The 72,089-nt window shown below is 35.7% G+C and overlaps 1 protein-coding gene across 2 annotated transcripts; it reads left to right on the forward strand.

The window, feature by feature from the left end:
• Window positions 1–4,827: 4,827 nt before the first annotated feature.
• LOC149532635 (ARM-repeat/Tetratricopeptide repeat (TPR)-like protein) lies at window positions 4,828–31,533 on the forward strand. 2 transcript variants are annotated; one of them, XM_089807751.1, is made up of 4 exons: window positions 4,828–5,717; window positions 23,345–24,416; window positions 28,763–29,636; window positions 30,822–31,533. In XM_089807751.1, exons 2-4 carry the CDS (start codon window positions 23,448–23,450, stop codon window positions 30,851–30,853), a joined length of 1,875 nt encoding a protein of 624 aa, XP_089663877.1. In that variant the 5' UTR covers window positions 4,828–5,717; window positions 23,345–23,447; the 3' UTR covers window positions 30,854–31,533. The 2 variants fall into 2 exon arrangements, with proteins under 2 accessions (XP_089663877.1, XP_089663878.1); XM_089807752.1 differs by lacking the exon at window positions 4,828–5,717 and adding an exon at window positions 5,817–6,300.
• Window positions 31,534–72,089: the final 40,556 nt, after the last annotated feature.

Genomic DNA, 72,089 nt, shown 5'->3' on the forward strand with positions numbered 1-72,089 from the left:
CTTTGGGTGGCCAGGTAAACCCTAGTTCTAAACTCATCCCATCCCATTGACTGCTTGAATGTTCTCGGGCACGCTAGACCAAATTGACCCTAATAGTCATTAAATGTCATAGGGCAACAATCTTTGATGGGGCATATCTTAGAGCTTGTGTGAGGTATGGATGCAATTTTGAGTGCTACAAGATTGTGTTTCTAACACCTACAATAACCTATCTCTCTTTTTAGAGATTGGATTCCATTTTGATTATGTGATCCCATCTTGGGTGATGCTGAAACTTGTGGTGCAGGGCACCTATGTGGCAATTGAATATGTCATCTCATCCAATGATGGAGACTTGTGATAGAAGGTAAAGGGGTGATCATACACCTCATTTTGAACATGTTATTTTTTATGGCAGTAAGGAAACCATTGTTTGTAAGGTCAAGGAACTTGAGGTCACCTATATACCCAAGTTGCCTTAATCCTAAAGATTTTTTCTTTTTTGTTGTTTTTGTTAATAAGTTGACTCAAGAAGTATTTTGAGAGTCATTACACCTAATATAGGTCCTATGTGTTACTAAAAATCACTTGGTTAAGTTCTAGGAAGAGTTAGTTCAAAAATTGCATTTTGCAATAAAAGTTGCTGACAACTTTTTGACAATTTTAGCAATTTTTTGGAAAGCATTGAAATTAACCTTGTAACCAATCAAACCAATTGGTAATCAGTTGGAATAGATGTCAAATGATGAAAATACCCTCTGTGAAGTTAGAGGAGGCATAACGTGTTGGTGATTATTAAGTTATTTTTATATGGCAAGGAATCACTGTTGATGTTAAACTTGCATATAGGATCATTGAGTTATTGTCAAATACCATTGCTCCCTATTTTAGAATAACAAACCCATACTTTGTCAGAATGAAACACCACTTTAGCTGCATGTTATCACTGAATGGAGTTAGTGGAAGATGTTAAGGATCTTCTTGGTTGTCTTAATAGCCATTTCATGGGTTTGCAACATAATCACTTCCCTTTGTGAAGAGTTGGTCAAAAATCAACAAATTACATGTTGTTGCAAGGAAAATATAGTCATAGGATGTTGGAAGGTTGTTTTCACTCATAAGATGTTGAAGAATCTTTTTGAATGATGGAGTAGATGACAAACTGAAGTTTGTGAGATAGTTATTATGTGTTTCTTGAAGTGTCTAAGGTGTTAGTTTGAAGCAAGAAGTTGATTATGATCCATTTCTCAAATTTTCTCATTTTTCCCTTATTGCTTCCCAAGTCGTGAATAGGGAAAGTGATCAAGTAGTTTTGTGAAGTTGAGTAGAAGTTTGTTTAGTGTTGTAACCAAGTTGGAAAGAGTCTTTGAAGACACTTACAAAGGTGGGAAAGGTAGTTCCTTTAAAAGTGTTATTGTTGGGAATCCACTAGCTTTTGGTGTGAGCACTCTGCATCATTTTGGATGCAAATTATATTAAAATGAAATACATGAGATTTGCTTAAAATGTAAACAAGAAAAACAAGATATATATTATGATAACCAATAATGGCATACATGAACAAACATATAATATATTATGATAACAATAATGTTATACATGAATAAACGTATCATATATTATGATAACCAATAATGCCATAAGTCTAATAATGCCATGCATCAAATATATGTCATACATCAAACATAAAATATCATATATACATCAAATGTATGTTGAATATGTCTACTAACATAAAATCAAAGATATATGTCCACTAATGCCTATACTGTGTGCCTATCTCTATATCTTCTCCTTCTTATGTGGGGAAGGAAACAAATCCCTAGAGATCTTCAGTCATTGCGTGGAGGGAGATGATGGGGTCTTTCTCACACGCTTGCTCATCCTCTTGTTTAGACTCTTCTCTAACTAGAGCTAATACAAACAAAGTAGATATGAATCAATAATTATTATACATATATGTACACACAAAATTAATTATTTTCTTACCATCATTAAATAGTCACTCTATACATCCACCTCAAAGGCTCATAGATAATCAAGAATAACAAGACCCTACAACAATTCAATCAATATAATCACTCAATCCTACTTATAAATACCATTTGAAATTTTAATACTAACTATTATAAATAACAACTAAAACTATGAAAACTATTTCATACCTCAGTTAATGGCATTGAACTAGCCATCACGACAACAACTCCGTGATCAATGGATTGGCGAAGATGAGGAGTCTCGAGTGTCAACAACTGCAAATCATCTAATATAATTTACATGTAACATAAAACATGAAACATGAAACAAATATAATCAAATGAATTAAATTAACATGAAACAAATGTACCTCTATGAAGCTCATATCATGCCTAGGCTCAGAGTCCCTTATGAATGTCGATGGTCCAGTAGAGAATTGATGCACATAGATAAAAAAAATTTCTCAATCCTTCATATGATTACGTAATAAATATATGTATTAATTTAAATGATTAAATTGATACATACCTCTCGACTCGTCGATGAGACATAAAATGGGGTCGGGGAATTTGTACTAGGGTCATCAACACTCTTACCCTAAAATTTAAGCAATGTCAAAACATGTTAACTAATTAGTCATTCACCATACATATGAAATGTGATCAAATTAGTTTATTATAATTATAATTTACCTGTGTATCAATGCCAAATGTGTCATTTAGGAACTCATCAATGATTAGCCCATCATCCATAGTGTCTCCAACATGACTGCCAAATGTGCATAAGGATCCACATAATGTGCACATATGAGCATGATGTAAAGAAGGCTCCTTCTCAACTAATGGATTAACACAATGAATGAGGGTCCGTGTCAAAACATTGATAGTCCCTACAATACTAGTCTCTACATGTTCCTTCACTATTGAAGGAATAATCACATGCTCACGCCGTGGCTTGATGATAGATGCCCTATTTACATTAGGGTCATGACGTGCCCCCAACCTCTCAAATGATGACCCCCTACCTCTACTCTGAGAATCTAACATATCAAAATAATTGGGGATCTCCCCAAGGACAAGTTCACAATATAATTTCTTTAAGAAATACATTGGAACCTCGTGATTATTGCAGGGAGGGGCATCAAAGATCATCCACTATCTATCCCAAAAATTATTTATAATATCATCATGTATGCACCAATGGATGGGGAACCTTTTAGTTATATGTTTATAAGTGTCTTATTCTCTAGGTTTTTTAAACAATGCACATATGCTACCTTTTGCTATTTCCTTTTTTCTTACATCTTTATAGGATAATTTGTTTGCATAATATCTTCTTTATTCTTTTCTCTTAACATGCCAAATATCCAACTGACCACTAACAGAAGCTACATGATTCATAATGTACTCAAGAGAGGATGCCGATTGTGCTCTCATAGGATTAGTATCCCACAAGCTTTCAACCTACCAATGATTGCTTCTAATTTATTTTTCCCTCTTTCTATTTTATTCATTATATTGTCTTGGGTGCCAAGAGGAGGTCTTTAAATCAGTGGAGGTTGTGGAAGTTCATTTTGATCTTGTGGAGGGTTTTCATTTTGATTTTGTTGATCAGGCTGGGGATTTGGTGGTTGATTATTCACATTTACTGATAAGAAACTAATTGCATTTGAAATAAATAAACAATTTGAAACAAAACTTAAAAAATATACAAAACAATGCAAAAATAAGAGTAGAAAACATACTACGTGATCCCGATCTTAATCTTTGACAATAAGGAGGATAGTGAGCAAATTCTTCAACTTCTACAAACCGCGTGCATGCTGTTGAGGGGAAAGAAGGTAACAACAAAAACAAATAACATGAAATGAAATGGGCTGTGAGTTTGCAACCCATATATAAAAACTTAAAGTGCGCACAAACTTTTAAAATTGTAAAAATCCAAGTTCTATGTCATCTTTTTGGCACCACAACTTGGTGCATTTGCCCATAACTGCTTATTCTTATATTGTTCCAAATTTGTCAAACCTTAACAACACACACACACACACACACACACACACACACACACATGTTTCATGACATCCGCTTTTAACTTGTTCATTTTTCTCCACCTCTCTCCACCACTTCACTTGCCATTTACTCCCCCCTTGTTAGTGCGACACCCCTCCTTATTTTTTTCATCTCTCCCCTTCCTTGTTTGTCTCCCCCCTTTTTCACTCTCCTCCCAAAAATTTCTTTCTTTGTCATCCTTAAGAAAAAGTACACAGACCTTTTCTTTCTCTTATATATTTATTACTTAAATATTTATTTTTAGTTTACACATGTTTCTTTTATGTATTTGTTACTTTTGTATTTAATTTAATTTTATATATTTTTCCATTTTTTTTTTCTTAATTCTTGAATGCGATCTTAATTTTCTTATTTTAAATTATTTTCTCTATTACTTTATATATTGTCATGTATCTATTGCACTTCTCCTTTGCTTCCTTCCACCTCCTTACATTATATTTTGTTTGTAGAAATTAACAACTTTATCCATTTTTCTCGTGTAATTTCCAATACATTCTAATACCTCTATAATAAATCAGAAAATAAAATATTAACACTGAAAAATTAAACACATCTTAATATAAAAACTGTTCATCTTTCCTCTCAATATATAAAATAATAATAATAAAAATAAATCAAACATAATTTACCATTTCCCTCTCCAATTTTGGACTTTCATGCAAGACATAAAGAGCATCCACTACCTTTTATGGCATGTCTGCACATCACCCTTACAATCATGGCAACGTCTATACAGCCACGGAAATGCACTTCCATACGAAGGAGAGTACTTAGTTAATTTTTTTTGAAAGTTAGAAAAAGCAAGGTAAAGGAAGTGCATTTTCGTGTCTGTATAGCCACGGGCTACAATCATGGCAATGGCCGCAAAAATGGTCACAAAAATGGGCCCACACCGTCTTCTCAGGAAGTCGGATTAATACCAGGAGAAACAAAACTACCTAACTGGTAAAATAATGTAAGCTTGCTAACTTCTGTGCTGAGCTAAAAACAATGCGCTTCAATGGATAAATGAATATACCTAAAAAAACACAGAGGAATGGGGAATGGGGACGAATAAATGAACTGTAGAGCGTAGGGATCCCATCAGCATTTCAGACAGGCCTCGAGGTGAAGCTGGCGACTATGGAAGTAATTTTTTCTTCATGGCGCCATTGTTTCCACGTCACTGTCGGACAATACCCTGGTATACAGCGATAATTAGTATTAAAATATTGGATGAATACAGTCTAGGCGAGGTATTTGCAAATAGTGGAAGGGACATCCACCGTGCGGCGGCTTTTGTTTTTTTTGAATCTACTTTATTTGGGATTTGAAATTGCATGTCGTAGACAGCAAAGATCCTCTTTACATCTGCCTTTTCGGACTGAACATCTTAATTACCTCCTGAGCGCGGAAGACTCGCTGCAAATCAAAACGTCCGGTCGATTTTGGAAAGTACAGTCAATTTTGGTCGATTATGCACGTCATCTTATGCGAACATGCGGTCCTGCCGGACCGGAAACCCTAGCTGGCGTCGATTAAGGAGTGAGGATGCTTAAAATGAATAAAACTGGTGTGTGAATGTGGTTGTAGTAATGAGTAAATGAGTAGTTGTGGTGTGGAGCTGGATATTTTGATATTGTAGATCTCGGGTTTGTGCGGCGAAGGGCTCGATCCACGCGTATCGCGGCTGCGAATCAAATATTTCGTGTAAGTGCTCGCTTCATGTGCTCTTCGCAGCATCGATCTTGTGCCTGTGCTCTGCTTTATTGTGTTTTTATATAACCAAGATACTCTGATTTCTGCGGTGCTGTAAGCCTGGGTTTAATGTATAGTTAAATGATATGATTTTGTTTTTGGAATATGCTTTTGTGCCCCAGTATATCGATTCATCGTTTTCTGTTTCAGCGTGTGTCTGAATTCGCTTTTGGAACCCTAGGAGTATGAATGATACAATGTTGATGCTTGGCCTTTTGATTAAGACTTTGTGGATAAAAATTTGATCTTGTGTGTTACGGGGCAACTTTGGATGGTGGATCGGGGAAGAGCTCTGCTCTTTCTGTTGATCCTTTGTAGCAGATTATATTTATTTCCGTGGACCAGCTAGGACTTGAAGATAGGACTTTACGTTTTCTGCTGAGATGGTCTATTTACAGAACTTCACGTTCTATCGTGTTCTCACATTGTGGAGTGGATATGCTTGGAGTAGCTCAACGGAATAAGTTCATGGCTTCACATTATTCACATTGTTGTCACATTCAGGAGGCTATTCAAAATGGAGACGCTAGATTCGGTAGGAACATTTCAATTCATTCATTCTTAGATCGTTCCATCATTTTCATGATGTGGACAGTATCGTTTCAATTGTTGTTGAGAAGTCATGGAGTTGGTCAATGTGATATCCACTGAAGATACAATTCTATTTCAGGAGAATTTGGTATTTGTCACATTCAGGAGGCTATTCAAAATGGAGCCCCTAGATTCGGTAGGAATATTCCAGTTCATTCCTTCTTAGATTGTTTCATCATTTTCATGATGTGGACAGTAGACAGTATCATTTCAATTGTTGTTGAGCAGTCATGGGAGTTGTTCAACTTGATCTCCGCTGAAGACACAATTCTATTTCAGGAGAATTTGGTATTCTTAATGCGTTGTTTTAAACAAGACATAACTTCTAACATCACAACCTTTCCACTGTTTACAAATATCGTGCATGGTCACCATAGGCATCAAATATAATTTTAGCCCTGTTTTAGCCCACAATTTCATAGCAAAGGTAATGTCCAGTAAATACTCCATACAACAGATTTTATGTCATGTTTTCTATTTGCTTCTTTTTCTCGTTATCTGCAAAAGCATGTGTCTCTCTGTACAAGCATCTCTCCGTCTATAGAAAACTAATAAAGAAGTGCAGAGGAAAACGCTATTGAAATCTGCCGATCAATATACACAATTGGTCCAGTATCTCAAAATATCTTGTAAAATGAACCCCCCTATAGCAGTGGGTCTGAGTTTAAAAGGTCAATTTAATAGTTTCTCCCTATTATTATCTGTTGGCTCTTATCACCTCATCTACCTAAGCAATGTATGTTCCTTCAGCATTTCTATATACATTTACACAATATAGCAGAGTTTTTATTTTCTTGGTTGGCAGATATGTATGTGGCAATATGTGCATACCCTTCTGTGTGATTGAGTATTGACACTGGTCTGTGTTGGTTTGCATCTGTGAGATTCTGGGATGATGGCATCATAAATCAGTCTAATAACAGTTGGTGTAAATTTATTTAAATTCTTTGGAGTGTTAGAATCTTTAAACTATATTGCGGCCAAGCAACCCTCAATCCGGCAGCCTTGAAGCCAAAAATTAAATATAGGAAATTCAAAATCATGATATAATCATAAAAGTAATAGCTAAATTCAGGAAAATTAAGTGGTCAACCGCTGGTACATGGCACCCATCACCTTACTCATACTGATCTGCCTGGGTTTTTCAATAAACTGGTCAAAGGTGGGTCAAACTATAGAAAATGGAAAAAAAAACCCAGAAAAATAATGATTTTTTAATTGAAAAAATTGCTGGGTTGTTCAAAATGGCTTTGGGTTTTTAGTAAATAATTTTTCCCGTTTTTCAGAAAAATCACTACACTATCAATTTTTTTCTCTTAAAAATAACATTGAAACAATGGAGTGAAAATATGCAGAATGAGGATTAAACTGGCAGCTTGGCCGTCCCAAATGCATGTGGTGGCATCTAAAGTCATATCCAGCAGTGACATAATTGTGTGGTTGATATCTCCATTTGCACTGAGAGGTCTCACAATGTTAAGTTTTCAAACCAGAATATAAGAATGCAATACTCAGAAATACAATAACAAAGGACACAATTATAATCCTGATAAACACTCTCCTCACCGAGGGAAACAACCCAGCACACAGAAAGATGGATCCTTTACTCAGCTTTTGAAAAATCAATTAAAAAAACAGCTCTGCCATCTTTGGTGATTTCAATATCCTATGATCAGTGATCAGATATTAAAATAAACAACTGAGAATGATATATGATACACACAGGTATCTTCTTAGACATAAATTCAATATGTAAATTTAAACAGATGTGATAAAATATAATAAAACTCAGTTCTGACTGACCACAGTCAATATGAAGAATGCGAACTGCAGAGATGAAATTTTCCTATGATCATATACTCTGATCTCAGAAACTGCAAATGAATTACCAATTAAAAGTACTTTGATTGCAGATGACACACACTCGCAGGCACACACAGAACTTCCATAAATATGAATTCTCTAAACAAAATTGCATACACTACCCATTCGCGATAATAGAGCTCTATTGGAAATAAGAGAACATGAGAGCGGGCAAAACTGAACTGATGGCTCCATGCACAAGTGACGGCCGTTACAAGAATAATGAAGTGGCACACAAAATAAATATTTAATGGAGCATAAACAGTCACCATCGGGCATGAAAGAGAACTGACACCACATTATAACAGCTGAACACAACCACCTGACACAGCTGAGAAGATTTTCAATGATGCCAACTCAACAGGTCATGTGGCCATGTCATCACATGATGAAGTTAACTACATCTCTCAACCCATGTAAGTCAAAGCCCGTAGAAGATTAAGAAGATTCGGTAATTTGATCTCTCTCGCAGCTACACTATCTTTAACACTCTCTCTTAGCAAGAGAGAGATCATATATGACTGCGTCTCAACCTGACAATCACAATAGAGCTGCAACTCAAAAAGTGTCAATAACAAAATCTCAGCACAGGTTTTCTCAACATAATATTGTTATCTCGGATAACAACATTTGCCATAGCTACTCTTAGAGGGTGAATAAAAAAAATAGAAAATAATGAAGTCACGGAGTCACACACATGATTTCACCACGGCTACTCCCAAAGGGTAGAAAAAGGGATTTCACCTCGAACTTCTCTTGCACAAAGAAAAACTCATTAAAGCACATAAGAGATCATCTGAATGCTGAAACTCCCTCTCAGCCAAGGCTCCCTCTTAACAAGAGCAACATTCTCATAGCTTTGATTATGAAATTGGCTCCAATGTTTGTCCAACAATGAGCTTTGCAGTCACACTGCTACATGTCATGTCCCCTTTTCAAATAATTAAAAAATAATAATCTTTGCTAAGGCAAGTAGGCCCAAGAAAGTGAAGTTTCGGAAAAAGGGGGTTAATCTTTGGAAACCGTTGGACTAATAAATGAAAATTATTATTAAAATATGTTTCATTAACCTCTCTTGGACGTGAGTTACAGTTATGCCCTCTTTTAAGGGGTTTGGAGGCATTTTGGGCAGAGGCCAGAACTTGATTTTTGCTCATTCTTTGTTATTCTTCAGAGGCTGCCAAACCTGTGGAGAAGGAGACCCAAGAACGGGAGTTTGCAGGTTTCCAAGAAGGCTAAGGACGGGAGTTTGAAGCCATTCCATGTGCATGCTCATATAGAGTTTGCCTTTGTGCTGAACAGTGCAAATTTGTGGGTTTTCGGGTGTGTTTTTTTGTATGAGTTTGGTGTTTTCAGTTGAGTATTTCATATCAGTTTGGGTTGCTGCTGTATTTCAGAATTTAAGGTTTTAAAATAGAGCTGAATATATGTATTGGGATGTGATTAAACTTCTGAGATAGATTATTAGTGTTTTTGTGGTGTTTCCGGGCATTTTTGTGTTAATTTCGGGAGCCCGATGAGCATAGTTTTTGTCCTACATTTGAGAACTGTTGTGTAAAGGCTATACGGATCTGGAAATGTCATTTTGTAAGCTGTTATGCTACTGAAATTTCTGTAAAAATGTCCACTTCCAGATTTATTAATAATAGGTGAAGCTGTGAAGCTTTTGGCACAATTTTTGGCATACCCGATTTGGGGTTTCTTGAGAAATTTGGTGGATCTTTGTGATATTAGTTGTTTGATCTTGAAAATTTGATTAGAGGTTGGGAATATCATACAAAAATCAGAAAAGGGACATTTCAGTGGTATCAGAGCCATGATCTTGCCAGCCTGAGGGTTTGTAGAAGTTGCATGTCAGTTTTGACAACTACCCAGATCTTGCATTTCAGTTTTGAGAACTACCCAAATCTTGCATGTCATAATTTATGGTTGCATGTTGCTTCTAATCAGTTGCATGTCAAAATTTATGGTTGCATGCTACTTCTAATCATTTGCATGTTAGTTCTTGGTGAATTTGGTGGTTGTAAAAGTTTGCATGTCAGTTTTGACAACTACCCAGATTTTGCATGTCAGTTTTGACAACTACCCAGATCTTGCATTTTTGACAACTACCCAGATCTTGCATGTCATAATTTATGATTGCATGTTGCTTCTAATCAGCTGCATGTCAAAATTTATGGTTGCATGCTACTTCTAATCATTTGCATGTTAGTTCTTGGTGAATTTGGTGGTTGCATGTTGCTTCTAATCAGTTGCATGTCAAAATCTATGGTTGCATGCTACTTCTAATCATTGCATGTTAGTTCTTGGTGTTTGAAGAAGTTATATCCTATTGGGGTTACACTCTACTTTATCCAGAATGGACAGGTATAGTACAGAGTCTCAGAGGACACGATCTTGGACAATTGATATCCAGAGTCAAAACAGTAGAAAGGATGGTTATTTAGACATTCGAGATAAACTTATGAAAATAAGCCATGACATGTTTGAACAGTTGGTTGAGCACCACCGTATAATGAATGACATGTTGTCCGACCCAGCTAAGGTGGATAAGTTGACTGGATTTCTATTTGGCAGATTTTCTCACAAGACAGATGACACAATTCTCAAGAACTTGCATGAGGAGTTTGAGAAACTAGCTGATAGCCAGGTAGAGGTCACAGATTCTACTCTGCCACAGGAGGTGGTGGGAAAGGATATTACACAGATTGATAGTAACAGTCAACTTGATACTCAAATTGAGACAATTGTTTACATGTCGTCAAAGGGTGATGCCACAGGTATTCAGGATGGTATAGTTACAACAGGCAGTGACTACAGTGTAGTGGGTTCAGATGATGATTATGAGGATGTTGTTGTGCAGGATGGTGAGATACCTGGTAGAGATGAGCAGACATTGAGCATTCATGACTTTGCTGAGAAAGAGTACCAGGCACAGTTAGATGGTTCATCACATGAGGTTGAGACTGGTAGTACTTCACATGATTTGTCCAGCCAGCTGAAGGTGAACAAAGATAGTATTGTGACTTCATTATCTCATCATGACAAGTATGTGGAGTTAGTTGGTATTGGTCATATTACTCAGGTGAGGAGTTTTCTTGAGTTACCAGTTGATTCTAGTTTACGGATATGGACTCGAGATTGTTATATTGGCGTTTGGGATTCAGTTGACTGGAGATCTTTAACACTTTTTGGTAGCAGTGTTTGTTTGGGTGCTATCATGGATTTGATTAGCAGATTACACAGTGTTGTCTTTTCTTGTGCCAGTATCTTGTCCGATGTTGGTATTAGTTTTTATACACCGATGTTGGGCTTTGTTCATATATCCAGTCGACTATACTTGCTAGAATGTGTTGATGATATTTCATATTTGGCAGTGTGTATAGATGAGTCCCAGGATCATATTGGCATTGATGACATCCAGGAGGATGCAGTGGGCAGTTTTGAAGACTTAGTTTCCTTGGGTATAGAGGAGTTGGACAGCAATGCTAATGTTTTTGATACTCCGTATGTTGATATGAGCTTTAGATTTGATTCACAGGATATGGATGGTAATACTCTAGAGACTAGTAACTTTGAGGATACTCCTTTAGACAGTGCATCAGAGGAGGTTTGTAGGAGACAGTCAAGCCAGTGCCATCATGTGTCTAATCAGTTGAGAGTTAGTGACCGAGACATTGCTATCACTTGCCAGCATTTCGATGCTGCTCGTCAGTTGTTAGCAGTTTATGGATGGGGTTCTCCTACTAGTGATGAGCAGGAAGGCAGTTATCTTTCCTTGACAGAGATCCACTCTTTATGGGAGGCTATTCGAATTTTGAGACAGAATTATATGCAGTTGGTAGCCGACAGAGATTATCTTATGGAGTGGGGCAGTACAGCATATGATGCATTGTTGGCCAAGGAAGATGAGGTGAGTGAGCTTACTGAGCAGCTTGAGGTGACTTCTGAGATTCTTGAGAGTACACGGTTGGCTTTCAAGGAGTCACAGTTTCATTTGGCTAAGGTGACCATGGAGTTAGAGTGACTACAGTCTTTACCTGATTCTATACAGTCACAAGCTGTGGTGTTTGGTGATCCGAGGATTACCATGGCCGAGATTGTCGGAGACAGTGGAGATGGGGATGCATCCATCCTTGATACTAACATTGGCATATTAGGTTCATTCCCACTAGAGTCAGGTTCAGTTGAGTTGGGTGTTGTAGCAGATTGTTGTATGCCTGACATGGTGGTGGCCTCTAGTACTGATGGCACAGAGACTAGAGATGTATCAAAGATCGTGTGTGATGTTGGTGAGTCGACAGTTGGCATGGTTCCTGCTAGTAATACTACTCCCTTGGTGATATCTTTGGAGGTAGTAGTCAGTTCCAACATGGTTAATGATCAATTGCAGTTAGTTTCATCTGGATTACAGTCTGAGCCACTGACTGAGATTGGCGCATTCTATCGGCATTACACTGTGAGGTACACTCATCAATTTACCTTTGATGACCATGTTGATGAGATTATGATACAAAGATGTACTTTGGTTCCTAGTGCTTATCATCAGTTATGGAATAGTTTGATGCCTCGGGATGAGAGTTGTGATGGGCACGACATGGCGATAGGTCCTGCAGTTGATAGCTTGATAATACATGACTTAGAGCAGGAGTTTTGGAGTGATGCTTCTGCAGGTGTTGTTATTGATTCTACTCCTTTGGCTATGACATCTCCTGACTTAGCTAGTGATCAGTCACAGTGGGTTATATCACTTGTTCATGGTGAGCTATTGACTGAGGTTGGTTTTTTTAATCAACATTATATTGCAGGGTACGTACATCAGTTAGCAATTGATCCTTGTGTTGAGGAGTTGATGGCAGGAAAATTTGGTTTGGGTTCCATTTCTTGTTGTTTATCTTGTGATGGCTTTTCACCGTCAGGGGTGCATGGGAGTTATGGTTATGAGACAGTGGCCGATGATCTACAGAGTTGTGTTGACTGCAGGAGTTGTACAGTGTGTGGATTCTCCATACTTGGTATAATTTCATTTGAGAGCATTCACCATTGTTGCAGAGTTGGATTGTACATTCCATATAGGCCAGCGGAATGCATTGATGGTATTTACTGTGTTGGTAGTCCACTTTACTTGGGTTTTGATGTTCTAAGAGTTTGTCTCTCGTGGGTTTCTGACTGTGGAAGTTGTGATTTTGGAGTTTGGTTGAGCTATAATTGTCAGTTTGATTATGGATTCCTCTTGGTCATATTGCAGAGGATATTGCAGGAGCCTGTGTTAATTGGTAGTAGTATTGTTCATGACTACATTTGGGATCCAGGTGGATTGATTGGTTTATTGTTTAGCCATTGCTTGAGGACAAGCAATGTTTGGGAGGGGAGGACTTGTCATGTCCCCTTTTCAAATAATTAAAAAATAATAATCTTTGCTAAGGCAGGCAGGCCCAAGAAAGTGAAGTTTCGGAAAAAGGGGGTTAATCTTTGGAAACCGTTGGACTAATAAATGAAAATTATTATTAAAATATGTTTCATTAACCTCTCTTGGACGTGAGTTACAATTATGCCCTCTTTTAAGGGGTTTGGAGACATTTTGGGCAGAGGCCAGAACTTGATTTTTGCTCATTCTTTGTTATTCTTCAGAGGCTGCCAAACCTGTGGAGAAGGAGACCCAAGAACGGGAGTTTGCAGGTTTCCAGGGAGACCCAAGAACGGGAGTTTGCAGGTTTCCAAGAAGGCTAAGGACGGGAGTTTGAAGCCATTCCATGTGCATACTCATACAGAGTTTGCCTTTGTGCTGAACAGTGCAGATTTGTGGGTTTTCGGGTGTGTTTTTTTGTATGAGTTTGGTGTTTTCAGTTGAGTATTTCATATCAGTTTGGGTTGCTGCTGTATTTCAGAATTTAAGGTTTTAAAATAGAGCTGAATATATGTATTGGGACGTGATTAAACTTCTGAGATAGATTATTAGTGTTTTTGTGGTGTTTCTGGGCATTTTTGTGTTAATTTCGGGATCCCGATGAGCATAGTTTTTGTCCTACATTTGAGAACTGTTGTGTAAAGGCTATACGGATCTGGAAATGTCATTTTGTAAGTTGTTATGCTGCTGAAATTTCTGTAAAAATGTCCACTTCCAGATTTATTAATAATAGGTGAGGCTGTGAAGCTTTTGGCACAATTTTTGGCATACCTGATTTGGGGTTTCTTGAGAAATTTGGTGGATCTTTGTGATATTAGTTGTTTGATCTTGAAAATCTGATTAGAGGTTGGAAATATCATACAAAAATCAGAAAAGGGACATTTCACTACACAAGCTTGCTGATCCTCTGCAAAGGACTTGACATTCTACATCTGCGATTCAAGCTCCCTCTGAATCTGATTTCTGCAGCCGAATAATCTCCTTCTTAATTTCATTTCTTCCTCTTCAAAAATCCTTATTTCAATGACAATTTGAATACATTCTCTCTTAAATTTCCATCAGCACACAATTGGCAAGAATTTCTCAGTATTCAATAATCCATCTAATACCATATTTTACACCTATCACAAATCTTATAGAATCCAAGTTTCCTATTCTGTTTGGATCATTTCCTTAAACCTGCTTTGATACCATGTTTAGTTTTCAAACAAGAATATGAGAATGCAATAATCAGAAATACAATAACAAATGACACAATTATTCTCCTGGGAAAAAGCCTCTTCACCGACGGAAACAACCCAGCCCACAGAAAGATAGATCCTTTATTCAGCTTTTGAAAAATCAAAATTACAACATCTTTGCCATCATTTGAATATTTCGATATTCTATGATCAATCAGTGATCAGAAATTAAAATAACCAACTGATAATGATAAACGATACACATGTCTTCTCAGACATAAACTCAATAATAAACAAATGTGATAATTTTTTTAATAAAACTCAGTTCTTACTGACCACAGTCAATATGAAGAATCAAATGTGAGATGCAGAGACAAAACTTTCTTATGATCATAAACTTGATCTCAGAAACTTCAAATGCATTACCAATTAAAAATATTTTGATTGCAGATGACACACACTAAGAGGCACACGTAGAACTTCCACAAAAGTGAAGACTCTCAACTAAAATCATATACAGAAACCATCCACAATAATATAGTTCTATTGGAAATAAGAGAACATGAGAGCTGGCAAAACTGAACTGACGCCTCCATGCTCAAGTGACAGCCATTACAAGAGTAATGAAGCAGCACACAAAATAAATATTTAATGGAACATAAACGGTCACCGTTGGGCATGAAAGAGAACTCACGCCACAATGTAACATCTAGAACACAACCACCCAATGCAGCTGAGAAGACTTTCAATGATGCCAACTTAACAGCTCATGGGGCCATGTCATCACACTATGAACTTAGCCACCTCTCTCATCCCGTGCATCTCTATCTGGCAGCAACACTATCTTTAACACCCAATATTTTGTGACTTGCCCTTTTTGCCCTACTGACTTTGTTACCAGAAGGCCCTTGATGGCACTGAAACCTTAAGCAGTGATATCAATGGGTAGTAGTAGCTTTTTGCTATTGCTTGAAAATTCAAATGGGTGATACACAAAACCCCCCTCTATCGGTTGACATTTTTACCATGAATGAGGCTCTTGGCAAACACAAGAAAAATGGACAACTTGTAAGAGCTTATACAAGAATTCCTATGACGCTTAATGTGGAAGGGGCACCAGGCAATTACTTAAACGAAGGCTCTCCCTTTCATATACAAATCTCCAAGACAGTCCCAATGTTTTAATCTCCTGCTGTGTCATATTTCCTCCTTTTGTTTGTTTTTCTTCCGACACTCCAACTGATTCTGCTTCACTTCCCAGGTTGCTCAAATAATTGCTTTCTAAATGTGCTCACATGGTAACTATTACTTAATGATACATTTCTATATGGATTTTCAATAGATTTATTTGGATTAATAATTTATAAACTCTGAGTGAGCTACACATGGATAGCTTAACTTTCAGTGCTATTTATTCTTAATTAGATATTTTATTTAATGAAATCAATATTTACATATATCAAATTACATAATGATATCAATACTAGTCTTTTCTTGAGACAATCAACACTATTTGAAATGATCCTTTTTATCTCTTTGATGAAACTAGTTAAAGGAATTAATATACATAAGCCCAGTTGCTGATCATTTATCATCAGGAGCTCACGTTGACTCGTACATACCTACACAATGATCTTTGGCATTGGGATATTCAATGATAGTCATAGGACCATGGAGAATCTGCATCCTTTCCATGTTTTCCTGTAGGCAGTTCAGCACACATGTTATTTTATTCTGGACCAACTCTTGCCAAATAGTGTTGATGAAGCTAATAATCAGTTAATATTCTATACGATGTTTTAAGTCTACTAACTTATATCATTTTCTATTTAGGTAATCTGTTAAAATGGATTGATCAGATTTTGTACAATATTTATATTCTCTGTTTAATATTATAGTTGATAAGTTATACTGAAATTGCCTTAGCAATTATTTCAGAACCTCACAATTGGTTCAGATTATCCTTGTATATTAAGCTTCACAATTATTGTATACTCTTTATACTTATTTGTAGATTAGACAGATTTTATAACTACCGTCGAGCAGAAAGTGAATCACATAGAAGACTTGGAATATAGAAATACTGATGCAAACACAATACCTTAGAAGACTGTTTGATTGATGTGTTTGGCGGTCTTGTCTGCAGTAAGAGTGGTTATAAGTAATCCACCGTGGATGAAGGGGTCGCAATTCATTGTGGGTCACGACTTCCATTAAAACAAACAAATCTCATTTAATAATACCGCTCGATCAATACGGTCAACTAATTATATTTGTTTGCTTACTTTCATTAATGTGATTGGTTTCATATTATGGATAAGCACTTTCAATAATACACACACACACACACACACACACACACACATATATATATATATATATATATATATACATATATATACACATACATATATATACATACATATATATACATATATATACACATACATATATTAACCACAAGTAATATTTGGACTTCTTCAGTATATATATTATATTTGATTGAGTACACATATAATATCTCATATACTAAGGATAAATATATATGTGTGTTCAATTGATTTGTCTTACTTCATCCCGCTGAAGCTAAAAACATCAACATAATAAAATATTTGGTACTGTCCATGGTATTGGTGTCTTTCACATAATAATGTTTTAATCTGTATTAAAATAACTATTCCACACCATTCTAATATTGGAACAATTCAATAATAATTCTTGACGCTCTTCTATCATGTAATGATTTTGTGAGTAATACGGATATCATTTGATCACTGCTACTGTCATCCTATAATGACTGAGGACCTATGAAAAAGCATTTAATTCTTTACCAAAAATTTGACCTAGAAAAAGTATTTAAGCATTTATCAAATTTTTGCATTGTGACAAGTCATAGAGGAGTTGGAATTTGTTGTAATTTATGGTTGTGTATAATGTATGTTTTACTATTTTTATTTTGTCATCTGTAAGTGAGTTTCTCTACAGGTCTTGTTGCATCATGAATTTGGTGCTCAAATTTTATAGAAGCTAATATTATACAGAGAATAAAAGTGGATATGGGATATAACATACTGTTCTATGATCTTTTCTAATTACATCAGATATTTACTTTTTCTTTGGTATTCTTCACTGCCCTTCAATCATTAGAGTTTAGAAGTTGTGGTCATTGGATAAGACATAATGTCATTATTATACAGCTCGTTTGCGCTTATGTTATCACTCATTAGCTCTCCTGCTGCTATTATCTTGTCAACATTTCTGCAATTTATGGGTTGCAAGTATCTATTGTCCACTATTATGTGATTTGAATTTTTAACAGTGTTTGGATAGGGTTCAAATTCAAGAAACTTCAGACTGCAGATAAGAGATTCTGTGATAAATCTCAATAGTTTACAGTTAATTTGTGCTTCTGTTATCATTTTCTCATTGGATCTTTGTCTGCTATTAATTTATCTTTTGTTTTAATGGTTGCCAATATCTGTTGCCCAAGATTGTGTGATTTGAGTAGTGTTAGGATTGTAAGGGTTCAAATTTGAAACTACAGGGCACTGATAAGAGATTGTGGATAGATCTTATTTCTATACAGCTCATTTGTGCTTCTGCTATCATGCTCTCATTAGGTCTCCTTTTGCTGCTAACTTAGCAACATTCTTTGAATTTAATGGTTGCCCATATCTATTTGCCATGATTGTGTGATTTAAGCAGTGTTTGGATTGTTAATTTGTAAGGGTTCAAATATGAGAGGTTTTAGACTGCAGATAAGAGATTTTGTGATGAGTCTCATTATTATACATCTCATTTGTGCTTTTTGTTATCATGTTTGCTTAGATCTCCTTCTGCTGTTAACTCCATCTTAATGGTTGCCAATATTTATTGCCCAGGATTGTGCGATTTGAGCAGTGTTTGGATTGTAACTTTGAGAAAATACGGACTGCAGATTAAGAGATTGTGTGATCAGTGATTTCATTTCAGGATCTCCATTTAATAGTCATAAAAGCAAGCAAGCAGAACCATCTAAAAAATACTATTTGGCATATAATTTATGAATAAGATATAGCAGAATATTGTGAAATTTTCTTCTAGAGTACTAAGAGCCAAATGATGGCTATGCTGTCATGCAAAGATAAAAGTGTTTCCAAAAGAACAAATCTTAACATCCTGATTCTATTTTAAGAGTACATTCACTTTCTAATGTGATTATTGTGTAAAGGGTGTCAAGTTTTGCATAATATTGAGTTAAACATGTCCTAACCAGATCTATTCAAAGTATAGATAATTACTAGAGGTAGGAATGAAGCTTGAACTTGATTAAGTTATAGAAAACCAGAAACAAACTTAAAATATATTGTTCAATGTGAACTCTGATGCCAAAAATAAATTTGGAAAGGCTGGAGAAAGGGTGCCTAATAGTTTCAGCTAACTCTGCTTCTTAAGGATGTGAGAATTGAAAATATATTGTCTATGCTCCTGTCCTGTCCTTTAGTGTAGGCATTTTTCTCAGATATTGGTTTCCCTTGCTCTGATTGTTTTAAGACTTCTGAGAGCTGCTTGCCTAATTTTTATGAGATCTTTGACTTGTGCAAAATGTGAAAAAGTCTTCATCAATTGTTCGCTACACTTGTCCAAAGTTGGGAAAGGGAAGAAAAATGACATCAGTGTTTTTGAAAGGTTGCCTCAGTTACCCCTGTTTGGCATGTTTTAGCCTCCATAACACCACAAAAAGTTGGGGTTTGCGTGATCCCTAAATATGGGTTTATGTTGGTCAGCAGAGGGTTTTGTAGCTACCAAATAACTCCTGGAGGATATGCATGGTAATTTTGTGCCTGTATTATATGTTAATGTGGTGTGTGTTTGTGCAATGGAGAAGATAAGGAGTTGGAAATATCGAGGCAGCCAAGTGGCTGATAAAAGAGGTTTTTTTGGATCTGTAATAATAGTGAAATTAGGAGTAGACTTTTGCACCGAGAATGATTTGTATGGGGTATCTTAGATAGAAATCCTAGTGGCTATAAGAGAGGATGGTTTTAGGAAGGGGGAATAAGTTAGAGCTTCATTGATTGAAAGTTTGCAGATTTTAGTAATGTAGGATGGTTGGGAGGTGGGACTGATCTGATATTGGTGGTAATTTTGAGTGCGTATTATATGGTAATGTGGTGTGTTTTTGTGCAATGAAGAAGATAGGGAGTTGGAAATATTGAGGCAGCCAAGTGGCTATAAGAGAGGATGGTTTTAGGATGTTCTATGTCTTCTAAGATGAGGAGGAAAGGAGAATAAGTTAGAGCTTCATTGATTGAAAGTTTGCAGGTTTTAGTAATGTAGGATGGTTGGGAGACAGGAGCGATTTGAAAACTTAGTACCAATGCCATGGAGGCTGTTTTTGGAGGGATGCAAGATAGAATGAGCAAGAGAGATGAGAAATTGGGGTTTTCCAGTACACAAACAAAGTGTTTTAGGTCACGAATTCATCAGAGAACTTACTGGGTAACGATTTATGGTTTTGGAGGTTTGGGCACTAGGTTTGCATAAACTGGGACACTGGCATTAGGGGCATTGTTGTCCACGAGGAATGATGACTTCAACTTTTAGGTGAAGGTTGGTAACAAAAAATGGTGACGGTTCATCTTTGATATGGGCAAAGTTTACTAAGATGAATTCACACTCCTAATTGGCCAAATGATACCTAGAACATGACTATAAGCCGGTGGAGCAATCTAATGTAAGAATGGCAAAGTATTCTATTTTTGATCTTACAAATATTTGGCAGAGCTGAAATTTCATTATAGTGGAGGCATAACAAATGATTTTTCAATGGCTAAGATTTTGGTATTCAGACTTTTAGTAGGCTATAGTTTATGGGATGCAATTGTGTAATGCTGTGGAGTTAAGGGTATGTGGAACTGATTCTAGATGATGTCTATGGCAGGAAACATTGAAAAGAAACAGAAATGAAGCCAAAGGAGGAGCAATTAACAAAAAATTGCCATCACGTAGCTGCGAGTTCTTGAAGTGCAACCTTTTTTTCTCCTCTCTTTCTATTTTCCAAAAGAAGAGGTGTCATGAGTCTTGACCATGAAAGTTGATATGGATGTTGAACATATGTGATTATCAAATAAATAACGTTTTTCCATGTTATACATTTGATAAGAAGTTTTATGAAGTCCCACGTAATCATAATAATGATGAACATGATGAATGACCCCTTTAGAGTGTTGATCAAGATCTAGAATTATGATCATGAATTAGCAAAATATATCCTCCATGTGTCATTCTTTTTATTGGAAATTATGCTCCAAATTTAGTCTGCACATTTAGTTAGCCAACCTGTTTCTATCTTGGGTTGGTTTTGATTCGTGAGCATATGAGGGGATCCAATGAAGAATGTCTATCCTTTGTCAAATAATTGATATGTATGACTGATACAAAGTTTTCTGTGGTTTCATGCAATCATAATAATGTCGAAGAAGGAAAAATAATCCCCTTAAGAGTGTTAATTATGATCTAGAATGAATGAGTATGAATGAGCAAAGTAAATTCTCCATATGCCATTCTTTTTATTGGAAACCATGGTCCAATGTTAGCCTGCACATTCAGCCATTGACTTGTTTCTCTATTTTGGATTGCTTTTGGCCCTTCTTGGCTACTTGGGAAATTTGTAGCAACATTCTCCTCCTTGCTCATCAATTGCCAATTTCTTTGGAAGTGATCTTCATGGTCTCTGATAAATGTTCTTCATGATTTTAAGCTTCTTGCATCTTGTCATCTTCTTTGATCATAGCTTGTGCATTTATATGTTTATATTTATTATGATAATTTATATGGTTATTGATTATGATAAGAAATGAATGCTTCAAATGTAGGATCTTCAATTGTTACTTTTCTTAACACTTGCTTGAGACAGTGTTAGTGAATACATACAAATGCCTCTCTACATGTATGTTCATGTGAACATTACAAAAGATGTGATGTCCAAGACCCTCCAATTGACATCTGCTCTACATGGAAAAAACCCCATTCTAATTTTGCTGGAAATAATAGATGCAGATGCATTTGTTATTCATAATTCAGTCTGAATGCTGAGGTAGCTGAAAATAATGGATCTCAAATAGATTTTTGCTTACTATTTGCTGTTAAAAGCTTTGAAGTCTTCAATCTTGATCTGTTTGGTTCTCAATTGGCATGCATATGTGCGCATATGCATGAATGCAAACATAAACATGCATGTCACACATACATAATGCATGTGCACGCGTGCACACACATAATATCCCATTAAGTTCATAAAGTGGGAGCATTAGTATTATTTCTTCCCGGTGATGGTTGTGAATTCTGATATATTGTGTGGATGTATATAATTCTGATAGATAGTGCGCATGATATAAATGTTGCTCTGCATGGTATGGCCAACAATTGGCACAAAGAATGTGAGATCCAATGCATTTCTGTGACATCAATGCATTCTGCGAAAGGGAAATCTATTCTAAACATATTGGAAATAATAGTTCATTATTAATAATTTTGTCCAAATGCTGAGTTAAATGAAAACAATGTGGATCTCAAACAGTAAAAATATTGTCTGCAAAGACAAAAAATTGAAGTGTCTCAGACTCTCATCATCACCTGTTTGGTTTGAAATGTAGCTAACTATATATTACCAAGAGTATCAGGTATCTAATTGACTACATAACACACACACATCAAAAACTTTTAGGAAAACAGTGCATGATTTTGATTTTCAGACCAGAAATGATATGTAGACAATTTCCCAGCATCTAGGCATATTGCAGGAAGAGCTTTTAAACTTAGTAGTAAGCCAACACTGTTATAACAAGAAAAAGCATGTGTTTCAGCAATCAGATAGGCAAACTGTATTTGCGGAACAACCCCAAGATAAAATGGTGACCTTGAATTTCTATGTATTCAACAGGCTTATATTTTTCCATTGTATTTGGACCATAGTTCCAAGAATCACGGCGATTCATGCGATTCACGCGATTCGGCGATTCGATTCAAGCCAAACGATTTTTTGTGAATCGGTGAATCGAATCAGCGATAAAGGGTTTATGAAATAAGTTACTCACTAAATTTCAAGGGTTTTTTAAATTTTCCGATTCATGGCCGATTCGATTCCGATTCATGGCCGATTCACGATTTGATTCGGCCTTGCCGATTCCGATCCGATTCCGATTCTTGTTACTTTGATTTGGACGATCCGTAATGAGGCAAAAGTTATTTTCTTGATTGCATAGACTAGTGCCAGTCTATTGTGGTCAATGATTTGTTAGTTGATTGTGGATATTCTGTTGTAAAAGGCGAGACATGGATGATGGTTTGTGAGGTTTATTAATTTCCTCTTCAAGCAGTAGTTGGTAAGAATTCCTGTGTGATCAATTTTGTAGAAGGGATGATGTTTTGTCTCAACATATCTCATCTTTGTATTCTTGGCATCTGTTTTTGTTGACATTGCATAAACGTGTTTCCTGGTATGCACTTTTTTGTAAATAACCTGATGACAATATCTTTTTATGTTGTGGTGTCAGGTATTACATGTGGGAAACTCGGTAGCTTAATTGTAAAGGTTCCTTGGAGCTTACAAAAGTCTCTTTGGTCATGTTGTTTGTTCATCTTCTCAGCTGGTGAAGCATGGACAAAAATCATCTCGACTGCCAATATCCGGGATGTTTCTTTTGTGTCATGAAAGAGGCAAATCCAAGCAAACGGCGGACAAGTATTTTGAATTTTTTTAAAGACCTACCCTCTCAAGATGATGAAGGTCAGGTTCTTGCCATTAGTGGACTGTGGAACACTGCTATGGCACATCCTAATGATCCCGAGTTCATTGACTTGGGTATTTTCGAGTGCATGTCAGCTCTTATATTAAAAGGTTTAAAGAATCGGCGGTGGCTTGCTCATGATCAAAACATATATATTCCATACTATGCAGCCCACATCATTGGGTCATACACAATGAACATTGAGGAGTTTGCCGAGCGGGCTGTGCAGGCAGGAGTTATCACTCCACTGGTGGAACTTTTAAGTGGAAGGTTGACCTGGGTGGAACAAAGAGTAGCAGTGCGAGCACTGGGTCACTTGGCCACATATGACAGTACATTTCCTTCTGTTGCAAGTCAGGGAGAAGTCCTTGAGATCTCTATGCAGCTGGCACTAAGTTCCCTTGAAATTGTGTACACACATTTTTACCAGTTCCCAGATAGGCGACTTAGCTACCATTGTGACCTCCTTACACGTGGCATGGGTGGTTTGGAAATGGAGTCACGGAAGGCTGAAGAATGGGCCAGCCAGCTTCAGTGTTGGTCACTTCAGCTTATAAATTGTTTTGCCTTTAAAGCAGAGTTCCTTTCCATCATTTGCAAACCAGATTTTCTTAGTAAATTACCTGGAATGTGGGGTGGCCTTGTAAATGAGAGTTCACCAGCTGGTATTGGATTGTTACGGACTATTTGTCATCATAAACTGGGCCGTTTGCCTGTGGCAAATTGTCCCAGCATTATTGAAGCACTTTGTAATATTGCACGCTCCTCAGATGACTGGCAATACATGGCAGTGGACTGCCTTCTTTGGTTGCTTCAGGATGCAAATACTCGGCATAAGGCAGGTTCTTTTAGTGTCTCTTATTTCACCCTTTTTTTGCACATTAAGAACTAGTAGTTTGTAATTGGCGAAGTTCATAAATTCAAGACCTATTTAACTAGAAAATAATGAAAATTTTGAATTCCGTCTTATTCATTTTTTCTGACATTTTTTTCTTTCTTTTCCAAGACAGACTTTTCAAAATTACAGTCTCTCACAAAGATCTCTTTCACCCCTTGAAGAACCTCTGCAGCTGTGCTTGATTTATTTGGACAAATCAACTATCCTACTGGTTTTTAAATCCTTATTTGGCCACCTAGGTTTGCTGTACTGGCAGATTTGTAATACCTTCTGTGCGGAGAATCCATTCATAAGCCTTAGTCCTTCAACCATTGCATTCATCCTTCTATTGATCTTGGCTGGAGACATGCAGTGATCAACACTTTTACAGCCACACAGTGTTAATGGATTATGCTGAGAAGCATCACAACACCTCACAAATCTCATTGCTAGAATCTCTCCAGCCTTAGATCCAAGTACTGAATGGTTTTGGCTTTAATAGCCTGTCTTTCTCATCACTCTTCCGACTTTTGCCAATGATTTTGATTTCTCTTAAGGTTTATGGGTTTTTATAGCTTTATTGGAGTTACTTTAAACCCTTTGTTCTTAAAAGGAATGCACTACATCTGTAGTCTCATAATTGTTTGTTTGTTAGAATTGGAACTAAGAAACATTTCATTTCAAGAGCTGGTTACACAGTTTCTCACTATTTTAGTATTTTCTTGCTGTTTTGTCCTGATTTTTTTGCTTGACTTGCTTCAAGTTAGTTGTCTACTGTGGGTATTGTGGCATATGGGCAAATCTTCTTTCTATCCTTATAATCTGATTGATGTTTCACATAGTAGCCACAAACATTCTGAAAGAAACACAGGCTAAAGGAACTAAGAGAAGACCAAAATATGAAGATGTGAGATGACATACCAATTTTTCCCTATACAGTATTCCAACTAGTAAGGAGTCAGATATAGATGCACAATTAAATTGCATATTATATGAAAACCCAAATGATAAATTGTCCTTTTATGCGGTTGGGACATTTTTCATGAAGGCTCAACAGAAATAGAAATTCTAATGCAAATTATGGGTGCATGTAGACCGAAGAGGACACATGATAAAAATGAGTATATTTGGCAACATGGTATGGCTGAAAATTTACGGACTATGAGAAAATAGTTAATAGTTTGGATAAAAGTTAGAGAGTTACAGAAAATTGTTGGAACATGGAAAATAATTTAACCTTTTTATGTGAGCACATATGTGGCAAAACAATTTAGCCACCGACTCATATAATATGAGAAAAATGACTGATGACTTTGTCTGGATAAATTGGGAAACCAAAATATATGTTTCAAACATGGAAAATGATTTTGATCTAGGTTAACTTTTATTCTAGTTGTCATTGACAGAAGTAGGAAAACTGATGTGTCTCTGAGTTCAGGGGATTTGGGGATGCAGGGACTGGTTTTAGGGGACAGTGATGGACAACTAATAAAATAAATAAAATAAATTATTATTTGAAAATTCAATATGAAAAACAGTAAATCACATTACAGCTCATCATTTATGTAAACAATATGAGTGAAACAAGCTGAAATTTATACACTTTTTTACAATTTGACAATCACTTGATCTGATGAGCAATGGCAAGCGTTTGTTGCGTGGTAATCATATCATTAAGTTCAAGCTACAAAGTGTAATACAATAGCTAATCTCACTCATTGTTTGATGCAAATGTCATCGAATGCTGCTCATTGTTGGAATTGCTAGACTCATCTAATTCCACAATTGGACTGCTATCGACCTTGTACATACAACTTGATCCTTATCAATTTGTGTTGGCTCGTTAGCCTCAACATCTTACTTTGGGGAGGCTACATAAAAGTAAGCAAAAATTTAATAATATTAAAACATAGAGACAGCACACTTATATGCATTTAGAACCTTAATATATAATGTTTTTGTTAAATAATTCGAATTGAGATTTCACATGAGTAGAAGTCAATAAAATTATCAAAACTGAAACATTAATACAATGGGACAGCTAGGGGATGCATTTCAGAGTTTCTGAGGGGTCAAATTATGCTTGGGATGCATACGTGGATAACACTGGATTCTGTACTATTAGTTACATTTTTTGTTGCTGAATATCATAAGCATATTGAATATATGCTGTTATTCATTTTTTTTCCCCTTATAGGTTGGCCCTAGCAATGTTCAGGATAACTGAAAGTGAAATTTCATTTTCAGTGACAGTGTCAGTGCATTGTACATTGCCATTATCCATTACCTTCTGACAGAGTACAGAAGTACTGCATTATACTTGAACCTCTCAAGGTAGAAGCACCAGAAATGCAACTTAAACCTTTGTGTTAGCTGCGTCTTCACCTCCATACCAATCAATTTGAAAGGGTAAATGTCCTGATGCTTTTAAATATTCAGATGCTAAGTTATCTCAATCTGCTGACAGGTTTTGTCAAACTCAATCAGTAATGACCAAGTCACAAAAATCACAGCGCATTAAGAGACTCAAAGGATTCATTAAATAATGTTTTGAGTCATCCAAGGACTCAACAAAATCATTGTCTTGGAGGTCTAGATCTTCTTGTGAGTAGCACCCTGTGTAGTTTTAGGACTTAACAATCTCAACCTTACTTATCAATGCATTGTGGGGTGAGAGAGCTTAATAATTCTTTGGGACTAAGAACATCTGATGATCAATCTTTTGTGGGATTGTAGTCTTGATCAACTAATGCTTTGAGAATCTTTTAGTTAAGGCTGCATGCATAGAGAGTTTTTCATATATCCATGCTTGAGGACGGCACCATTGCACCATAATAATATACTCTTAGAGAGTACAACAGTAATAATTAATAAGTACTGGAGAATGATCCCCCAAAAATACAAGAACGAAAATTACAACAAATTCTTTAGCATTGGTGAAAATCGATATTGAGGTTTCTCTAATCAGTAGATCCAAGTTCTTGTCAAGGCTTTCAAAGAAATCAAATGACAACAATAAAGCAATTTAGATTTATAGTATTTAATTTAGATTATGTAGTGATCTCTGCAGATCTAAATGCATTATGTTCACACTGATTGTGACTATAGAGTCAGAGACTTTGTTAAGTGTCAAACAACCACTGTTGCATGATTCATGTCTGATATTTTTGCTGTTAGTCTCAATTTCTGAGCAAACTCTTTTATGATTTGTAATAGTTCAACACAGAAGGAAAGCTCACTGTTAATGGAATAATTGACAAAAACCCACTGATAATTATTAATTATGAATCCCTTCGGGCCAGATCTGCTTTGGTGTTCTCAACCAATATCCAACATCAATAGCATTACAGTCAGTTGCTGTTAGTGTTACTTTCTGCGAGGTATCTTGGCCAATGTCATACACAGATTTTGGTGGTTTCTGCACCTTGTGTTGGTTATACAATGCATGGTTGTCTTTAGGTAGTGAAATGCGCCAATAATTATCATGATTTTCTGTAGAAATTTAGTCTTAATTTTGTTAGAATTGTTTAGTGAAAGTGAACTTGGGCAGTAGCCTCACATAGTATTATACTGAATATCTTTAGATGGAGCTACTGGAATTGAAGTTTTTGGAAAATTGTATAGGATATTCGCAGTCTATACATTGTTGAATAGCACAGATTCACGTGATATATTCTATGCTCATCAGATTTGGGAGGATCAGGGTGCCCATTGCATAAGAACTTTGGTTGTTGCATTTGCTTTTTAAGTTCCGGACTATTGATTTATTGTGTTTTTAGGGCATAGTATTTTAAATCCATTTTATGCTTATCTTCTTCAGTGGACAAGTTTGTGTTATTCTTGGAGGATGTCCTCTCAATCCTAGAAATATAACTTTGATGACTTCTCATCAACAATGAATCTTGGGCAATTTTGATAATCAGAATCCATAATGGAAGGACAACTCCTGTTTGGAGGGGAGGGTGCGGGGGGTGAATTTTGAATAATCAAGATTTGGGAATTGTTGTTGAATAGCACAAATGAACAAGCAGTTGCGTGCTCATTGAATATACCTGCTACTACAGTTATTTATTTGTGATACTGTATTCATGAATGCACTTTTTATTAACTGGAAGAAAAGTACGCTTCACAGACCAAAAATTTCTTTATTGCAACCTTGAGTATTTCCAACCTTCTCATTCTTCTGTTCTTTTTCCCATAATATTTTCTCCCTTATACCCACTCAAATTTTATAAATCAAGTTAGTGTCAAGTAAGAAAACCTGACTATTCTTTTCTCTAGACTGATGCCTTATACAACATTGTCAGGTCATGGAAAAGGCAGCACCAGCCCTTGTGGATTTAACAGAATTATCAAGTTTGGGAGACCATAAAAAGCTTGGGGAGTCAATAACAAATGTTCTTCTTCAGGATTGTAATTCATCACAAGTATCTCTTCGTACAATGCTCACTTCCCATACAAAAGTGCTCCTAGATGAACTGGCTAATATGCGGCAAAGACAAAAATGGGAGAAAAATATGCCTAAAGAAGATCTGCACATAAAACAAGCAGCAGCACTTGTGGTAAAGCTTGAAGGAAATTCTCTGTTTTCCTCAGGAGATATTGCAGGTGCAGCCTCAAAGTACACTGAGGCACTGGCTTTGTGTCCCATGAGGTCTAAAAAAGAAAGATTAGTCCTTTATAGCAACCGAGCGCAATGCTATCTCCTCTTGCAAGAACCTTTATCAGCAATTAGTGATGCAACACGTTCCTTGTGTCTCCATAACCCTGTTAATCGTCATGCAAAGAGCTTGTGGAGGAGAGCCCAAGCTTATGATATGCTGGGGTTGGCCAAAGAAAGCTTGTTAGATGCTATATTGTTTATCAACGAATGTTCCCAGTCAACAGATGCTGATCTCTGCCTGAGGCAAAATAAGGTTCCTGACTATGCAGAACGTTTGGTGAAGAAACAGATGCATTCTGCATGGTTGTTTAAAGAAGCAGCTTTGAAGCACGGGGGTGTTCATTATGATGGTGAAAGGGGTGAAGCATATGGTAGAGAGGGTGATGATTCTGAGTGGGAAACAGCTAGTGAGAGTGATATAGGAAATGAGGAAAGGGAAGAAACCAATGATGATGAAAGTGAGTTGCAAATTGATGACGACAGGAAAATGAAACATGAAAAGCCTCCAATTTTCAAAGGTATTACGCTTCAAGATCTCCTAGGTTCCCATGTTGAAAGTTCGTGTTAATTGTATGATGTATCTCAATGATGTGTGAATTAATGTCCTGTCTTTGATTGCAGACATTGTTTATAAAGTATAAAAATCTTACTATAAGGTACTAGATTATCTGATTAGTATTTGAAAGGAAATGTAAAGGTGTGTTTTATGGCTCTAAACAAATGTAGTAAGGTTTCTCTATGTAAGCAAGTCAATTGAGTGAAGTTGTACATCAAATATATAATATGATCTCTAGAGTTAATTTGCATAAGCTACTACCAATTGTTCCATTTTATATTTTTGGCATGACTTCCTGTTTGGTTTGAATATGAGATTGACCTTGCTAAGGTGTACTGTTAATATCTCTAAAAATTTAGTTGAGGTTAATACCTTGTGCTTAAATTGACAGTTTTTTTTGATGAGTATTAATTTCTCCCTATAAAAGTTATGTCCTGGTTTTCTTAATAATGTGGCCCTTTGCCAAAGTTTTAAGATCTAGACTTGTGCAATTTTGAATCTACACCATTTGAGTTATACATATAATGAAGCCAGTTATTTTGATGGAGAAAATAATGGGTACTGTTATCTTATCCTGAAGGTCCTGTTGCCCTTTGTTGTCTTTCAAATGACAATATTATACCTGGAGGTTTGATGTTTAACTTATAATCAGCTTCACATTTATGGTTTATTTGAAGTGCCGTATGCATGGTGCTGGTGCATATTCCTCTCCTTGAAAACTCAGAGCTCTAGATTCATCCTTAGTGGGGACCTCAAGAGCTTTCACCTTGATTTATGAGATAAAATGAACATTATAAATGCTGTCTTGTTTTCAGTAACTCTGATCTGTTTCTCATATGCATTTACTTGGAAAACTTATTGCTCTGCAGATAAGTTTTCTAATTTTTTAGGTGAGTCTAATGGCTATAAACTAGTATGCAAATTGTTTATTTATGCTTCTACGAGTCTGTGCTATTGTGAAGTATGATAAAAGGTTAGCAAACCTATAGCATTGAAGAGCTAAGTGAGTTGTATTATAGTTGTCAAAACAAATGTCTAGCTTTTTGTGTACGCATTGTTGGATCAGAAGCCTGCTTTACTTTTAGATATCGTAACAACCCTGAATTTTTATGTTTTTTCTAATTCTGATGAAATAATCCCAAGGCAGATTGGAAGCATGGATACAGTTTGCCAGTCTGATGGAGATGGAAAATGCTAGAAGGGATATATTTTATTGATGAAAGAACATAGCTTGTATGATATTCGGAGATTGGAACGATACTTTGTCTAGCTGGTTTGCTTGGGAGTACATTAAGGATGCTTAATATGAGCCTGCTTGTACGACTATTCTAACTTGAAGAGCACAACTTTCTTTGGAATTGCCTAATATAAAAATTCCTGTATGCTTATCTGCTATGCAATGATTTGGGGTTGAGAGGAGGTTTAATTTGCTGCAGAAAGCTGAATGCATACATTACTATTTCTGATGGTCTTGCACAGCGGTTCTAACTAGTTTTCAAGGCTAATATTTGGAAATTATTTTTCAAAGCAGTGAATGCAACTGGACTTTGGCCATTAAAAATTGAAAAACCTTTTATGACAGGCATTGAGAAGAACCCGGCTAAGCTGAATTTATCTATTTGGTATTTGAGATGTACCTAATTTTTGTGATAATTCTGTAAGAAATTTATGTACTTTCCACCCTTTTGAACAAAATGATGGGTGATTAATTATGTAGAATTTGTTGAATTCATGCGTGTTTTGTATCCCAAAAAGAAAAGTTTTTCACTAGTGAGGTAGATAATTAGATCATCCATCCTTGGATGGATGATTGATAAATGTACTCTCAAACGAGTTATGAATATCTTGAGGCTTATTGATCTGTTTAATATTTTTGAATTAATGGAGATGTGGAAAACTAAGATGAAATATATTTTAGTTATGAAAAGTAAATGCTTAAGCTTTCACTACTGTAGAGAATAATCAACACATGCATTTTACAATTTGGAAAACTCAGATGAAATGCATTTCAGAAATGAAAACTAGCTGCTTTTGTTTCCATTGCATTCTAGAATGATTAACGTAGAGATGCTTTTTTCCATATCGAGTATCAAGCTACCGGGCCATATTTTGGAATTTGATGGCCTTGTTAGCCGCAATGCAAATGCAAGCAAGTGTATGTAATTAATTAAGGTATAAAAGGTATTGTACAAGTTTTTCCTGCACTCAGAATTGATAGCATCGAGAAGATTTTCTTCACATCTAGTTAATAATTGTAATCCAGTTTGCAGTCAATGATTGTCTCAGTTAACAAACTTCAACAAAATGTGGTGCCATGTAAGAGAGCTTTTGTTTCTTTATGAACCGCCTCTCGGTAATAAGCAATTGCAAGGGTTCTACGGGCTTGTCTATGGCCTAAGCAGGTGGAAATTATGCATTTCAATTGAATTACACTATCCCTTTGTGTTACACGACAGCAACAGTACATGGTTCATAATAAATTTGAAAACCAGTTACTTATTAATGCTGTTGATTGTTATAATCAGAGGATCATGATGTCCTCGATCTCCTTAGAGATGAATATGGATTTGTTGATCTATGTTCTGATAGTCAAAATATCCGAAATGGATATTAAATTCATTAGCGCTTATGTGGCTTGTTAATTACTCAAACAACTTAATGAATCACAATCCATTATTTGTCCGGACGAACTACAAATATGAATATATATAATGTTATCAAATGAATCTCAGTCTAACTTGATGTTCAGAATGAAGATCGATGCCAGAATAGTGCAAGTGCACACATCTACCTTTGAATATGCATTTAGGAACACTTGCTTACATGTTTTTATTTTCATTATACAGTTTCTGTGGTCAAATATTGCTATATAGTGCGGCACAAAATTTTCTACTAAATAGGTTTACTTTGTGGACGGTAATTGCAATTTTTGTCGATATGATAACAGCATGGACTGAAAATGGCAATGGGCCTGTTTGAGAATTTGAATTGACATAGAAAAAATAAGGGATTTATACACGGTAGAACTTTGTATGAAGCAATATCTTTCTTTCTTTTCACTTTAGTTTTGTAATGGCAAAACTTCATACTTAGTACAATGTCCGTTAACAGTTTTGGGTCTATTTCGAGAGGGAGTTTTAGTGTCATTATATAGTGACAATTGCACAATCTTGTGTGAAGCAGAGTTTCTTATCTGATCTTTGATCTATCCCCTAGTACACTCGTACACGTTTGGCTTTATTTGATTACTTTTTACGAAGATTGGACATTCATTCCCCACATGTATACTATCACTTCCTCATCTTGCATCAATCCTATATTTGCAAGATTGTTCTTGCATCCATGAATGGTTACCTAAGTTTCAAGCCTTCAACTCTTTAAGTCTTATTAGATCCAACTTCTTTCATTATTGAAATGAGCAAAATTGGTACATGATTTGCATGGTTATTCTTATGTAGTGGTGTTTTAAGGTATATATTTAGATGTCAATTCACATCTTGGAATCATCAATCATTTAATTTAATGAGCAATTGTGTGCATTCAGTAAACATATATTACAACAATTCAATTGATGCATTAAAAGGAACACTTTTAGATTCAAATTAGTCTAGGACATTTGTATACTTGCTTGTTGGTTGTCAATCTTTGGGATGGTCGTAAATAACTATCTTAAATTTATTTCTAAATATTGAAAGGACTTGACAACTAGCGAGTAGTAGAAATCTAGCCTTTCTAGTGGGCTGAATGAGGAAGTCTTTATAAATTCATATACTTTAAAGTGTTTTCAAATGATGACAACTCATAACAACCAACACGAAATAGACATTGACAAATCAAGTAGAAGTGTACATCTAGTAGGATTAAATCTACAAACTGTGAGATGATTCCATGTAGAATTTTAGGTTGCACATTATTATTTTATATTAGGAGATTTTGCCTTTTTGTTTCTATTGACATCATATTGTCAGTCAATTGTCATCTTAATGACTTATTAATTTTTCCATGCTAATTATTAATTTACTTTTTCAATTAATTATTTAAGATATATTTATTTATTAATCCATCTTAAAGCTCTAATATTACCTCATATTTAATCAAATAATTTATTGAAATTAAGCTTACTCTTCTTTTGCGACAAAATGATCAAATTATATTAAAGCAATGTTGAAACAATTTACAACAAAATGATTGCAGCACAACAAAATCTATAATTAAGGCCTAAATAACAAAAAATCCAAGGTAGCTTATCTCAAACCTACAAGTCCAAGAGAATCTTGTTAGCTGTCATGTTTGTCAATTGTGCTAAAAGATCAACCTATTAATACCTAATACAACCACATGACTTATATAAGATACAGTAGGTTGTTAAACCATGTCACGAATCTTGCGAGGGACATTGGCCCACTGCCAACAATCCCCCTCCCAACGTTACTTGTCATGGCTTGAATGGATTTGACCCCATGACCAAGCAATGATACCACTTATTAGTCGTCATATTTGCCATTGTGCTAAAAGATTGCTTTGTCACTCGATACAACTGCATGACTTATAGAAGACACATGAGGTTGTTGAAACATGTCACGAAGCTTGCGAGGGCCACAAGCCCACTACCAACAAATCCAATTGTAATGCTGTAAATTGCATCCTATGCAATTGCACATCACATAAACCTTCGCCTGAATTAAGTTTAAGACATTTATATTCTATCCTTAAACCCAATCTAAAGCATACCTTAATACCTCACATGCATGAATTCTTTATTGTTAGGTCTATTGTTTATCTGAAACAATGCCCACTATATAGATGTTTGCACATGGGATAGAGTCCTGTGAAAAGATGAACTTGTGATAGTAGTTGGTGTTGGAATGCAAAGTCATCATATTCACCATCTTGTTGTGGTTGAGACATCGAAAAGGGTTGAGTCATCACAAATGCTCATGTAGTGTTGCATTAAGGCACTTGCTGGAGGCGAAAATGTTGTAGACATCCTATTAGAGACACAAAATTTGGGATACTTACTATAATTAGAAAGATTGTATGAGTTGACCTAGTATAAATAGTAAGTCATTTTGGTGACATGCCAAAAAAGGTAAAACATGTAGTTTTACAAGTCATACTTACTAAATCTAATAGGTGGTCTGTATTTTGAAACTTTGTAACTCAGTTGTTTTATACAATTCGAAGTCATGATTGTTCATACGTTTTGAACATTCTTGTAAATGTGAAAATCCTTAAGAAATAAAGTTGAGATATTGGCCTATGGTTTTTTACCCAGTTTTCCACATAAATATTGTGTAATGTGATTTTGCTCTTCTCTGCAATTTTCTACACTTGTAATTTTCATTTCAATTGGTATTAGGGAAAGGTTAGTGTAGAATTCATTTGTTTGGTGTGGTGAGAAATGGTAGGAGGACGTGTTACTAGATTTGAAGTGCAAAAGTATGATGGCTCAAATTTTACCCTTTGGAAGCTAAAGATTCAAGCTTTGCCGAACAATGATGGTTGTGACTTAGCTCTCTCAAGGGGGTTTTATCAAAACCTACAAATATGATAGTAGAAGATTGGAGTTTATGGATAATACTGCTAGAGCCACAATTGAGTTGTCTGTAGCAGATTTAGCTTTATTTAATTTTGTAGAGAAGAAATCCACTCAAAGTTTATGGAGTAAGCTTGCAAAGTTGTATGCAACAAAGTCTTTGGCAAGTAAAATTCTTATATGAAGACAATTGTATAATTTGAGGATGCATGACAATATCTATCACAGATCACTTTAATGATTTTAACACACTAACAAGAAAGTTGGCTTCAATAGGAGTTAAGATTGCTGAAGAAGATAAGCCAACTATTTTACTTTGCTCCTTGCTTAATAGTTGGGATCAGTTGGTTATGGTGCTTAGTAATTTTGCACATGGTGGGATGTTAATCCTTGACGATGTGGTATCTTCTTTAATATCTGAGGATTCAAGGTGAAAGATATCTCAAGAATCTTCTTCTTCTAATGAAGCCTTAGTTGATAAAGGCATAACTCAGGAGATGAGCAATTCTGACCAAGGACAAAATAAGTCCGAATCCAAGGGGAAGAAAAAGATGAAGTGCTAGAATTGTGAAAAAAGTGGACATGCCAAAAAGGATTGTAGGTTGCGAAAAATAATCAAGTAGAATCCAACTTCAAATGCATCCAAAGAAAATACTGCAGAAGTTCAGACGCCTTTGGAAGTTAGAGAGATATTCACCACTAACTTGAGAAATTCTAGATTTTTGATTCTGGTGCTTCCTTTCATATGAATCTTTATAGAGTTTGGTTTTCATCTTATCGGGCTTGTGCTGGAGGTATGGTTTATATGGGAAATGATAACCCGTGTGAAGCCATTAGTGAAGGAGAGGTAAGAAATAAGACATTCAATGGAGTGGTTAGAACTATTCAACATAATAGGCATGTATCTGGTTAAAAGAAAAATCTTCTTTCACTTGGAGTGTTTGGTGAACTAGGTTTTCACTTTAGTGGTGAGAGTAGTTGTCTAAAAGTAACAAAGGGAGTCTTGGCTGTACTAAAGGGAGAAAAAGTTGGCAATTTGTATAGGTTGGTTCATAAAATTAACTATGCAGAGGTTGCTATAATAACTGATACATAGATGAACTCATTAACAATTTGACATCGAATTCGAGGCCATATGAATGAACAAGGTCTCAATGTATTGTTAGATAGAAATCTTCTTCTTGGTGCCAAATTCAAAGATTTGAGTTTTTGTGAACATTGCTTGTTTGGAAAGCAAAATAGACAGTTTTTCTAGAAGTACTGCTAGAAGCAAAGATGTTTTAGATTTAATTCATTTAGATACTTCAGAATCTCTTGTAGCATCTATTGGAGGGCCATCATATTTTGTTTCATGTATAGATGATTATTCCCGTAAGGTGCTGATATATCTTCCCAAGAAGAAATTTGAAGTGTTATCTTGTTTCAAGATGTTTTAAGGCTTTGGTAGAGAATAAAAAAGGTAAAAATATTAAATGTCTTAGAAAAAACAATAGAGGTGAGTTTTTTTCAATAGAATTTAACCAATTTTGTAGAAAACATGGAATTGTAAGACAATTGACGGTTGCTAGGACACGACAACAAGATGGTGTTGCTGAACACATGACTCATACCATGATGGAGCGAGCCACATGTATGTTAAGCACTGTTGGTTTGGAGCAAAAATTTTAGGGTGAGGTTGTTAACACAATTTGTTTCTTAATCAATAGATCTCATACTACTCTTGAAAATAAAATTCCTAAACAAATATGGAAAGGTAAGCTAATTGACTACTCATTTATTTGTATTTTTAGAGTAGGCTTCAGTGGGAGTCAAGATCCCTGAAGAAGATAAGTCAACAAAATCTTACTTTTCTCCTTGCTTAATAGTGAGGGTCAATTGGTTATGGCACTCGATAAATGTTGACACAAAAGTCTACACCCTTGCTTGAGGTATGACCCTTAAGCGACCTTGTGTAACATGGAAACAACCTCCAAGTGTGGGACATGCATTCTGAGGTTGAATCTTTGGAGAAGGTCGACTTCCTTACTATCAGGATGCACCTAAACTACCACTTGAGAGGAAAAGGGAGAAGTAATGCATAAAATTAAATTGTTGAAGGGAAAGGGGGTGATGCACCAAGATAGAATGTGGTTACAACACTGCCTATAACTACACAAAACATCCATGAAAACCCAAAATACACTAATCATGACTCCAATCTATCTCCCAAAATGACATGAAGGTTTGGCATTGATTGTAGTGTTGAAAGGAAAAGGAATTTCACTATGCAACAACTGCTAGCAGACTTGACACAACATATGAATCAAGAAAACAGAAAAGAAAACATTCACCCAAAGGCAATATACATGCACAAATAATGAATGACAAGAAGAGGTAAGAAATAGAGCTTTCATTAATGGAAGACAAAAGTTGTAGAGCATAATGCTACTAAAAAATACAAGCAGAGAGGAACCCCCAAAAACATATTTACAATTGCCTTTTTTTATAGAGTCTAGGCATAACTCTGATGTCTACATTGAGTTCAAACTCCAACCACCATGGAGTTGGATTGTAGAGGAGAGCAATAACTAAGAATCAAAATAAATTCGATCATGAAGTGCAATTGCCCACAGGAAATGACAGGATGGGACAAAATAAGTGCACCCAGCCGCAAGAGATCAAATCACTGAAATTTGATCATTTCATGCATTGAAGAGGCATGGAGTGCAATGGCATCGTGCCAATCAAGGCTCGAGAATTTGTTGAGCATTGAGGAACATGCCTTAGTGGCGCGCCATAGACAAACAAAATCGTCAGGAAGGATAACATGTAGAATTGATGGCGGCAGGGGATTTGATTTTCCTGAAATTTGAATGGTGGACATCGATGAAGGTTTTCTCTTTGAAAAAATGATCCATATGTGGTAGGAATCTCCCCAACAAAGGGTTAAGTCATATCTATTGATAAAATTCTTCTCTATCTAGTGGACAATTGAGATGTGGCGAGGAAACCCTGAGATGTGCTAGATCCAATAGATGAGATGCAATTCTGGGCCTTAGAGCCTTACAGAGACTCCACAACATGAAGAAGTGCTAGAGTGGTGATGCATGGCATCATCATGTCAGATGAAACTTCGAGCCAACCATCCATGCAAAAAGCATAAACACAACATAGATAACGTGTGAAGTGGGACCTTCCGCTACGTGGTGGAATTTTGGACTTCAGAGCCTTGAGGAAACACTACAGCATGGGGTAATGCCAAAATGGTGATACATGGAAAAATCTCGTGCTTTCAAGGAGATAGACAAATAACTTGAGAGAATATAAGAGCCGTTGAATGTCGTAGAAAAGAATCAAGCCCATTGAAGATCCCTCAAATCTATTATCAATGCCAGGCTGAATGGGGGGCAAAAATGGCCAACATTCTTGGTGACTCAGAGGGGATGCTTTCTTTCTAAGCATGGATCAATGGCCTTAATAAATCCATTGGGGATAGAGTCACCAAAGAGAATGACACGTGATCACACCTGCAACTTCACAAAATTCTGCAACCAACAAAAAACAAAAAATCTGGGGAGTTCCAAAAAGCTCAAGAAAACTATGCACATGCACTTCTTGGAAAGCTGGAAACTCCTACTTTACTATGTACAAATATTTACAACAAAATAGTCAAACAAAGTCATTGACCGACTTGTTGAAGTAGCTTCCCTTCCTCACAAGTTGATTTCTTCTCCCATGCACATGGGCAACTAAAAATGGTAGCAAGCACAACAAACATGTCGTTGCATGAAAAACCTTCTTAATTCTAAAAACAAAGAAGCTACTTTCCAGCACTAGAACACCCTTATCCTGAGAAAAACATGCTTTCTCTTTCTTGTTGTCTTCTCCCTCATTTTCTAGAATGAGCATGACTAGGGGCAACATTCATTGTTGCAAAGCTAGATGCCTGATGGGGCATCCTCTTGATGGTGCTAGGTCTAGGCAATTAGCCTTGACCATGTTGATGTGCTTTACAATGGTAGCATCCAACTGATTTGGAAGTGGCTCCTCTTCTTGTGAAGAAAAAATCTCCACCTTGTCTTCATTGTGTTCATGAGCCATCTCCTTGGGAGCTACTGGTATGGTGTGGCTCTCCACTTGTTGTTGATGTAGAGCATGCTCTTCATATATAGGAGATGATGACTCAACATCTATGGAAGAGTAGATAGCATCAAAATCATCCAAAATATCATCCTCATCATTTATCTCCTCCATTATAGCTACAATAACATGCATAGGTTGAGGGGAAACCTCACGCATGTCAGCACGTTCCTCTTCAAGGGTAGAGCTATCCTTGAAATCCTCATTTCCATCCTCCATACCATGAAGGATAGTCCGCTGCAATAAATGTTCCTCATCTTGAGAAGATGATTTGTTAGATAGACATGAGTCCTCAAGCTCATTGAAGTCAATCCCCTCCATCCACTGTGATGTCCCCATGTCACAAAAGTCCCTAGGATGGCTTGAAGAAGAAAGAAACTCTTCTTAAATTGTCTTCTCTATTGTGACATTGCATGTGGGTTGGGGAGAAGCCTCATGCACATTGATGTGTTCCTCCTTGAGGACAAGAATGTCCTTCTGATGCTTTTCCTCCTCAACCTCCTACCACATCACATGTTCTTCAATTGGTGGCTGCTCTTTTGCTATCTTTGATGTGGGTGAATATATGTCAAATTCTTCATGAAATATAAAGAAGGGACAATAACTATCTTTGATGTGGGTGAATATATGTCAACTTCTTCATGAACTATAAAGAAGGGACAGTAATCATTTTGGGGCTCACCATCATTAACATGTGGAGGTGTTTGAAGTGTAGATTGAGGTTTAGGGTAGCTTGGAATAGAAATATGGGGAGGGATGCTTTGTCTGAAGCTAGCAAACTTCCTCCTTGGAGGCTCTTGCACTTTAGCTCTCTGCATTTGGACAAGCTTGAGTCTTGCCTCTTCATATTTCTTCTATTTTAGTTCTTCCATTTCCATTACATTAGCTAGCCTGACTGTCATAGCATCATTCCCCACTAGCTCCAATTGGTGACCCAGTTCAAGAGAGGGGAACTCAAGCGAAATAGGAAGCCTTGCTTCCCATTTATATACCAGCATGAAGGGTGAGTTTCCAATTTCTCTCTTAGGTGGAATTCTATTAGCCCAAAGGGCATTCTTCGACTTGCCATGCCAACACCTCTGATTATTTGCAATTGTCCTCTTTATTATTCTGATGAGGTTCTTGTTGGAGGATTCAGCCAAGCCATTCCCTTGGGGATAAAATTTTGAGGAAGTGCTTAAATATACTCCATGTTCAATAGCCCAAGAGCATATATGAGATCCAACAAAATAATTAGCATTATTTGAAATGATAGTTGAAGGAACACCAAATCTTGTCACTATTCCATCAAGGAACTCAACCACTGAAGCTTCTATTGCATCTCTTAAAGCTATTGCTTCTGTCCATCTCGTGAAGTAATCTATGGTTGCCAAGATCCATTTGTGATCAAAACTGGAGGTTGGGTTTATTGGACTAATGAAATCCAAATCCCATTGAGAAAAGGGTTGATCTACCTAAATAGGATGAAGAGGAAGGGCAACCAATATTTGCTTTCCTGGGAAGAAGGCACATTTCTCACACTTCCACACCCACTTATGAGAATCATTGGATAAGGTTGGTCAATAATAACCAGCCCTCATTATTTTCATTTCCATAACCCTAGTTGAGAAATGACCACCATCAGGGCCATCATGGAACTCTTTTAACAACTTGTTGATTTGATCCATTTTGATACACCTCAATAGGACTCCATTAGATTCCCTCCTAATCAATATTCCATCCACCAAGACATAAGGGACATACTGTAATTTGAGCTATCTTCTCTTAGCTCTATTTAGACCTCAGGGACATCTTCCTTCTACCAAGAAGGTAGTCATGTCATGCAACCAATCATTCTGATTTTCATTCTTTGCTGGTTTCTCACCTTGTATTAAGAGGGCAACCTCTTCAGGTGTCTCAAAAGACGAGACCATTTGCTCACACAATCCTTTGCCTCTCATAAGCTTGGTGAATTTAATATCAATGTCATAGTCCACGACCTTGGTGATCCATGCAACTCTCTTTTCACTGATATCCATGTTGTGAAGGAACTCCTTTACACTTGTATGTGGGACCAAGAGCTGGACCTTGTTATGGGATAGAAGATCTCTAAATTTTTTGAGAGCCCTTACAACAATAAAAACTTACTTCTCTACATATCTATATCTACTCTCATAATATTTAAGCCCTTCACTAAAGAAAGCAATGGGCTGCTCCAAATTCTCTTCATTTAACTATGTTAGAACATTGTGATATTGCTATTAGGATTTAACTATGTGATTTTGAGTCAAACTCATTGACCCATGTTTCATGAGTAGTGATTCAACACGAATCCATCTCTCATAAGAATAAATGAAACACTTGCACTCATTGGATCTTGGTGATGCTCATAGGAGTGAAACATCGGGACTTCCCGAGAGGTCACCCAAGGGTGAAGCACTGAGACTTGTGTTAAAACAATTGATATACTTGAATTTCCTCCAAGGGAGTAAAGGATGAAATCCCTATCAAAGTTGGAATTGACAAGAGTGGGACCTGATGCAATTGATTTCTTGTTCTCCTCAAAACTGACCTTCCCTTCCTTGGTCCAAGTGAACATCATATTCTTCTTCAACATGGCTATGGAAGGTTTCACCATGGAAGCAAGATCATGGATGAAACTTCTCCAAAACACCCTTGAAAATCATCTACATTGCCTTTTTTAATGTAGCACCTGCATTGGTTAGTCCAAATAACATTTTACAATAGGCATAAGTACCCCATTTGGTAGTGAAGGTTATCTTGTATCGGTCTGACTCTTGGACTAACACTTGGTTATAACCTGAAAAACCATCTAAGAAAGAAAACCTTTTCAAGCCACTATCCTTGGACAAAAATTGTTCCATAGAAGGAAGGGGATGGTGATCTTTAAGAGAAGCCTTATTAAGGTCCCTAAAATCTACACATATTCTTCTTTCTCCACTCTCCTTTATAATGGGAACAAGGTTAGCTACCCATGAAGAGTGCTTAATAGGGAAAATGATATTAGCCTCTATAAGCTTGGACAACTCTTTTCTCATCAACAGTTCAATCTTGGGGTTGACTAGCCTTTTCTTTTGTCTAACAAGCTTTGCATCCTGGTTTAGATCTACAGTATATTAGAATAAGCTTGGGTCAAAACCATTTAAGTCTTCATATGTTCAAGAAAAAAATTCATTGAATTCTTGACATAAATTAATGAAAACTTCTTGTTCAGCTTCAATGCATACCTTTCCCAAGTTAAGTATCTTTCCATCAACAATGGTGATAGGCATGTAGTCAGCCCTCCTTACAGTTAGGTTCAAACCCTTTCATCTTTCTTAATCATCAGATCTAAATATGCCCTCTAAAGTGATAATACCTTTAGGAAAATTTTTGGAATTAAGATTCACAATCTAATCTCCATACTGACTTTGCAGCTTAGACAAATTTTTAGTAGAGGATTCTGCTTCATTTTGCAGGAAATTAACAAATTGTGAATCATGATCAAATACTTGTCAATTCGTGCAATTATCTAGGACAATATGCCTTACAAAAAGTCTAATCTGTTGTTCCTTTACATCAACAACATGTTCTGGTATGTCATAATGAGCACCAATTGCTACAAGTCTATCAACATGTTTGTTTTTATTCCTAGTAACACTCTAAATAATGAATGCTTGGAAACCTTCAAGTATATCGCAAACTCAGTGTTTGTATGACTTGAGAAGGTTGTTCTTCATGATATTTTGATTTTTTATTTGATTGACCACCAACTCGCTGTCCCCAAATACTTTCAATAGCTTTAGACCTCTTCTTTGTGCAAGTTGGAGACGTTGGATCAAGGCTTCATACTCGGCCATATTATTAGTGCAGTTGAATTGGAGTCTATATGAAAAGTAATATTTCTCCAAACTAGGGGAAACAAGCATTACACCAATACCTGAACCATTTTTGTTCCTTGAGCCATCAAAGAACATATTCCATAATCCATTTGTATCTTCTTTTGCTTTCATGAGATTGGGAATAGGAGCACCCTCGTCAAATATACAATAAGTTCCAAGGCTTGTCTCTTCAACTTCTTATATTGGGTCAAGTTGGAAAGCATTAGCCCATTCATCTAAGAGATAGTCAGGAACCTCTGTTAAGAGTGTAGCATGTTCATGAGTTATGCATTCCTCATCTTCTTCATGTATTGTGCAATTCATATTTATAGGACTGGGAGTATAAGTTTCTATGTGATTAAGGGCCAAAACTTTATGGAAGCCTTTTTTCCATATCTTGTCCTGAAGAACATGTAAGACTAGTCAGACACAATATAACCACCAATTTGTGCAGTAAAGTCCCTAGATAGGCAAATAGAAAAATGTGGAGGGAGCTCAAAAATTGGTATGTCTTGTATGACAATACAACCAGGACATGCATGTAATGCAATCTTCATATTTTTAAAAACTCCTATTGTTAGAATAGAGCTACCATCCAATTGAGAAATTAGACATTGGTTCATATTTAATAACAAGAAGATCAACTACACAACTTGGCATCACCAAGCTGCTAGCTTCAGATTCTATCATGTAATTGTGAACCAAATTATCTCCTATAATCAAAGAGAGGTAAAAGGGGGAAGGCCTACTCTTCTTACTTGTCTCTTCCTCCCTTGTAGGTTGCACAAAATCTTGTTTCTCCATTCATGGTAGTTAGTCCATTCTGCACTTTGACAGTCTTTAATTCTTGTTGTAACAATTCCAATTGAGACAATATTGCAAGAAAATCCCGCATAGGAACATTGATATTGGTACTCATTATTTGATCTACAATGTTGAGAGGAGTGTATGTTGACTTGGTTGGAACGTTGGTGATTGCAAGGTCCGTATATGAATGAGAGAAATATGTGGCTCTTTAATCTTCTTCTTGTTTTGATTTTGTAATGGAGCAACAACATTATGTTGTACATTTGCACTTGTGGTATGTGGGATAGTCTTCAAATTTGCAACTTGATTTGATAAAGAAGATGGAGTCTTCTCTACAACTCTCCTTTTTCTTTTAGTTTTATGAGCTATTCCATCATTACCATCATGATTTACATGGCAACAATATCCAGGCTAATAATTCAAGAAAGTGCACTCCCCTTGCTATTGGGATTGAAAACCAATAGTGGGCTGATTAACATCACATTGATTCCTTGTTGCTTGTTCTTGTGTAGCCAAGGCTTGAGAAGGTTCCACTCTATGGAAGATACATTGCTCATATGAAAAGTTAAAAACTAAACAATATTATTGTTGTGATATTAATATCAGGATTTAACTATGTGATTTTGAGTCAAACTAATTGACCTAGGTTTCATGAGTAGTGATTCAACATGAATCCATCTCTCATGAAAATAAATGGAACACTTAGCACTCATTGGATCTAGGCGATGCTCATAGGGGTGAAGCACTGGGACTTCCCAGGAGGTCACCTATCCTAGTACTACTCCAACCTAAGCGTGTTTAACTATAGAGTTTCCTCCATGGTTAAAATCAAAGCTTGAAACCCAATTTGCAAAGCCTTCACCAAGTTTTGTGTCTTATGAACCATTCATTAGAAAGCCCCTTAAGCTCATCAATTAATAAGTAGGAGATAATTTCCATAGCGAGTCAAATTGTGATATTAATATTAGGATTCAATTGTGTGATTTTGAGTCAAACTCATTGACCCATGTTTCATGAGTAGTGAATAAACATGAATCCATCTCTCATGAGAATAAATGTAACACTTAGCACTCATTGGATCTAGGTGATGTTCACAGGGGTGAAGCACTAGGACTTCCTGGGAGGTCACCCATCGTAGTACTAATCTAGCTTGAGCACACTTAACTACAAAGTTTTCTCCATGGTTAAAACCAAAGCTTGAAAACCCATTTTTAAAACCTTCACCAAGTGGTGTGTCTTATGAACCATTCATTAAAAAGCCCCTTAAGTTCATCAATTGATAAGTAGGAGATAATTTCCACAACAAGTCAAATTGTGATATTAATATCAGGATTTAACTCTGTGATTTTGAGTCAAACTCATTGACCCATGTTTCATGAGTAGTGATTCAACATGAATCCATCTCTCATGAGAATAAATGGAACACTTAACACTCATTGGATCTAGGTGATGCTCATAGGGGTGAAGCATCAAGACTTCCTAGGAGGTCATCCATCCCAATATTACTCCAGTCTGAACATGCTAAACTATAGAGTTTCCTTCGTGGTTAAACCCAAAGCTTGCAATCCCATTTTCAAATGTAAGAATTTGCCTTAGGGAAAAATTCACCCAAGACCAAGAAGCACAATGACTAGCACAAAATAGACCAACAAAGTATGATCAGAATAAAAATATGATATTCAATTCATTGTAATTGATTCAATTGATACAATTGTACACTAGAGGTGCCTGTATATAAAGGCCTCTATGATGCATCTAGAATGTCTAAGAGTTAGCAATATGATAAGCTCCACAACTAAGCACATGTCCACCAAGAATGGGTTATCCTCCATTTAGCACAAGAGTTAGTGTGGTGATGAGAGGATAAGCCTACAAAGGTGTGTCACATAAAACTATGTTGTAGACATCATGTGCTAAATTGAGAGTGTGAACAATTGTGTTGTCAACATAAAAACTTAGTTGATTATGCAAAATCCAGTGATGTAGACACCATGTGCTAAATTAGAGTTGCTTACTCCAGTGTTGTCAACATGACAACTCAAATGAGTACGCAAACTCCTAGGTGTGTAACCTAAGAAATAATAAAATAATGCATTTATCCTAAGTAAACTTAAGTAAAGTGTAATTAATAATTATTTACACTAACACCCCCCCTTAAGTGCAACTTAGGGGAGTGTACTTAAGTTTACAAAAGCTACGATGAAATGCATAATGGGTCCTAACTACTAGGCCATGTTAGGTAACCAAGTACAATGCAATGCTGAAATGCATGAAATCTCTCTACAAATGGAGAAAGAGGGAAAACCTCATGGAAAAAATCCTCCCCCAAAAAGAGAGAAAAATACAATAAAAAAAGATGCATGAATGGATGGAGTAATCAAGACCCCCCTATTATGACATACATCATGCATATACAATAGATAATCCCTCGATGAAATCCCCCCCCCCCTAGTGAAGGATCTTAGAATGATAAGTGTCTGAAGACAGAAGAAAATCCAATGTTGATAAACAAAATTTATCCCTTTAGGAACAAGATACATCAAGTATAGGTGCAAATATGCTTCCCACTATGGATAAGAAGATTGAAGAGGGATCTAGATGTAGTATGTGGTGGATTTTGCCTTTGAAGTCTGCTCAAATGTCGACAAGTCCTTGAGGAATGAAGATGCCATGAACCAATCTAGTGAATGCCCACAAGAAGGAAACAAACAAGGAAGCATTGCCATGTATGATGCTGATTCAAGCTCCAAAGACAATGAAGCATTCAGATAGGAAGATAATGGAAGAGAGGCAATGCCACCTTCCCTCAATGATGGATGCACACCCATGATAGAAGCTCCTTGATGACTAAAGAAACTAAACCATGAAAGCTGAATGATGGTTCTCCTTCTAGGAAGAAATGGTGCCATAGGTGTAGTGGAGAACACTCCCCAACTACTAGGAAGAATCCTCAAAAAATAGGATGTCTAAGGAAATTGGAATACAATCTCCACAGACTAAAATGTCTCCTCATAAGTGAAAGAGCCCTTCTCCATATATTGTAAAGAAGCCACAAGCATGTCAGAATGATCAAGTGGTTGAGGGTTAGAGTGTGCCCTCGTAACAAGTGAAGAAGTCTCCTCAAGAAAGAGAAGATTGATGTCATTGATGATGTCTCCCACATCTTCAATGTGAGACTCCACAAATAGCACTGTAATGTCTAGAAGGAAGTCATCAGATGAAGTTGAAGTAGGAAGACATGGTATATCCTGTTGCACTAAATCAAGAGCATCTGTGGTTGGAACTGGATCAGTAGAATCAACAGAAACATCAGGAGGTAGCATCTCATATGGAGCTGGAGGAACCATTACTGAAGTGACTAAAGATATAATGTCCTCTAGAAATGGAGAGACTCGTGGATCTCCATATGCTTCCCAAAGAAACATCCAAATGTCATAAGGATTCTAGAACTTGTCAATGACTTCATAGAAGTTAGAATTGATATTGAAATAAATGATATCCAAAAGTCTTTTAACAGGTGGTTGTTCTTCAATGAAAGAGATCAATTCAATGGAACATAAATAAGGAAATACTTCCTTATGCTCTCTTCTTAGATGATCAAGGAGTGAAGCACTCCCTTTCTGATAGTTCCTCTTTGTCAACCTTGGTCTAAGACCACCTCGACATGGAGAATAAAACTCCTCCATGAGATCAATGAATGTATGCACCCCCCAAAATACATAAATAATAAATTAACCCACAATATATGATTTGGCACTCTATAGGCAGTGCGATTACAATGGGCCACTTTGGAAATTTTGACCTTAGTGGGCTTCTAATTTTTAGTTTACAACCTCCTTGGATAGTTCAAATCTGGAACTTTACAATGTAGCTCAGAAATACAATAATGTTGTAGCAATACAAAGCAAAGAAAGGACCTATTTTTAAAAGTGATATTTCTATCCATACAAGCCTATAATCTAATTGCAAATTTGGAAAGTAGATGAAAAATTATTCACTTAAAAAAAAATGGAACCTGTTTATGTGTCCAAATGAGTCTGTACTAAGCATTTGAGGTTGCAAAAAATGGGATTTGCGACTTGCAAAAAAATTCAAGAATAGAGGTATCAAACATCCTGCACCAATGTGTAGATCATGAAATTCTACCTCAAAACAAAAAAAATTTCTTGCAAAAAGGAGTCCGTATGAGGGAGATATTGTTGTTTGAACATCACCTCTATTATTTTTTTTTCTGAATCGCCGCCATTGTGCCTCCAAAAATTGAATGACTATAATTTTCATCTCAAATGTCTGATTTTGGTGAAACAGAAGTTGATATGGGGATCTTTTGACCTTTTGAATATGATGTAAATATCTGGTTTGCACCAGCAAGCTCCAATATTGTCCTACAAAAAATCTCTCCTACTAGCCCGATGGCCAAAATTTTTCCAGAAAAAATCCACAGATTTGAAAAATAATGTAGAGAAATTGCAGAGACTAAAATAATAAAATATGAAGATTTAAAATTTAAATTCAAAGATCTGAAATGATCATACCAAATTTGCAAATTGGGCCTTTGGGTGCCGGTTTGCAAATTTTTTTGGCCTCAAATTCAACTATTACCCCACATAGGAAAATTTATAGTCATATTTCACCAAATCAACCCTTTGGATGCAATGGTGAGGTTTTCTTTGGCTCTAGAAAATCCCAGTATTTGCAGATACTCCAGACATGAGTCAAGGTATCCTCAGAGAGGTGAAGCAAGATCGGTCTCCAATGGCTATGAAATGACGCTTCTATGGCTCTGATACCATGTAAGAATTTGGTATAGCTTTGATACCATGTAAGAATTTGCCTTAGGGTTAAATTCACCCAAGACCAAGAAGCATAGTGGCTAGCACAAAATAGATCAATAGAGTATGATTAGAATAACAATATAATATTCAATTCATTGTAATTGATTCAATAATTGATTCAATTGATACAATTGTACACTAGAGGTTCCTATATGTAAAAGCCTCTATGGTGCATCTAGAATGTCTAGGAGTTAGCAATATGATAAGCTCCACAACTAAGCACATGTCCACCAGGAATATGTTATCCTCCATCAAGCACAAGAGTTAGTGTGATGATGAGAGGATAAGCCTACAAAGGTATATTACATAAAATTATGTTGTAGACACCATGTGCAAAATTGAGAGGGCGAACAACTATGTTGTCAACATGACAACTTAGTTGATTACGTAAACTCCAATGATATAGACACCATGTGCTAAATTAGAGTTGCTTACTCCAGTGTTGTCAACATGACAACTCAAATGAGTACGTAAAATCCTAGGTGTCTAACCTAAGAAATAATAAAATAATGCATTTATCCTAAGTAAACTTGAGTAAAGTGTAAATAATAATTATTTACACTAACTTAAGTAAAGTGTAAATAATAAATATTTACACTAACTTAAGTGTAATTAATAATTGTTTAAAGTGTAATTATTGACCCATGTTTCATAAGTAGTGATTCAGCATGAGTCCATCTCTCATGAGAAGAAATGGAACACTTAGCACTCATTGGATCTAGGTGATGCTCATAGGGGTGAAGCATTAGGACTTCCCAGGAGGTCACCCATCCCAGTACTACTCCAACCTGAGTGCACTTAACTATAGAGTTTCCTCCATTGTTAAACCCAAAGCTTGCAATCCAATTTGCAAAACCTTCACCAAGTGTTGTGTCTTATGAACCATTCATTAGAAATCCCTTTAAGCTCATCAATTGATAAGTAGGAGATAATTTCCACAACAAGTCAAATTGTGATATTAATATCAGGATTTAACTGTGTGATTTTGACTCAAAATCATTGACCCATGTTTCATGAGTAGTGATTCAACACAAATAAATCTCTCATGAGAATAAATGGAACACTTATCACTCATTGGATCTAGGTGATGCTCACAGGGGTGAAGTACCAAGACTTCCCAGGAGGTTACCCATCCCAGTACTACTCTAGCCCAAGTGCGCTTAACTAATGAATGGTTCATAAGATACAACCGTTGGTGAAGGTTTCAAAAATGGGGTTGAAAGCTTTGGGTTTAACCATGGAGGAAACTTTTTAGTTAAGTGCGCTCATGCTAGAGTAGTACTGGGATGGGTGACCTCCTAGGAAGTCCCAGTGCTTCACCCCTATGAGCATCACCTAGATCCAATGAGTGTGATGTGTTCCATTTATTCTTATGAGAGATGGATTCATGTTGAATAACTACTCATGAAATATGGGTCAATTATTTTGACTCAAAATCACACAGTTAAATCCTAATATTAATATCACATATTGACTTGCTATGGAAATTATCTCCTACTTATCACTTTTTGGGATTAAGGGGCTTTCTAATGAATCATTTGTAAGACACAACACTTGGTGAAAGTTTTTCAAATGGGGTTTCAAGCTTTGGGTTTAACCATGGAGGAAACTCTATACTTAAACATGCTCAGGCTGTAGTAGTACTAGGATGGGTGACCTCTCGAGAAGTCCTGGTGCTTCACCTTTGTGAGCATCACCTAGATCCAATGAGTGCTAAGTGTTCCATTTATTCTCATGAGAGATGGATTCATGTTAAATCACTACTCATGAAACATGGGTCAATGAGTTTGACTCAAAATCACATAGTTAAATCTTGATATTAATATCACAATTTGACTTGTTGTGGAAATTATCTCCTACTTATCAATATTATTGTTCTTGAGCTAGATTAGTTTTTACACTTGCATTTGCAAGGGCTACATTACCCATAAGCCTATCATGGTTATATGGAGCTTGACCAAGATTTGGCTACCTATTGAATGAATTATTGTGATAATTGGGCTGAAAAGGCCTGCTAGCTTGAGCTTGTTGTCTCTCCCAAGTCACTAACTTTTTGCTCATTTTTTGCATTATTGCATTTTGATCCTTAAATATTTTATCCATATCTTGCATCATTACCCATATTATGGCCTCAATTTTATCTATTCCACTCAAAGATGTAAAATTTGAAGGAGTAGCAACAAAAGGTTGGCTTGTATTTGTAGTTTGGATGAGAACCATTGCTTGTTGGTGTGTAGGCATGTTAAGCAATAGTGGCATTGGAGGCCTTGGGGCTAGGTTTCCTCCTTGGATTAGAGTGTTCTCTTCCCTTATAGCAATTTTATATGTAGTTGGAAAAGTGTCCCCTCCCATGGTATGTAGTGTGGTAGAAATATCACTATTAAAAGCTCTAAGGTAATGCAAGAAAACATTACCAGGAGTAGTCTTCACTGTAGCAGGGATTCTATCCCATGCTTTTTGGAATCTATAATTAAAATCTATCATAAACTCATGAGGTGCTCTTTTAGTTGTAGTTAGTTGTTCTAAAAGGGATACATGATCACTCTTATATTCAAAATGTTTGTACAATCTTTCTCCTAGCTCATCCCAATTATTAATGGAGTTATGTGGCAATCCTCTATACCATTGTAAGGCTTTTCCCTTTAGTGATGAAGCTAACAGTCTAACAACAATACCATCTTCTGTAATACCATGTATATTGTAGATATTTGAGACTTCTTGAATGTGTTCTATTGAGGAAATTGAAGTTTCACTAGTAAAATCTGGTAGAATTTTAAGAGAAGATACTAGGATATCATGTCTTTGGGCTAAAATAAAAGGACTTCCATCATTAAAGGTCACAAATACATGATTTCTAAGGAGGGCCATGTGGAATAATGATCTATTTAGATGAAAAGATGGTATGACCTATCAACTGGAGGAGTAGAAAGATATCTAGGAGGTCTATGTGCTACCTTTGAACTCCTAATTGGTGCTAGAGCAAGTCTACTTCTTTTTCTTCTAGGATTTGAAAATGAAAGTGTAGAAAATTGAAAGTTACCTCTAAAAGATGCCCTTTTTTGAACCTTGGGCATGAATTGCAATATTTTTGGTCTGAGAACTAAGATGTAGACATGGAGTTGCCAAGTGCTTGAATGTGAGCCTATTGAAGGCTGAAATGCTAAGAGTAGCACTATCTTCTCTGCATAGAAGTTGAAGTCCTTTAATTGACATCAACAAACTAGTACAATTCTTAGCAAGCTTGAATGCAATCCTACCGAGCATGCCAAAAAATATTAACACAGAAGTATGCACCCTTGCTTGAGGTAAGGCCCTTACGCGACCTTCTGTAACATGGAAACAATCTCCAAGTGTGGGACTTGCACTCTGAGATTGAATCTCCAGAGAAAGCTGACTTCCTTACTATTAGGATGCACATAAACTACCACTTGAGAGGAAAAGGGAGAAGTAATGCATAAAATTAAATTGTTGAAGGGAAAGGGGGTGATGCACAAAGATAGAATGTGGTTACAACTCTACCTATAACTGCGAAAAACATTAATGAAAACCCAAAATACACTAATATTAACTCCAATCTATCTTCCAAATTGACATGAAGGTTTGGCACTGATTGCAGTGTTGATAGGGAAAGGAATTTCACTATGCAACAACTACTAGCAGACTTGACAAAACATATGAATCATTAAAATAGAAAAGAACAAAATTCACCACAAGGCAATAGACATGCATAAATAATAAACGATAGGAAGAGGTAAGAAATAGATCTTTCATTAATGGAAGGCAAAAGTTGTAGAGCATAATGATACTACAAAATACAAGAAGAGAGGAACCCCCAAAAAATATATTTACAGCTACCTTTTTATAGAGTTTAGGCATAACCCTAATGTCTACATTGAGTTCAAACTCCAACCATGATGGAGTTGGATTGTAGAGGAGAATAATAACTGAGAATCAAAAGAAATCTAATCATGAAGTGCAATTGTCTATAGGAAATGATAGGATGAGACAAAATATGTGCACCCAGCTACAAGAGATCACCAAAATTTAATCGTTTCATGCATTGAAGAGGCATGAAGTGTAATGAAATCATACAGATCAAGGCTTGAGAATTTGCTGGGCATTGAAGAACATGCCTTAGTGATGTGCCATGGACAAATAAAACCATTGGGAAGGATAACATGCAAAGTTGACAATGGTGGGGGATCTGATTTTCCCAATATTTGAATGCTGGCTGTTGATGAAGGTTTTCTCTTTGAGACAAATGACCCAAATGTGGTGGGAATCTCCCCAACAAAGGGTTAAGTCATATCTATTGATGAAAGTCTTCTCTATCCAGTGGACAACTAAGATATGGTGAGGAAATCCTAAGATGCACTAGATTCAATAGATGAGATGCAATTCTGGGCCTTAGAGCCTCACAAAGACTCCACAACATGAAGAAGCACTGGAATGGAGACATATGGTATCATCACATTGGATGGAATGTCAAGAAAACCACCCACACAAAAAACATATACATGACATAGATAACATGAGAAGTGGGACCCTTCGACACATGACAAAATTTTGGACTTTAGAACCTTGAGGAAGCATTGTAGCATGAGGTAACTCTGGAATGGTGATGTGTGGAAACATCTCATTCTTTTGGGGAGATGGGCAGATAGATCGAGAGAACATGAGATCCATCAAATCTTGTAGCAAAGAATCGTGCCCACTGAAGATCTCTTAGATCAATTATCAATGCTAGGTTGAATGGGAGGAAAAAATGGCCAACATTAATTCTGAACCTAGTGGGGTGCTAGTCCTTGATGATGTGATATCTACATTAATATCCTGAGGATTCAGGGTAAAAGACATATCAAGGATCTTAATTTTCTAATGATGCCTTAGTTGCTAGAGGCAAAACATAAGAGAGAACCAATTCTAATTGTTGACACAATAGGTATAAATTTAAGGAGAGGGAAAAAATGAAATTTTGAAATTTTGGAAAAGGTACACATGTAAAAAAGGATTGCAGGATGCCAAAAGAAACCAAGGAGAATCTTGCTTCAAATACATCTGAAGGAGATACTCCAAAAGTTTAGATTCCTTTGGAAGATGGAGAGGTATTAACTGCTAACTTGCAAAGAAGTTTTGGATTCTTGATTTTGGTGCTTCCTTTCATATGAATTCTCATAGAGACTATCTCTCTTTTTACCAGGCTTGTAAGACCCCTCCTCATATGTACTTATTTAAATATGAAATTCTACGTTAAACCTATAGGAGATTGGAATTGATATATGAGAATGAAAAGGAAATGGTATGGAGAAATGTTGTTCTTGCTAGAAACCATGTAGAGGACATCATGATAAATTATGGCTATCTTATGTATAATAATTATGATGGTGGATATGAATTAACATTTTTATGGTTTAGATGTTCTAATGAAAATTGAGATCAGTTGATACGTTCATGTTTTGATACTTTGTGATTCGAGACTTACTAAATTTGTTTGACTGTTTAAACATTAATTTGTACTAACGATGATATGAGGTGTTTCACCATATGATGAAAATGTTAATTATGTTACCTTGATGATTAGCATACATGCATTTAGATAGCTCTATTGATGATGTTTATGATGCTTTGGGTATGCATATACATTATAATGATTATTTCAGTATTTTAATTCAAACTAATGGATATGTTATGATGATGCAATAATGAGATTAGTGATGTTAAAATATGTGTGTATAAATGAGAAAGGTTATTTAAATGAAAGTTTTAATATTTTAATGAATATGATTATGAAAATTTGGTTTATATATATGAATGTGATGTTATCGAACTACTAATATTCAAATTGAGTGTGTAGGATAATTAACCATAAAATTAATCAGAGAATTGGTAATTGGCCCTATGTGCAAACTCTAAGACTAAGGTTAAATCCAATAAAGTGATTCAAATCTCGTTGTCAAGTGTTTGATTTGTATCGTAATCTAAATGTGTGTGTATCATTCTATATTTTGTGACATGTCAAATGTTATGTAAAAGTAAATCTTATGGTGTCACTTGGCACTCTTTATATGCATATGTGTGCCAAAATTTCAATTTAGGGTTAGCAGAGTAACCCATTAATCTAAGGTTGAGTAGTTAGTAACCTAAATTAGTTCCCCTTAATTAGGGTTTAGTGAAAATGTTACATCTTTAGGGTTTTTTTAAGATCAAATATTTCAAGCTACTCGTATAAGTCCTAATTTGATCCTAGAGGCCAAATTTAATGTAATTCAAGTGTCCAATTGGTATGTGTATGGGATAGGAACCTTTTCCACCCTTCTAGAACTTCCTAGCAAAATTTGTGACCCCTAAAAATCCTATTTTCCCTTTTGTGCGAAAATGGATCATCTCCATGAGGTCACCCAAGTTTCCACTCCTCTAAAATGTTGTCTTTATGATAGGGGAAAGTGGCAAGACCATAGGAGGGCTTAGATTCAAGATTTGGAGTTATTGCTATTCTAGGTGGGTGAGTTTAGAGGCTATTTAGAGTCCCCTTAAAGAGTTGAAGGTTGTTCACCCATTCTCTACATTTAGAGTAGTCAAGTTTGGAGTTGCAAGAAGGACATGATTTAGCTCATCTAAAATTTCATTGCCATAACCTTTACAAAGGTAGGTTCTCCACTGCCATGATTATGCTCTTTGTTCATTGCATGTATGTGTTAAATTCTTGCATATTGTAGTATGTGTGTGTTTGTATCGTGTGAGGGATGGGTATTGTGGATTTTATTTATTTATTTTCCTTGTTTAATTGGGAAAAATATGAAGGCAGTATTGGCATTACTCACCCTTAGATAGGGAAGAAGTGGCCATGTATGGGAAAAGGGCTTTAGTTGGACTCCAAATCAGTGCAAAGTCTCTTCTCATGTTGAGAAGAGGGAGAAACTAAAGTGTTATGGGCTCTTTCTTTTCAATAAAAAATTGATTTTGTTTTGGGGAAATAAGGAGACAAAGAAATGAAAGTTTATGTGATTTGGTAGCCTTGGAAGAGGCATATGATTTGTGTTCATGATTGCCATCTCCCATCTAAAAAAAATACACCTTCTCCCTAGTCATAGGTTCATTTCAAAACCTATTGCGCATACCTTGCATGGGAAATATATATTGAGTGTGTCATTGTGATTATTTTTTGAATGCCATGTGGTCAGTTACTGGTTCTCCTAGCTCAAGGTGTGGCTTGACATCGAGGCCTAGGTTAGGAGGTGAGTTCTCTGTGGTCATTTTTTTTGTATATTTATAGATTGGTTGGATAGTTCCTTGTGATGGAGCATCTAGGAAATTGGAGCCTTGGTAGTTTTCCTTCAATCTTGTTGGAGATTTCTCCATGGTCGCACTTCCTTGTTGAACTTTGTATTATTGCATTGGGGAAATTTTTTTTTATCTTCATTGAAGTCTATGGAAGTGTAATTAATCTTGTAGACTTAATTTTCTATAATAGGGAAACTAATGGTTGTATGAAAAACTATATTGATTTGTAAAGAATTTGGATTGGTTTCACTTCAATTCTTGTTTTGAAATGTATCTAAATATAAAAGTATCAAACGTTAATTATCATAATTCATTCGTATGTAATCTTGGATTCAATCTTGAGTAAAAAGGAGTTTGAGTATTGTAAGACCTTGATATTGCATAAAGAAATTAAATGAAATCAGTATTAATTTTCCTAAGTTCTTAAATTAAGTTCAATATGTAAATGGAGAGATGATCCTATAGTTACACCTAAAATTCTTGATGACTTTTATGATGTTTTTGGTATGTGTATACATTATGATGATTATTTTAGTATTTTAATTCAAACTAATGAATATGTTATGATGATTCATTTATGAGATTAGTGATGTTAAAATATGTGTGTATAAATGAGAAAGATATTTTAAATGAAAGTTTTAATATTTTAATCAATATGATTATGCAAAGTTTGTTTAAATACATGCATGTGATGTTATCAAACTAATAATATTCAAATTGAGTGTGTAGGATAATTAACCATGAAATTAATCATAAAATCAGTAATTAGCATTATGTGCAAACTCTAAGACTAAGGTTGAATCCAATAAAGTGATTCAAACCTTGTTGAAAAGTGTTTAATTTGTATCTAATCTGAATGTGTGTGTATCATTTTGTATTTTGTGACATGTCAAATGTTATGTAAAAGTAAATCTTATGGTGTCACTTGACACTCGTTATATGCATATGTATGCCAAAATGTCAATTTAGGGTTAACAATGTAACTCGTTAATCTAAGACTAAGTAGTAGGTAACCTAAATTAGTCCCCCTTAATTAGGTTTAGTAGAAAGGTTACATCCTTAGGATTTTTTAAGATCAAATATTTCAAGCCACTTGTATAAGTCCTGAATTGATCTTAGAGGCCAAATTTAATGTAATTGAAGTGCCCAAGTGGTATGTATATGGGATATGAACCTTTTCCACCCTTTTAGAACTTCCTAGCAAAATTTGTGAACCCTAAAAATCCTATTTTCCCTTTCATGTGAAAATGGATCATCTCCATGAGGTTGCCCAAGTTTCCACTCCTCTAAAAGGTTTTCTTTATGATAGGGGAAAGTGAGAAGACCATAGGGGGGCTTAGAGTCAAGATTTGGAGTTATTGTTATTCTAGGTGGGTGAGTTTAGAGGCTATTTAGAGTCCCTTTCAATAGTTGAAGGTTGTTCACCCATTCTCTACATTTAGAGAAGTCAAGTTTGGAGTTGAAAGAAGAAAATGATTTAGCTCATCTCAAATTTAATTGCCATAACTTTATGAAGTTAGGTTCTCCACTGCCATGGTTATGCTCTTTGTTCATTGCTTGAATGTGTTAAATTCTTGCATATTGTAGTCTATGTTTGTGGATGGGTATTGTGGATTTTATTTATTTCTTTTCCTTATTTTATTGGGAAAAATATGAAGGCAGTATTGGCATTACTCACCCTCAGATAGGGAAAAAGTGACCATGAATGTGAAAAGGGCTTTAGTTGGACTCCGGGTCAGTACAGAGTCTCTTCTCATGTTGAGAAGATGGAGAAAATGTTATGGACTATTTCTTGTCAATACAAAATTGATTTTTTTTTGTGAAAATAAGGAGAGAAAGAAATGGAAGTTTATGTGATTTGGTAGCCTTGGAAGAGGCATATGATTTCTGTTTGTGATTAACATCTCCTACCTAGAAAAATACACCTTCTCCCTAGTCATAGGTTCATTACGAAACCTGTTGTGCATACCTTAGATGAGAACTATATATTGAGTGCATCATTGTGATTATTTTCAAAATGCCACCCAGTCGATTACTAGTTCTCCTAGCTCAGGGTGTGTCCTCACATCAAGGCCTAGGTTGGGAGGTGAGCTCTCCATGTTTTTTTTTGGTATATTTATAGATTTATTGGATAGTTCTTTGTGATGGAGCATCTAGGAAATTGGAGCCTTGGTAGTGTTCCTTCAATTTTTTTGGAGATTTCTCCATGGCTGTACTTCCTTGCTGAACTTTGTATTATTGTATTAAGGAAAAGTTTTTTTATCTCCATTGAAGTCTATGGAAGTGTAATTAATCTCGTAGATTTAATTTTTTATAACCGAGAAAGTAATAGTTGTATGAACAAGGGTATTGATTTGTCAAGAATTTGGATTGGTTTCACTTCAATTTTTGTTTTGAAATGTATTTGAATATAAAAGTATCTGTGAGAATTTTCCTAAGGGAAAAATTCACCCTAGAACTAAGAACTCAAACACAAGCACAATTGTAGACCAAGAGAGAAAGTATGATCAGAATGATGATATATTCAATATGCCATGTTAAAAGTACACTAGGAGTGCCTGTATATAAAGGCCTCTGAGATACATCTAGAATGCCTCGTAATCAACCCCATGATGTGTCATACAACTAGGCACATGTCTACCAAATATGGGTTATCCTTCACTAAGCACAGAAGTAAGTGTGATGATGAGAGGATAAGCCTACAAGGGTGTGACACGCAAATCAATGTTGTAGACACCATGTGTTAAAATAGAGTTGCATACTCCTATGTTGTCTACATGACAACTCAAAAAGGTGTGCAAACTCCTAAGTGTCTCACAAATAAAAATAATAAAATAATGCATTAAAATAGTGAATACATATTTACACCAACACCCCCCCTTAAGTGCAACGTAGGGGAATGCCCTTAAGCTTACAAAACTAGGATGAAGATGCATAATGGGTCCCGAATACTAGGCCATATTAGGTACCCATGTACATAATGAAGATGCAATCGCTTGTAAAACGGAGAAAGAGGGAAAACCTCATGGGAAACACCGCCCCCCCCCCCCCCCCCCCCCCCCCCCCCCCCCCAAAAAAAAAAAGAGAGATAAAATAGGGATGCATGGATGGATGGAGTAATCAAGACCCTCCCATTATGAAATACATCTAGTATATACAGAAGAGAATGAGATAAGGAAGAGAGACAAAATAGGCTCCCCCCCCAAAAGAAGAATGCTGACAAGTGAAAGTTGCTCCGATGAAGAAGCTGGTCCAAGAATGTAGAATAGTGTTCCTCCCCTTAGGAAGAAACAATGCCAAAGGTACAATACTTAAGATGTATGCTGGCCCTAAAACTTGCTCAAGTATCCCTATGCTGATGCTGATGCTCACTCTTCCAACGATGCTAAAAAGAATGAATGAAAATTAGGCAAGGATGTCTGTTGAACCTATTCCATTGAACCATTTGTCTCCTAAACTAACAAAGAGACCTCCACTAATTGCTATTCATAAGGATCCACAATCACACCAACCTATATAGATTGATCATGTAGAGAATGGACATGAGGGTCAGAGTGAGCCCTCGCAACAACTATAGAAGGATCAACTTCATCAATGAGAAGATGTAAGTCCTTAAATCTGTCTCCCAAGTCAATTGAAGCTAGAGCTGGAAGATGAGATGTACCATGATGTGTTGAACCTTTCACTATGGCAATGTAAGCATGTGGATTGGACTAATGTGACCTCTTGTTGCAACTGTCAATAGAACCCCACATGTCTGAACCTGTTGAAGCACTATCGCTTGTGTCACTATTAGTTTCCACTATGTATGATGTGCAAAGAGGAGTAGAGGATAAGCTGGGAGAAGTTTCCTCAAAGTGAACATCCTTCTCCACAAAAAATCGTGTATCTTGGGATCATAAGTCTATAAGCTTTAGCATTGTCTTCATACCCAATGAAAGTACAAGGCCAAGGTGTTGGTGCCTTGCAACTCCTAGAAGATAGGTTTGTCCATGTTGGACAACTGAAGACTCCGAAATGAATCACAACTAGTTTTCTGCTGCACCATGCCTCAAAATGAGTCTTCCCATCTAAGGCATTATGAGGAGACCTATTAAGTATGTGAGTAGCACTGCTAATGGCTTCAACTTCTAATATAGGATTGAGAGACTTGGCCTTTAACATGCAACTTGCCATGGTCTCAAGAATCCTAATCCTCATAGCTACAACATCTATCTTATGCAGATTGAATGCTGGAGGGTTCTGAAGATCAATCCCCTCAATTCTACAAAAGTCTTTAAGTCTTCTATCTACATATCTATTCCCATTGTCCACCCTTAGTACCTTATGGCTTTCCTTGACTTGTGTTCAGCATGAGTCTTAAAGTCTTGAAGCTTATGAATCACTTCATTCTTGTGATGAAGGAATAAGACCCAAGTGAATCTCAAAAAGTCAACAAAAAATGTGAGGATGTAGTGGCCTTGGCTGACTGAAGTCACTACAAAGGGTCCTGCTAAAACCATGTGAACTAGCTGAAGAAAAATTAGAGCTCAAGAAGACTTCCATTTATCATACTTCTCCTTGAGATTCATATCCACTGCACAAGATGAACATTCTCCCTTAGAAAATTTGATTTTAGGTAGACCTTTGACCATATGTTTAGAAAAAAGTTGTTGAAGAGAGCGGAAGTCAAGGTGACCAAACCACTCATGCCATAAGTTGATTTGTGAAGTAGAGTCAATCAACAAGGCTTGAGAAGGACTCTTAAGCACAAAGTGGGAGAAGGAATAAAGCCTCTTTTCATCATTGACTTTCCCCACTGCAACCAATGAATCATCTCTAAGACTTCACACCAGCACTAAATCTAGAAGGAACTCAACTTTATGACCATCTCCAAGGTGAGTGATTTGGTAAGTTGATAGGAGATTGGAGCTAAGGTTTGGAACATAGAGAACATCTTTGAATTCCCCATTTTCTATTTCCACATGTCCTTTCCCTTCAAATTTCATTTTAGTATCATCTCCCATGAAGATGTGTGGTACCTTTGATTGCTTCAATGAAGAAAAGTCTTCCTTTGAAGAACCCATATGGTAAGAGGCACCCGAGTCAAGTATCCATTCTGAAGAAGAACTTGTGTTAGCCATAAGTGCTTGACCTTTATCCTTTGAAGAGGTTGGAGTTGAATCCTTGGAAGTATTTGGCATTTTAGTCTTGTTCTTCCTAAGTAGATTTTCTAACTCATTGATTCTTTTTGTCTTGCAATGATGCTCATCATGATTTGGCTTTTTGCAATATGCACAAAAGAGTTTGTCCTTCTTGTCATTACTTCCCTTCTTGTTTGAAGAAGAATTGCCTTGTTGTGAGGAGGATTGTTGTGTCTCAGATTGTGTTTTCTGCTTCCACTTCTTGTTGTTGTTGTTGTTTTCCCCTCCTTGATTTGATTTGTGCTCATCACTAGCCACCAAGGCTTTAGTCTTTGATGACTTGAGAAGTCCTAAATACATTAAGTGAGATTGTTCAACAATCAACATCTCTACAAATGCATCAAAGGAAGGCTTGTGGTAAGAAGATCCCATGGTCAACCTATGAGTATTAAAACTCAAAATAAAGTTGGCATACTCAGAAGGTAGCCTCTTCAGGATGTGATGAATCAACCTATCATCCTTCATGGGATTTACACAATCTTTAAGAAGTGCCCTATACTCGTTTGCTTTGATAATGTAATCCTGAATTGTGTCAAAATTCTTTGGATCCAAGAGAAGTAGATCATCCTCAATCCTCAATCTCTTTTCTTCATCCACCTTACCATACAACTGTTCAAGTTTATCCCAAGCTTCTTTAGATTCTGAACATTTGGTAATGTGAAAGAGGAGATCGCTTTGTATACTACTCATGATAGCTCCTAAAGCCTATTGGTCTTGAGTTTTCTAATTAATGAGTTCTTTAGCATTAGTAGGTTTAGGAATTTCCCATTAATCTACTCCATGAAATATCTTTCCATGTAGAATAGTTGTGTGAAGTTAAAGGAGGACATTTAAAGCCCATGATGTAGAAAATGAAAAGAGCACAATAGAGAGACACAAAAACACAGTACACACCTCCCCTTTCACTCAATCAAAAGACCCCCACAAAAAAGATGATTTTGGCACTTTATAAGTAGTGCGTTTACAATAAAATGAACAAAGTGGACTTTATAATTTTTTCTTTTACAACTACCTAATGAGGCTTAAATCTATCACTAAGCACTGTAGCTCAGATTTACAACAATTCTGAACAAGAATCAAAGCTTTATAATGCTGAAAAAGGCCTAATTTTGAAAATGAGATTTTGGTCGACACAACCTAAGAATCTAACTTTATATCTAGAAAGTAGACAAAAAAATGCACTTTCAAAAAAAACAAAACCTGAAAAAGTGACCAGATGTGCCCATACGAAGCATTTGAAGTTGCAAAACATAGGATTATGTAGGTACAGTCACTAAAAAATGCAATATCTACAAAATCTATGCACCAAAACTAGAAAAAAACACCACCACTAGAAAATTCAGGAAATTTTACCCAATTTAAAAAAAAATTGCACCTGAATCTAAGTTCGGATGTCTGAGTTATGGGCTCGCAATGTCAGGCTGCCAAATTGAAATGCACTCTGGAGAGGGGTCTGCAATAAAAATTGAGAAGCTAAATTTGATAGTCAAATGACTATTGCAGTAGTTGTAAAATGCCTAGTTTTGACGATCAAATGGTAGTCAATTTTAAGGCATTGAAATGCTGAAGCAGGCAAAAAAATAGCATACTAGGGATGACGTGGCAGATGACTCAGTTGTCCATACTGTACAGCTTGGTACACATGGAAAAATTTGTACAATGACATGGAAAGTATGGTGTCTCTTAGGTGGCAAATGACATGTTCAGATTCCACATGACAATGTGGCAGTTACAGGTACATGTGGTAACAACTCCTTGGCAGTTTGCATGTCAATTAAGACACGTGGCAAGCAAACATTTGTTGTCCGCGTGGAAGTGCTTATCACAGTTGCTGAGGTGGATGATTTCAGTGTGGACACATGACAAATGCAGGGTTCCATGTGGTCAAGGAGGAGCCTACGTGGGTGGGTTGGACAGTTTAAAACTCATCGAAGAACACAAAGCAGCGGTACTAGAATCTTCAACTCCATGAAAAAATATTCTGCAAGGTTTGAATGCACCACAGGATGCAAGAATTTAAGTAGATGCTGGAAAATACCTCCCAGGCAGTGGTCAAAATTCACAGAGCTGCTGGAATTTCAAATGCGCATGCCAGAATCTTTTAATGTGATTAGAGAAGAAATCTGTGGGCTGGTTTGAAAGTTTGCGATCATCGGATGGAACCTTTCCGTATGCCGAGTTAGAGGTAATAATCCCACATGTATGGGAAAATTGTAGATAATGTGATTTATATGCAAGCCGCTGCACCAACAAAATAAACTAGATTTGGCCGGTTGCCTTGGTTGCAGGAGTCTAGGGTGCATGTGCAGTTGTAAAATTTGGATGTGCTCGCTACGTTATATAAAATCCATACTAATGCCTATGAAAATATAAAATTCCTTCTGCCACAAATAAAATAAATTCTCCACACTGCAGAGCCAGGATCTGATAGTCTGGTTTTGCAAAAAAAATTCTGCTGGGTGCTCGAAGGGTGAGTTTTTTTGAAAAAGCAGAGAAAAATACACATCCCAAAATGAATTAATAAGATCTTCTAATGACCATACTTGAGCTACAAATCGGGGCCTCTAGGTTTCAATTTGCAAAAATTTTTTTCCTCACGGTTGACTTTGGGCCAAGGTAGTTGAGTTTATAGTCAATTTTCACTAGTTTAGCATTCCAGATGTAATGGCGAGGTTAGATGTGGCTCTAGACGCTCCCAATTTCTATAGTACTCTAGATTCAGGCTGAGGTGCTAAAGCAAGTGTGGTCTCGAAATGACTATGTGATGAGAAAATCTCCAAGTTGCTCTGATACCATGTAAGAATTTTCCTAAGGGAAAAATTCACCCAGGAACTAAGAACTCAAACACAAGCACAACTGTAGACTAAGAGAGAGAGTATGATCAGAATGACGATATATTCAATATGCCATGTTAAGAGTACACTAGGAGTGCCTGTATATAAAGGCCTCTGAGATACATCTAGAATGCCTTGTAATCAGCACCATGATGTGTCATATAACCAAAAACATGTCCACCAGATATGGATTATCCTCCATTAAGCACGGAAGCAAGTGCAATGATGAGAGAATAAGCCTACAAGGGTGTGACATGCAAATCAGTGTTGTAGACACCATGTGCTAAAATAGAGTTGCATATTCCTGTGTTGTCTACATGACAACTCAAAAAGGTGCACAAACTCCTAAGTGTCTCACAAATAAAAATAATAAAATAATGCAAAATAATAAAATAATGCATTAACCTAAGTAAACTTAAGTAAGTGTAAATAGTGAATACATATTTACACCAACAGTATCAAACATTAATTATATTCATAATTCATTTGTATGTAATCTTGGATTCAATCTTGAGTAAAAATGAGTTTGATTATTGAAAAACCTTGATATTGCATAAAGAAATTAAATGAAATCAGTATTGATTTCCCTAAGTTCTTAAATTAAGTTCAATATGTAAATGGAGACATGATCCTATAGTCACACCTAAAATTCATCAAGTAAACAAAATGGTAAATCAATGGATTTAATCCAGCATTAGAATGTATATAAACTACTTAAAAATCACCCTCAACCTATTAGAAAATATAAAATACCCACATAATTAAACCCTATGAGCAAATACCATAGTGAGAGAGGAAAAATAAAATAAAAATATGTATATGGTTATGTTGTCAAAAACCCAAATGAACACGTACATGATGTTGCTAAAAGTATGGAGCAACAATTAAAATTAATCCCAAGTCTTTCAACAAAGAATATTATCTAAATTGATTCCCTCCATATATATATAAGTGCTTATCAATAAAGATAAAAATAAATAATAATAAAAAGTGTAAAGATTAATTCAAAAAGGGAATAGACCAATTCAATATCATCATATTCTTTTAAAAAAACCTATTCAAAGGGGGCATGTGGGAATGAGTGGATGTGACCATGTTGGGGTCCACATCCCACTCATCCTTCCCTCTCCCTAAATCCATGCAGAGCCCAAGATGACTAATTTATGTTATCCCTTATAGATTTAATACAACCTTATGTTGGGCCTCCCTTTGTTATCAGTGGGACCTACTACCTTTTCCATCACCTCTCCCCAACAATCCATCTTATCTCCCCTTCCATGTGTACTACCTCCCCATCCAATCCTTGCCTTGGGCATTGACTTGGCCAAGGGTTTGTAGACTTAGGATTTACATTGGAGTGGCCACCTTTTATCATAAATTCCTTCCCAATTTTCAACTTACCTTTTTAGCCTCCCTCTTCCATGTGTACAACATCTTCATGGGGGTTGCCTTGGGCAGCTGGTTCTGACCTTGGGTAGCATCAACTCTTTGACAAGCACACCCACATAGGCCTCGAGTAATGGACGTTTGGGAATTAGGAGCTAGGATCTTAAAAAGGCAGTTAGTATTATACTTAGTAGTTGTTAATTAAAGTTAGTAGATAACTTTCTTGGAATAAAGAAAGAATGTTAGTGTTTATTGTATTGATTTATTATAAGAATGAGATTTCATGTTTGAAATAAAATTGTATTTATTGATAAAGTTTAGAGGTTAGATTAGTAGGTGTAAAGTTAGAATTTATTAGTAGGAGTTTAAGTGAAAGTATGGGTCAAGTAATTTTTGTAATAATTAATGTTTGTGTTAGGAGTTAGAAGTGATGGGATTAGTATTAAGTGATGGATAAATACTTTTCAGATTTATTAATTTAATAAATTGGTAGTTAGTTTTTTTAGTCAAATTGGTGATAAGTGGTAGTGCTAGGGGCTAGAAGTTATGTTATAAAGTAAGGATTATGTTTAGTTTAAATTTAAAATGTTGTACCAGAATATTATGTGAAACTAAATTATTTTATTAAGAAAGTATTGAAGTAATATTTTATAATGTATTTAACTATGGGTTAAATTAATTCTAATTGCTAAGGTTATAGGTTGAAGGGTTATTGAAGGGGTCATATGTAGATAACCTGATAGTGGTATAGGAATGTGTTTTAAAGATGAAATGAATATCGTAAATGATTAAGTAATAATTATTTAATGTTTTAATTATTCTTATATAGGTTATGATTATAATCAAGATCATGTATTATTTGGAAAGGTTAACCTCCTAAAGATGTTGAACTAGATCGATGAGGGTTTTGAACTAGTATAATGAAATGAATTGAAGGTATTGTATCAACCTAATGAAACACATGTTTTTTATCAAATAATTTTGTGAAATGAAATATAAATTAAGGTTTCCTTGATCGTTAAATAGGGTTAAAACCCAAATATGTCAATAAAAGGTTATGTTTCCACCCTTATGACTAAAAATGATACTTGTGTATCAAACCTCACCTAAACTAAACCTATCTAACTCAATTCAACTTAGGGACTTGGAAACTCTAGATAATTCTTGAATACAATGTTATACCTTGGTAAACATGAAATTATGGTTTAAATCGATTGGCTTAGTCAACCCGACCTAAGTTTTCCTGTAGCATTAGAACCTAGGGGTTTGAACTTGTGCAACATGTTTGATTATTGACTCTGAATTATTATGAATTACAATTGAAACTCTCTTCAATACCTTTTCAACTTCCAATAATGTATTCAATGTAGTATGTGCTTAACATAGTGGCTATTAACTCTAATAAAAAAAATTGTTGTGTTTTTGCCCCAATTTTCGGGCATGATAGGGCTTATGATAGAGGTATCATTTATATAGGAAATGATAACCCATGTGAAACCATTGGTTAGGGAGAGGTAAGAATTAAGATGTTTGATGGAGTAATTATAACTATTCAACATGTTATGCATGTACCTAGGTTTAAGAAAAATCTTCTTTCACTTGGAGTGTTTGACGAACTAGGTTTTTTTGTTCAGTGGTGAGAATAGTTGTCCAAAAGTAACAAAGGGGGTCTTGGTTGTACGAAAGGGAGAAAAAAATGACAATCTCTATAGTTTTGTTGGTAAAATTGATAATGCAAAGGCTACTATAGTAGCTGATCGAAAGATAGACTCATTAACAACCTAAAACCAAATGATAGGCCATATGAGTGAATGAGGTCTCAAGGTATTGTTAGATATAAATCTTCTCACCAATGCTAAATTCAAATATTTGAGTTAAAAAATTTCTTGTTTGGAAAGAAAACAAACTAAGTTTTTCTAGAAGTACTACCAGAAGAAAATATGTTTATATTCAATTCATTTAGATACTTGGGAATATCCCATAACATCTATTTGAGGGTTATCACATCTTATTTCATTTATGGATGATTATTCCAATGAGGTGTGGATATATCTTCTCAAAAAGAAATTTGAAGTGTTATCTTGTTTCAAGAGGCTTAGGGATCTGGAAGAGAATAACAAAGGTAAGACAATTAAATGTCTTAGAACATATAATGGAGGTGAGTTTTGTTCAATCGAATTTAGCCAATTTTATAGTGAACATGGAATTGTGAGACGATTCATGGTTTCTAGGACACCACAACATTATTGTTGAACAAATCAACTATACAATTATGGAGCAAGCTAGATGTTAAGCACTACTAGTTTAGAGCAAAACTTTTGGGGTGAGGAGGTTAACACAAATTGTTTCTTGATCAATAGATCTCCCAATATTTCTCTTGAAAATAAAATTATTAAAGAAATATGCAAAGGTAAGCATTTAACTACTCATTTCTTCGTATTTTTGGTTCTAATGTTTTTGCACATATTCTTTAATAAAGTAGAAATAAGTTGGACAAAAGTCCACAAAATGTATTTTTGTTGGTTATGTAGAAGGTACAAAGGGGTATAGGTTGTGGGACACTACTGCCCACAAGATTCTTGTTAACTGAGATGTTTTTTTTGATGAGGAGGCACCTATAAGAGATAAAGGAAAAAAATGTGTTGAGTTATTTCATTATAGGTGGAAAACCATACTATTGGTCATGATTTTCTAGATGAAGAATAATTAGAGGATCACATAGTTGAACAAAAACTAGAAGAGTTACATGGTGATTATCACCTGTTGTAAGAATATACAATAGAGCATCCAAAGCACCCAAAAGGTACCTTACTTGTAATTATGGTTATGCATTACTAACTAACTTTGGTGAATCTAGTCTATATCAAGAGGCTTGTGAAGTAGAATGTTCAAAAAAATGGAGAGTTTCTATGGAAGAAGAGATGGAATCTCTTCATAAAAAAAGGACCTAGGATCTTGTCTCGTTGCTTACAGGAAGAAAAACTATTGGGATCAAGTAGGTCTTCAATTTGAAAAGGGATTTGAATGATAATTTAGAGAAATAAATAAAATTATTCGCTGGTGTCCAAGCAGTTTGCTAAAAAATAGAGTATAGATTTTGATTAAAACATTTCACCAATTGTCTATTTGAGTACTGTCAATATTTTTTCTCTTGTTGGAAGCCTTGATTTGGACTAAGAATAGTTAGATGTTAAAAAAACCTTCTTGCATGGTGATCTCTTCAAGGATATTTATATACAACAACCAAAAGGTTTTAAAGAAAAAGGTAAGGAGTGTCTTCTTTGTAGATTAAAAAGAGTGTTGTATGGTTTAAAACAAGTGCCAAGATGCTGGTACAAGAAATTTGATTCCTTCATGATGAGTATAGGGTTTAATAGCATGAAGATGATCATTATGCCTATTTTAAAAAGTATGATGATGATAGTTTTATCATTCTAATTTTTTATGTAGATGATATGTTGGTTGTAGGTCCCAACTATTGAAAATAATTGATCAATTATATATTGTCTTTGATGTTACACAAAATGTCATATATTTACTAGTCAATATATGTGGAGCTCACTCAGTGATGAAGATAGGTTCCTGTGTCTACTGTGAATTCCAATGTTTTCCAAGTTCAAAAGGCAGTGTGTACCGAGTTCACTTAGGTGCTTAAGAGAAGTTCACCAAAGTTCAATATTAATCAAGCTCACTTGGTTAACAAAGGAAAAGTTGGATGGAATTAGTGTTAACCGAGATCACTTGGATAGCAAAGGAATTTTATGAAGTTTTAATATTAACCAAGTTTACTTGGTTAACATAGGAAAATCATTTCAGAAGTTAGTGTCTACTGAGCAGGGTAGGCTAACAATGAATTTCCTTATTTTGGCATATTGAGTTTAATAGATTTGTTTGTTGGTTCTAGCAAACTAAAGAGATGAACAATTATCGTCATAAGTTATATTCAAGCTACCTTGATGATAAATATGATATAAGTATAAGTTCAAGTTGAGGATTGGATGTGTGAAAGATAAGAAGATACTTAGAGGAAGCAAATTAGAATGATAAACAAAATACCCTAGTTGGGTTGCAAAGATTAATCTGATAAGAAAGGATCAAGTATTAAAGCCAAAATTAAGATCTAAAATCAGCAATATAGTTGCATCAACAATTAGGTCATTTCATTGTTACTCTCTAACCATTGTAGCAATGAATTAAATCTCTTTACAAAGTTAACCTAACAACTATTTTCCAAATCCTCTAATAAGGTGGCATTTCTAGATTGAAGTTTCTAAAGACCTCTAACAAGGCCACTCCTAATAGGGTGATTAAATGCTCTAATAGGGTCACACCTAACAATGTGTTTTGTAACCTTTAATAGGGTTGAATCCTAATAGGGCTCACTTCAGAAGAGTGATGTAGACACCCAAAAATTGGCAAAGACTTAAAACACCACAAATCTTTATCTAACAACACAAATTGAGAGGAAGATAATAGACTTCTAAATTAAGGATTAAATCAGGTCATTAATTGATTAAATCATCTATCAAATTAATAAGACCTAAAGCAACTTCGAAAAGAGGATAAAAACAACTCAAAATCATAAAATGAAATTCAAAAGGGAGAAGGAAAAAGACAAACTTTTGAAAACAAATGGAAGTTTTATTAAATCAATAAATCTATTTATCCTCACAAAAATGAAAATCCTCCTTTTACATTTAAAAGAATTAGAAAAATCCTCATTTATCCTCAAAATCAAGTTTTTTGGACTCTTCCTCTTATCTCTTATGAGATATTTTCAATTTCACTTCCATTCACTAGTCAAAGGTAAAACCCAAATTTTAACCCCAACCCCTTCTAAAATCCTATAAATAGAAGGAGAATTCAAGAGAATAATGACCTAATTTTTAGGCATTTGCATTATAGGCATATTCATAATTATTAGATTGAGCATATTAGCATTGTTATTCTAGAAAGTTTATGTCATTTTGATAGCATTTTAGCTTTGTTTTCATGTTATTTAGTATCATTTTAAAACATGTTTTGCTCATTGCATGTCCATTTGGATAGTATTCTAAGAGCTTTTACTCGCATATAATTTGGATTTTCATCTTATATCTTTGAATACATACTGGTAGATCTGTATTTTAAGCATACTCTCATTCTATAATTGTCACTGAGATGCTAGTCTGAGAGCATTCTTAGCAGTTGTAGTTAGGGAAACATAGGATGTTCGTAGAGTTTACATTTTGACAATGATTTCTTGGTTTAGCCTAGTTCTTTGTTATTTTATATACACTTTGAATTAAGGTTTCATGAATACACTAATATACTGTGTACAAGTGAAAAACATTAACTAGTTGTAATTTTTGGTTTTTTCCAAATTGGGTTTCCAGGTTAAATCTTGGTGTCACTTGTGTTCACGCTATTTCTTTTTTGTGTATGCAACTAAGTTAATAAGGTTAATCATACTTAATATATTAAGATTTTCATGTTTATAATATGCCTAGTTACAACATATTGTTAGTGTTAACCAAGTGCCTATGTGTTAACTGAGTGACAACAGTTTCAACAAAGTTTATGTTTTGTATTGACATCTAAGGGATATGGGATTTAATTTTGTGGTAACTAATTCATCCCTCCCCTCTTAGTTACTCCTCTTATATTTCCAACACCAACATGGGTAAAATAAACCATTTGAAAATTGATCTTGCTAGGGAGTTTGACATGAAGGAATTGAAGTGCAAAATATATTCTTGTAATGAGGATACATAGAGACAGAAATAAGAGGAGATTATGGTTGTCACAAAAGAATTATGTGGTGAATATTTTGTAACTTTTCAATATGTAGAATGCAAAAAAAATTAGTACTTCATTTCCTATTACATTAAGTTGTGTTTAGAACACTAGCCTAGCATAAAAGTGGAGAAGACAAAGATATTTCATGTACTATATTCATCAACAATCATAATTATTATGCTAACCATGCTATGCACTAGACCAAACATTGCACAATAAGTGGGAATTATCAATTGGTACATGGAAAATCCTAGTATTTCTCATTGAAAAATTGTGAAGTAGATTGTTAGATATCTAAGAGGCACTTCAAATGCTACTATCTATTATAATAGGAGTAATCTTCAAGTATATCGGCTTGTTGATGTAAATTTTGGTAGAGACATAAATAAAATAAATTCTACTGCACTTTATGTTTTCTCTTTAGTTGGAGGTATCATTTATTGGGGTTTCTAAGTTGTAGGTGATGGAGGTATTATTAACAACTAAAGCAGAGTATATGGCAAAAACATAAGCTAACAAAGAGGCAATATGAATTCATATGCTTTTGGGGAACAAGTAAAACATGATAAAATAGTTTTACATTATCATAGTCAAAGTTGTAATCACCTAGCACGTAACTCAACCTTATATGATAAAATGCAAGCATAGTTCTATTAACCATTATTTTCAAAGAAAACCATTGATTAGGAAGCTTGAGAGGTGGCTTATAGATCTCTATCCATAACATTAAAGAGCTCAAATGATACGATTGTGGCTCTCAAATTAATCCAAAGATGGAGACCCTTGTAAGGTGCAT

This window comes from Cupressus sempervirens, chromosome 10, assembly GCF_028749045.1.
Source record: "Cupressus sempervirens isolate cs-2001-9-10 chromosome 10, ASM2874904v1, whole genome shotgun sequence".
Lineage (NCBI taxonomy): Eukaryota > Viridiplantae > Streptophyta > Pinopsida > Cupressales > Cupressaceae > Cupressus > Cupressus sempervirens.

What these genes read in the sequence shown, in the direction of transcription:
- LOC149532635 (XM_089807751.1), top strand. Translation starts at nt 23,448, where the DNA reads ATGGACAAAAATCATCTCGACTGCCAATATCCGGGATGTTTCTTTTGT. An exon ending in ATGCAAATACTCGGCATAAG is followed by an intron (nt 24,417 to 28,762) that starts GCAGGTTCTTTT and finishes CAACATTGTCAG; the next exon opens with GTCATGGAAAAGGCAGCACC. An exon ending in AAAGCCTCCAATTTTCAAAG is followed by an intron (nt 29,637 to 30,821) that starts GTATTACGCTTC and finishes ATCCCAAGGCAG; the next exon opens with ATTGGAAGCATGGATACAGT.